At 33.5% G+C, this 71,336-nt stretch overlaps 8 protein-coding genes and 1 long non-coding RNA gene across 17 annotated transcripts in view; 5 read left to right on the top strand and 4 right to left on the bottom strand.

Moving 5' to 3' along the window:
- The window catches only part of LOC105336248 (lysosomal Pro-X carboxypeptidase), a 7,852-nt gene extending 4,111 nt beyond the window's left edge, over nt 1-3,741 (top strand). For both annotated transcript variants that reach the window (XM_066076618.1, XM_011440485.4), the window contains exons 5-9: nt 67-224; nt 507-679; nt 967-1,128; nt 1,499-1,686; nt 3,222-3,741. In XM_066076618.1, coding sequence (XP_065932690.1) covers nt 67-224; nt 507-679; nt 967-1,128; nt 1,499-1,686; nt 3,222-3,414 — 874 coding nt within the window. In that variant the 3' untranslated portion in view covers nt 3,415-3,741. The remainder of the gene's footprint in view (nt 1-66; nt 225-506; nt 680-966; nt 1,129-1,498; nt 1,687-3,221) is intronic.
- Nucleotides 3,742-5,343: 1,602 nt separating this feature from the next.
- Nucleotides 5,344-11,920, bottom strand: LOC105336247 (ubiquitin-fold modifier 1). Its single transcript, XM_011440484.4, has 5 exons — nt 11,824-11,920; nt 11,686-11,742; nt 7,020-7,077; nt 6,258-6,330; nt 5,344-6,069 (listed from the first exon to the last, which is right to left on the bottom strand). Coding segments are annotated over exons 1-5 (261 nt in total). The 5' UTR covers nt 11,826-11,920; the 3' UTR covers nt 5,344-5,998.
- A 10-nt stretch (nt 11,921-11,930) lies between these two features.
- Nucleotides 11,931-18,487, top strand: LOC105336246 (uncharacterized). Of its 2 annotated transcripts, XM_011440482.4 has the most exons (4): nt 11,931-12,189; nt 16,687-16,890; nt 17,183-17,248; nt 17,695-18,487. In XM_011440482.4, the coding sequence occupies exons 1-4, from the start codon at nt 12,006-12,008 to the stop codon at nt 17,886-17,888; spliced, it is 648 nt and encodes a 215-aa protein (XP_011438784.3). In that variant the 5' UTR covers nt 11,931-12,005; the 3' UTR covers nt 17,889-18,487. The 2 variants fall into 2 exon arrangements, with proteins under 2 accessions (XP_011438784.3, XP_011438785.2); XM_011440483.3 differs by lacking the exon at nt 16,687-16,890 and having other exon boundaries at nt 11,936-12,189.
- A 370-nt stretch (nt 18,488-18,857) lies between these two features.
- On the bottom strand, nt 18,858-24,247 carry LOC105336272 (uncharacterized). The gene is made up of 7 exons (XM_034445039.2): nt 23,666-24,247; nt 23,391-23,555; nt 21,980-22,149; nt 20,569-20,679; nt 20,304-20,427; nt 19,766-19,963; nt 18,858-19,244 (listed from the first exon to the last, which is right to left on the bottom strand). The coding sequence occupies exons 1-7, from the start codon at nt 24,174-24,176 to the stop codon at nt 18,991-18,993; spliced, it is 1,533 nt and encodes a 510-aa protein (XP_034300930.2). The 5' UTR covers nt 24,177-24,247; the 3' UTR covers nt 18,858-18,990.
- Nucleotides 24,248-25,586: 1,339 nt separating this feature from the next.
- LOC117681290 (E3 ubiquitin-protein ligase TRIM45-like) lies at nt 25,587-27,772 on the top strand. The gene has a single exon (XM_034445038.2). It carries the CDS (start codon nt 25,632-25,634, stop codon nt 27,522-27,524), a length of 1,893 nt encoding a protein of 630 aa, XP_034300929.2. The 5' UTR covers nt 25,587-25,631; the 3' UTR covers nt 27,525-27,772.
- Nucleotides 27,773-35,469: 7,697 nt separating this feature from the next.
- On the top strand, nt 35,470-37,957 carry LOC136273013 (E3 ubiquitin-protein ligase TRIM45-like). The gene has a single exon (XM_066076615.1). It carries the CDS (start codon nt 35,500-35,502, stop codon nt 37,393-37,395), a length of 1,896 nt encoding a protein of 631 aa, XP_065932687.1. The 5' UTR covers nt 35,470-35,499; the 3' UTR covers nt 37,396-37,957.
- Nucleotides 37,958-42,314: 4,357 nt separating this feature from the next.
- On the bottom strand, nt 42,315-47,428 carry LOC117681289 (uncharacterized). Its single transcript, XM_034445037.2, has 7 exons — nt 46,823-47,428; nt 46,452-46,634; nt 45,968-46,137; nt 45,719-45,829; nt 45,253-45,388; nt 42,818-43,018; nt 42,315-42,596 (listed from the first exon to the last, which is right to left on the bottom strand). Exons 1-7 carry the CDS (start codon nt 47,358-47,360, stop codon nt 42,349-42,351), a joined length of 1,587 nt encoding a protein of 528 aa, XP_034300928.2. The 5' UTR covers nt 47,361-47,428; the 3' UTR covers nt 42,315-42,348.
- Nucleotides 47,429-50,983: 3,555 nt separating this feature from the next.
- Nucleotides 50,984-70,493, bottom strand: LOC105328408 (uncharacterized). 7 transcript variants are annotated; one of them, XM_034445034.2, is made up of 25 exons: nt 70,224-70,493; nt 67,074-67,226; nt 62,834-62,955; nt 61,063-61,119; nt 60,673-60,743; nt 59,994-60,090; nt 59,816-59,884; nt 59,336-59,427; nt 59,071-59,144; nt 58,526-58,608; nt 57,865-57,948; nt 57,537-57,589; nt 57,287-57,364; nt 56,779-56,839; nt 56,440-56,554; nt 55,405-55,478; nt 54,581-54,697; nt 53,897-54,089; nt 53,610-53,707; nt 53,248-53,514; nt 52,943-52,978; nt 52,649-52,705; nt 51,943-51,996; nt 51,744-51,833; nt 50,984-51,476 (listed from the first exon to the last, which is right to left on the bottom strand). In XM_034445034.2, exons 2-25 carry the CDS (start codon nt 67,147-67,149, stop codon nt 51,357-51,359), a joined length of 2,238 nt encoding a protein of 745 aa, XP_034300925.2. In that variant the 5' UTR covers nt 67,150-67,226; nt 70,224-70,493; the 3' UTR covers nt 50,984-51,356. The 7 variants fall into 7 exon arrangements, with proteins under 7 accessions (XP_034300925.2, XP_065932686.1, XP_011427574.3 ...); XM_066076614.1 differs by lacking the exon at nt 70,224-70,493 and adding an exon at nt 70,081-70,163; XM_011429272.4 differs by lacking the exons at nt 67,074-67,226; nt 70,224-70,493 and having other exon boundaries at nt 62,834-64,488.
- On the top strand, nt 64,596-65,867 carry LOC109618785 (uncharacterized). Its single transcript, XR_002199630.3, has 2 exons — nt 64,596-64,879; nt 65,206-65,867. It is a non-coding gene; the product is annotated as an uncharacterized lncRNA (long non-coding RNA).
- Nucleotides 70,494-71,336: the final 843 nt, after the last annotated feature.

Below are 71,336 nucleotides of genomic sequence, written 5' to 3'. Positions count from 1 at the left end.
GAATTTACAGTATTTTATGCAAGAAATATTTGACTGAATTTCCTATCTACACTGTTGTCACTTTAGATCTTTGGCTGCCTCAGCACCTATTTGGACATTCCGGAAAGATGCAGATTGTGACGCTTTTGACCGCACTGTAACTGGGACCTTCCGGAAATCCTCCTCTGCCTGTGTGGATAACATCAAGGCTCTGTGGAAGACTCTTAATACCACAGCCTCTCAGGGTATGCTTACTTACACAGTAATTATTATACAGTAAAATATTCATAAAGAAAACTTAGATACAGGGAAATTCTAATTATGATAAATTTAAGTATTTTCACAATCCTTCATTTCTTAAAGAGATTTAAAGAATTGGTGTTAAAGGAAACTGAATATTGATGTGACCAAGACTTCCTGGTTAACAGGTTAAACTGTACTTGAATGTGAAACATCATTATACTATCATTATATTGTACATTGTTTCAAGATCATGGAGTTTATTTTTCAAAACATTGTACAAACAGCTAGTGGACTTTCCAAACTGTCAGAAATATTCCATCTGTGTAAGCCCTTGAAGAGTGCTGATGATGTGACTACACTAAAGAACTGGATAGTGTCTGCCCTTGTCTATCTGGCTATGGTGGATTATCCTTACCCCTCCAAGTTCCTGGCTCCACTACCAGCTTGGCCTGTAAAGGTGTGTTCTCCTCTTATACTTACTAAACATTTCAGTAACATTAAACCTTTTATCTCTATATCCAGTGCATCTATACCTAAGCATCTGTTTAAATTTTTTTAACAATTTAAAAAAAATTATACTTTTCTCTGTTGTATGTTTTCCACCAAAAAAAAAATACCGGGTAATGCATATTTTGGCCTCTTTCAAGTGTAGTTGTTTTTAACACATACAGAGTTCTATAAATCTTTAATGGCTCATTTTTAATGCCAACTACTAAAGCAACACCATGATGTTTTTGAACTTAGGAAACTTGTCGTCCAATATCAACTCCTTTAAATGGAGACAACTTGATCATTGGGACAGCCAAGGCTATGAATGTCTTCTATAACTATACCGGATCCACCTCTTGCTTTGACATTGGGAGTGGAGACATACCGAACCTTGGAATCTCTGGATGGGACTATCAGGTACCTAATTGTTAATCCACTTACTCACCATTGCTACATGTGTAAATGATAGGCTTTTAGTTACAGTAGATTGATCAGGTAGGTTCATGTTAATGTTTATGCATGTTTAGAATATGAAATGTTTTGATGCATTTGGTTTTTAAAAAAAAAAGTGTTTAAAGGGTACATTTGTAAAAGCACACAGATAAGAGTTATTGCCCTTCTTATATATAGTGCTCTTATCAGATAAGTCTGTTGGGAGATATTTTATATGAGATCAATTTTAAATTTAGTTGAATTGTTTGGACCTCCCTCCAACATTCTTATATTCAATTCATAGTATATTCCTAGAGAATTCATATAATTGTATCTCCAATAATGTTATCCACAGTCTTGCACAGAAATGGTTGCTCCAAGTTGTTCGAACGGAAAATCAGATATGTTTGAGAAATCTGCATGGGACTTCAAGGAATACACAAATGGTTGTCTTAAAAATTGGAAGGTGAAACCAGATATTAACTGGATAGAGACTCAATACTGGGGCAAAAACTTGTCTGCAGCATCCAATATAATATTCAGGTCAGTTTGATACATAGCTCAAATGACTGTTTTAACTTTGCTTGATTTTTTAAGATTTAAAAATTTAGTGGAAAGCTTTCTTAGATATAATGTGGATAATGAATTTTTTCCCCAGAATTTTTGGTAATAAGTGTATGGTACAAATAGCTTTTTTTTTGTAATCAGTAAAATAATAGCACTGAGTCAGCTGTTGTCGAATGTAAAAAAAAAATAAAATACCTGGTATTTCTTACACAGGGTATCAAGATACTTGAATAAATGATATTCATAAACATTTCCTACTCAATTTACAGAGTACATATGTCCTACAATTTAACTGTCACATAAGCATGATAAATAAATAACAATTCACACATTGAGATCATGCAGACTTTCAAATCATTTTGACATTTAATTTCTTTCTAGTCAACAGTTTACATAACCTTTGACTTACATTTATTATTTCTCACTATTCTCCTCTCATCATGGCATTGCATGAAAGAAAATAAGAGGTTTTTAATTGATGGAGAAATTTCATTTTGATGAATGGATGAATAATATATTCTTAAATGACTGGTTAAACTTTGCTTCATTTTTGAAGATTTAAAATTTAGTTGAATGCTTTCTTGAATGTTATGTGGATAATGAATTTTTTTTTCCAGAATTTTTGGTAATATTAAGTGTTTGGTACAAATAGCTTTTTTTAAAATTGTAAAATTATAGTTATGAGTTTGTTGTCGAATGTAAAAAAAAATTCAATATTTTTTACACAGGATATAAAGGTACTTGTTACATAAATGATATTCATAAATATTTTCTACTCAATTTACAGAGTTCATATGTACTACAATTTAACTGTCACATAAACATGATAAATAACAATTTACACATTGAGATCATGCAGACTTTCAAATCATTTTGACATTTAATTTCTTTCTAGTCAACAGTTTACATAACCTTTGACTTACATTTATTATTTCTCACTATTCTCCTCTCATCATGGCATTGCATGAAAGAAATAATAGGTTTTTAATTTGATGGAGAAATTTCATTTTAATGAATGGATAAATAGTATATTGTAATGTTAATTTAGTGGAATCTTTGTAAAATAACTTGGATATATTAATTTTTTGGGGGCTTGTAATAAATTACGAATACATCCAAACTTCCATATCTTATGAAGAGATGGTGGTGACCATTTGAAAATGATACTTATCCTTGAGAAGATTAAGATCCGAGCCCTGTTTAAAGATACAGGAAAATATTAAATTTTTAAAGCTAAAATGTATGGAGTTCTTATTTACTTAATACACTGTATTTAATAGTAAAAAAATCATTTTTAAACCAAGAAACCTGAGAGAGAGAGAGAGAGAGAGAGAGAGAGAGAGAGAGAGAGAGAGAGAGAGAGAGAGAGAGAGAAGAATTTGAGATGTACAGATGATTAACAAACATCAAGCACAGTGACTAGGACCTTCAGCTCACTCCGATATATCAAAGGTGTAATAAGAGATACCGGTATAAATTTTTCAAAATATTGAAAATCAACTTTTTTTCAGCAATGGTCTCTTGGATCCATGGTCCTCAGGGGGAGTGTTAAAATCTCAGTCAGACTCAGTAGTTGCCATATTGATACCTAATGGTGCCCACCATCTGGACTTAAGGGGCTCAAACAAAGCTGACCCAGTTGATGTGGTGTCTGCTAGGAACCAAGAGAAGAAATACATTGCCAGCTGGTTGAAATCTCCATAGAGTTGTCTATCTTTCCTTGAACAGACTTAAGAACATTTACAAAAACAAGTCATAAATCATAATTAATTTACATTTTTGGAAAAAGTTTACAGCTTTTGGAAGCTATTGATTTCATATACACATGCTATGTTGGCATGTAGCATTGCATAATAATAAAAGGGGGAAATTATATTTTTGAATGTAAAACCACTTTTTATATACATGTATTATGTAATTATGCAAGATTGAAAAATACCAGTACTATACATATGGTGATACTTATTAAATCTACTTAAAAACTGTTCATTTACATGTTTTTTTAAAAAATATTAAATTGATTTACATTGATGTGATATGAATTTTTCATTTCTATTCAAAGATATTTTAGCCCTGTCACTCAGGCTTCAGAATCTCCAAATTAAATCTCTTTTGAAAAAAAAAAGTGTACATGTGTTTTATTCAAATATCTGTGGGGCTGAAGATATTAATTTTCAAAAATGCATTGCAAAATGATCAGATTTATTGCACACTTTAATGTATCTCTATGCAGTACCAGGTACATTCTAACAACTTAATTTACAGGTTAAAAGGAATGGGGTCAAGGTATAACACATGAATATTACAACACATGAGAACTGATGCATATGCTGATAGGGTTTTCTTTTTTTACAACATACCTTTAGATAATAAATGCTATTAGTGGGAGGTTAAAAACAATATATATGTCAATTAATGTTTTATGTATGCCCAGATTTAAAATCGAACTATGATGGAGTTTTTTTTTTTACAGTAGCTGCTGATTGAAAATTAATCAGTTGATTTGGTAGCATGATTTTTTAACATTTACCGGTACTATTTTTCTATGGAATGCCATTTACCGTACAAGCAATTATATTTACCAGTACTAATATTCTTCTAAACTTGAGACAGCCATAATTGTATTTTTTGAAAGGTGAAATGATATTTTACCACTTGATTTTTTTTTATTCTGTTAGTATTAAAGCAGATATACAATTCAATCAAATTTTCTTTAATATTATAAATAAAGCTTTTTAAAAATCTTCAATGTTTCTTTAAAGGGGCATGGTCACAGTTTTGGTCAAAAATTATTTTCTCGATTTAGGTGTTTACAAAACTTCAGTAAGGCATTTTAAAAGGGCAACCGAAATTTGAGTGTCATTTGTTGAGTTATAAGTGAGTTACAGAGCTTACAATTCTTCGCTATTTAAACAAAGCTTTTGTTTACATTTTGAATGTTGAAGTGAAAATTCTAGTTTTAAACACAAAATAAATGTGTTAGTCGTTAGGAACTGTTAATTCATGCTTAAAATGAATAAGAGAATAGACAAATCAGTTTAAAAAAGATTTTTACTGGTATATTGAACCAATGTAAACAAAAAAGGGCACGAGCCCTATTTACATGACGAAGAATTGCGAGCCCTGTATCTTGCCTAAAACTCAAGAACTGGCACCCAAATTTCATTTGATCATTAGAAATGCATTCATAAAGCACTGTGATTAATAAAAACAGAAAAATGAAATTTGACCAAAATTGTGACCATGCCCCTTTAATTTGGATAATTAAGATTAGATAAAATAATAATGTTCCGTATAATCATTACAGTACAGTATTAATTTTGCTTGGTATTAGCTACAGGTCTGTAACTCCTAGGTGGAAAAAAATTGAATGGACAACCTGGGACGTCCATCAGAATTTTTCAGACCAGGAGCTAGAGGCCTGCAGATGGGATTTCATGATTAACAACTTGAGGAACTTTTCACATTTGTAGTATATACCGTTACATAGGTGTGGGCTGGGCTGAAAATCATGTCAATAAGTGTCTACATTTTGTGCCTTAAAAAAGAGAATAATTTTTCTCTACTTCTTCCTACCAAGGATGAAAACATATACTATTAATGTGATGAATATGAAACAAGAGTTTTTAGTAATATCAAACATTTATTTAATTTACAGCAATTCTTAAAACTAATATACAAATTACAATAAAATTTTCAACACACCAAATACTGAACAATTTATTAAAGTTTATATCTTAATGTCAATAGAAAAGTACATACATGTAATATTATTTAATTTACAAAATGTTAAATTGTGAAAGATTCTATTATACTGTATATGTTATATATCTATATAACCTACCAGTTAAATTTTTTCTGATGTTTTGATAATTTATGTAATTGATTAAAAATTGTAAACACATAATCTACATTGTATAAACCAAATCTTAACTTGTATCACTAAGAAGAAAATGCAGTTATAAATTATCCATTTAAAATTACTCATTAAAATTTTGAGAAAAAAAATATTAGTTTATAAGTTATCTACAACATAATGACACTTAGCTGTCGGACATATCACTAACCTATTAAGAATTACTTATTTCACAAAATCTTCAGAATAAATGGATGCATTTCAAGAATGAGAAAAAATATCGGGTGGTACTAGAATTCTTTAAAATGAGTCCAAATCTCTTCACAGTGGAAAAGTTCCATGTTCGCCGGATTGTTTCCATGCATGAAGAATACCCCTGATGATGAAATTAAATATATTAAGGATGTACTAATTAGACTAGAACACTGTCATTCACGTATGAGATCCTACTCTGTCCCTGGGTATTAACCGCAATTCAGATCCATGTTTTAAGAAAACGTTCCCTGCAACCAAATAAAAAACAATAAATAGTTTTGATTTGCTAAATCGCACACATATTTAAGGCAATCTTTCATTTCTATCAAAAGTCTGTTTACAGAATAAATGAATAATAAATTGATGGAATTTTTTTGTTTTAAATTCTATTTAAGATAGTTATGTTCTTTACAACAGAATATTTTTGTTGACTAACCTGCACTTTGGGCTGGGTTGATTCCTATTCCGTCATTTGTGATGATTGCACTGGTAGCTGGGGGTACTTTGAACTAGAAAAATAACACCCAGCATACATGAGTCTTCAAATTAAATTTTTTTTACTAGTAAAAGTCTTCTCAATCTTCTTTTTTGTATAGGCTTTTAATTATCATGTTTACTGCACAATTCAACCAAAAAATACTTCCAAATTTTGAAAAAGTACTGAGCAAGATGAAATTTGGAGAAAAATATTACTGAAGAAACTGCATGCAATTGATGCAAAAATATTTTTGGTGCCATATTAATTTTTGTGTAACAAAATGTTACCTATTTAAAAGGCGATTGAAATGTCTGACATCACGTTCTCCTCCTTACAAAGATATTAAAGGGTGGAACCAAGAAATGAATTTATATCTGATTGCTATGTGATTCTGTCACTCTCAGGTTAAATATCATTTTATGAGTTTTGTGACTATGCAAAAATTCCTAACAGAATGGGTGTCTGCAACATATTTGGTTTTATTGTTATATCTATGAGCTGAATCTCTTATGTGCAGGTGATGAAAGAATCAAATTATGAAATAACAAATAAAAGAAAAAAAAAATACTAAAATTGGCTAGATGATAAAAATTTTCCCATGTCTTAAATGAGGTTTTAGCTTTCTTTTGACAAAATAAATGTCAAATCATGTTTTCTCTCCAAATTCATAAAAACTTGAAACCAGGGCAAATCAACTGCCATTGGTAAAAACATAAATACCTCTTCTGCTGCAAATTTCAGCACGGCAGTAAATGGAGTTTGTTCAGGTACACTTAACCTGTGAGAAACACAGAAAACGATATTAACCACAGTACAAATTAGATTGTAGCGCAAATATTCCATTCATGATTTTAACCATCCAATTTCAAAAAGGGTGTAGCACAGGCCCATTGTTTACAGAACGCATTGTCTAAGATCAAAATACATAATACCAAAAACGAGGTGTGTCAAATGGGTTATTAAGGAGTTAATAACAGTGTTTTTCATTATTTGGTAAATGCGGTGACTTCTAGAGACCTAGAAAAAACCCACTTTAAACCGTAACTATTAGAACTGTGGTACCTGTTTAATTGCTTAGAGGTTTGAAAGGAGATATAAAAGTGTGAATTTAAAGTGTCAAAATTATCCAAATTTGAAAGGATCCCGCCATTATAAATCCGCTATTGACAAAAAGTTCAAATATCAATCGACACAATTTTGCTTAACTGGACTTTGGGATGAATAATATTTATTCATCGTTCATTCTTATTTCACCAATAAAAACATGAAAAATGGTCAGAAAGAAAATTGATTTTCATATTTAATGCATACAAGTAAAGAAATATCCGGTACGGTACATTTTCTGTTGTCAAGAAAATTTCATTTTAAATAAATAAACAACAAAACAAAACTTGGGTACCATTTGTTAAGGATGGGCTAGCTTGTGAACTATTGGCACAAACTTTGTACCAATAGTTCACAAGCTAGCCCATCCTTAACATATACTTTGTACTACAAAGTATGCTTGCATAGGCAAGCAATCACATTAAATTACTAATTAAATTTATGATTATCAAAGTTTGTTTGAAATATACATACAGAAAAGATCCAGATAAATCATAGATGGAAATAGTGTTCATTGTCAATTGTAATTGGTAAATTCACATTTATAAAATTATAAGTACCTCTATGGTACTTAAAAAAATTTAAGTTTCTATGAGCTACTGAATTTATCAGCATTTTACAAAACAAGAGACACAAGGGCCTTAATGGTTAACTTTTTACAAAAAAATTCCCAAGACATTTTACTTTACATCTTGTTACTTAATTTACTTGCCTCTGAATATCTTTTAAACATCCCATCAGCCCCGTAAAATGAAACAGTGTGGTTTAATTGTTTACAGGTAAAAATGGCAAAGCTTGATCTCGAAATAATTTTAATTACTGTAGAAGCAGAAATATTTGTTGAGGATTTAATTTCATTATTTTCGTCGGCAGTATATAATTTAATCAACAAAATTAAATCCAAGACAAATTTTTTAACCAAAGTATTAATGAATATAAAGAGATTATGATATGAGGAAATAAAATGCCAACAGAATTTTATTTGGTTCAAAGCAACGAAACTTTGACCCAACGAAATTATGTGCTTCTACAGTATTTCACTTTCCATGGTCAGTTAGGGTGTTTAGAAAAACATTTGAGGCAAGAAAGAAGTGAATCTGAATTAAAATCTTGTGCACAATAGATATACAGTTTTTGGATTTTCTTGTAGAGCTGTCTGCAGCTAGTTATGCTTCAATCTAAGTAATTAAATTAGACTTGAAACACTGCTTCTCTACAGTCTCTATAAAAAAGATATAACAACATCCCGCATTGGCTGGGTCATCTCAGAGCAATTTTTCAATTAGCCAATGAAATCTTTGCTGCCGAAATCTTGGCTGCTAGTTCTGACATGTGTTTTTTTCATTGACAAACTTAATGTCTGAGGTGTCTTGAGTTCTAAACAAAGTCAAGAAGTGTTTGTGTTGATGCTGAGATTTTTTTTTACATATTAATGTTTGCTTAATTTGGGAAAGAATAGCAGAACAGACAAATTTTATGCAAAATTTTAGCAAGAAAAACTTAACTTGGCTTAAATTAGATGACCGAACACCTGAATTTTGTGAGATAAAGCTATCAAACTACATGTTATGATGTACTTAAAGATCATTTTATTGAAAATTAAACCTTATTAACTATTATTTTCATATTTGATAAATTAATTATTGAAAGGTTGCTCTAATTAAGGTATTCTCAAATCAGATGATGTTAGATCTTGCATATCGAAAAGGAGCGATTTTACAAGTCGAATTTTATTTACACTGCTCATGTTTCTGTTAAAAGTACAATGGAGTGATATCTAACTCAATAATTTTTCAAGATAAAGCTTATTTACTAACTTTCAGGTCAATATTTGATCACCATTCAAGTTATTGATCAATAAACGAAATGGAGATGGGGAAATTTCTGACAAACAACATGTCGACAAATGTTTTAAAATATATATTCAATTAAATTCATATGAGAACTAATTCAGTTTAATCAGTTGCTTCCTTCTTGGTGGCAACATTACTATGTGACAGCCTGGGGGTGTACCATGGTCAGACATGACATGTAAATGCCAAAAACTTGTAACATACGGTATATGCCTCCAATGCATTCGCCTACTCTAAAAGATAGTTAATTAATTGGAAACCTTTGGCTTGTGATGATACAGACATATTAAGATTTAGTGATAGAAGAATTAATAATATTTTTTTGAATAAAATTTAGAATTGTCAATTATCTTTTCCAGAAGCTCGTTTTAGCATGAACAACTTCATTGAAATAACTTAAAGGTGTATATATACCGCTATATAATATAATCTTGTTTCTACCCCAGAAAATATGGAACTTTACTTTTTGATTGTGCTTTATTGGGCTATCATGCACTGGTTATTTGAACTGGTCCGACATCACATTCAGCGTATTTGTTTTCCCTCAGACTGAAAGTTCCCACAATCATTGGTTTAAACATTACATGTGACTGCCTGATAATAAATCTTTATGTCTGTTCAATGAGAATAAATATTTGGAAATATGGCCGTCTTTGCCCGACGCTTCGCCTACTCATGTTGACAATTCATATTTTTTAAATCAGAAACTGCATGCCATATAAGTTCTTAAAATATTTGGAGTAGTTGCCCTTTAAGATTCCTTAATATTAGAGTAGTTGCCTTTGAATATTGCCGTCACATTGTTGTGTCTCGAGCAAAACAAAATGGCAGCATCGAGTTTTGCTCAAATCTATGCAGGGGAAGGGAAGAAAACATTTAAAATTGAATAGCCATAAAACATTGTAAGTTAACATGATTGAAACAAAGATTTTCTGAGAGTATTTGAAAGGTGAGATTGATAAATCAAAGAGTTTAAATGAGTTACATTGGACGAGATGTTAGGCAACTTGTATGTATACAGGTTTGCGTATAACACCACTTTTTGCGAAGAAATGTGTCACTTGATAGTCCTTGGGAAAACAAAATGCTTATTAGTTTTGTTACTGACTGACTACAAGAATATATCCGGTTGATCAATCTCAAACGGCTGGGCTTCATGAATTCTGACATGAATTGATTTGTTTGAAAAATATTTGACAATTGTATACCTTCAATTCAAAACCATACTATTTGGTAATCTTATTCATCTCAAATAATTTAAAACTGTCAAAAGAAATGACATGTTTAGTTATATATAAAGTATAAGAGTAACACACAGGGCATAATGGGTTGTAAATAAATGACAAATATATATACATACATGTACGTTTAAAAGACAGGCAGATTTTGAAGATATAAGAACGAGCAACACATTCTTACAGAAACCCGAGATCCGTTAAATTGTATAAGTGTGGTAGAGTGTTATTTTTTAATTTGTTTTTATTTAAATGATTAAATATCAAATGCAACCAATAATTTCTACAATTCGCGTTTTGAATATCCGCGATGACTTTCCGTAATTAATAAAAGCATACAATAGTTTTGGTTTTTATTTTACTTATTCATATAAGTCCTGAGGCTAGTTATTGAAATCCTTGATTTTCATTGGTTGAGGGAGATTCCCGCCAAGTTCTTGGTACTGGTCAGTCAGAGCGAGAAATATTTTCAGCCAGTTGTGAGGTCAATCTTGGTTCCTGGGTTATTTGACTATATATATATACATTAATTAATTACGAAAGATTCCAGGACATTGACTGTAAGTTGACTTCTTTTTTCATACTAATTCTTTATTTTCCATTAATTAATCTGTTTCTTACTTTTAATGTAATTTAAATGCAATATACTGAGTTTCACTTAGTAGTGATCAAATTAAACTTTGTTAATGAATCAAAGTACATGTATATGAAGTTTGTATATCGGTTTTATATGTTTATTAATAGGGCTATTGGCCATTCAGTATTTTCACCCATTAATCGGGCCATACACCTAATTGGAACCCTGATCCATGTATAGAAATATGTATTATATTTATTATGAATAAGAGCTGTATAACTCTTATGATTCTTTTGCATAATTTACTCAGTATATATTGTCAACTTTTAAAGAAATTAATTCATGTATAATTCTATGAAAATGTCATTGTATTAATATAATATGTTTATTGTTATAATGAATGCTTATACGCTATTGTTGACCTTTTACAGGGTTCATAATGAAATTATAATAAATCCATCGAACCTGAGACGTGGAGTTTTCATTTATACATATATAAAGAAAACGCTACTACATAAGGAATGCTATTCCACTTGTGGTACGACAAAAAATGCTTTAAAATTAAAATGCACAGTTTTAAAACAGCTGTTTATGGTTTTGAAACATTTGTCACTTACACTTTATACGGCAACTTCGGATCCGAAGTAAGAATGATCTTGAAGGTAACCTTTGACCTGCAAAAATATACACAGAATAATGATTGACTTGAAAATTATCGTTTTAAAATACATATCAACAAATAAAGATCCCCTTACATGCTTTTCTGTTGGACAGACCGATGACACGCAATACCGGAAGTAAAAGAATTCCCAACCCCTCTATTATGATTGCGCCATCTACCGAGGAAAGCCGTTTGCTATTTAAAGGAACTGATCATGTGACTTTAAAGAGATAGAGGGGAGATTCTCTTATCACATTTTCGAACTTTAAAGGCAATATGGAGTTAAACAGATTACTACTTGTGTTTATTTTATGTTTTGTTCAAAGGACTGTTGCTTTCGAAACCAAAAAATTATCTCAACCTCTTCAAAGGGACATTCTTAATTTGGAATCAGAAGAGCCCGTTCGAGTGTCCAGTGAAAGCCGAATAAAGCATGCGGACGAGGAGGAGGATGAATATGGTACGTATATTTGACCTATACTTATCTATCTATATGTACATAAAAACCTTTGTAGTATCTTTGACATGACAATTGTAACAGTTGTTAAAAGCATAGCCTACATTTGAATTAATTTCAGATGCAAAGATATTTTTTTTAATTAAGAAAAATGATTTAAAATTTAAATTGTTTCATTTTATTTCTTAAATGTGTTTTTTAAAACACACACATGTATATGTTTTGAAACATAAACGCATACATGTTTATTGAATTTAATTCTAACCAGAGACATTTAATATTTTATATGATTATATTTAAAATGACGATCTTCAACAAGATATTGTAAATCTGATATATGAAATTTATAAACGCAATACTCATTTTTTTTTCTAAACAACTTCTTATTGTACCGTTAATTTCTCTATGATGTAGCCCTATTGATTTGATGGGGCTATGTTTCGCTTAAAATCATCTTTGCAATACACATTTGTATGTATACGTAATCGTTCAAATCAGAAATACATGTATTTGTAAATAAATGGCACGTTTTCGTAACATGTAAACTTTCTAAAAGTTTGCACGCACCGGCGAAAATTGTTTGCTCTATATCAGCGGCTATATGGCGGTGTAAGCCGGAGACATTCGCTCCGCACGTAATAATCTGTTGCTGATAGTGTGCTCCACTCACCTGGGTCAACGAATTATCACACAACCTGCACATATAAGTAATATATACACACATACTTGTCGTCCAAGTTTATTTTCATTCATTATCAATGCCAAAGAAAATTGCTTTGTCATTTTCCTATTAACAGCATTTCTCAATTTACCACTTTCAATACATGTAAATCTAGACAAAGAAAAGGAGAAAGGGAAGAAAAAAAATGTCTAAGGCCCCGATATTTAGAACGAGTTTTCGTCAATTTACAGGCGCGACGATTTGAGACATCTCTCATTTTCTTCACAAGTATTCTGTTGCCGATTCTTTTCCCATTAAATGTCAAAATAAATAAGTTTAAAGGAAGAGTTTCTTTTTTCTCTTGGGTCCTTGCTTATTACGGATGCACTGTTGGTTCCTATACCAGAGAAGTGCTGGGTCACGACGAAGTATTTTTTTTTTTTTTTGGTCCCTGCAGTTTGTGATGCCGTGCCTGGATCTCGCTGCCTCTATTTGCGACGGGACAGGTATCGAATTGCCACTCCATTGTCCTGGCTAACCCTCGCGGACTCTGCCATTCAGGAAATTAAATTGCATACAAAACGTTCCCTTTTTCACACATTCGATGGGTTCACCTTTAATAACCGTGTATACAACGTAAATATACATATAACCATGCATTTATAATCAAATTAAAAAAAAAAAATTATGTAATTCTAAGAATTGTATTGGTATGCATGCTGGCTATAGCTAGCTCTAATTTTCCTCGGAAAATTTTCTCCTTTTTTTAACACGTTTTCGCTCTGCCATTTTAAGGAACATTTCTAAATTTTATACGTTTCCTCTCTGTCTTTTTAAGGTAAGTAAGGTACTTAAGAAATTTGTTGTTTAGATGCAAACAAAATTTTCTGCGTATTTAGACTGTAATGAGCTTATCACACCGTATGCTTTATTCTCACGATATTTAGTGGTCTTAAGTACGAGGAACGGACGATTAAAATAGCTGAAAGTCTTCAAACTATCTTGACATATATAATGGACATTGTCCTATGGCTTGGCAACCCTTGTTCTGAATTCAGTCAATATTTATAAAGTTATTAACGCCAAATTAAATTTCTATAAAAAATAATAAAATTTCCCTTTTCGCATATACAAGCTTGTCAGCGGTGTCACTAACGCTAAATTTGTTCCTCTGAAAAAGAAATTCAGAAAAGTATAAAAAGTACAATTTTCACTGAAATTATTTAAGCATGATTTAACAAAGAAAAAAAAACACTCTTCAATATACAACTAAAATGTTAATAAACTTCTCAAGGTATTCCTACTTTAAAATCGGTCTGAGTGATTGATTCCCTTGACATATGGGTGGTAGTTTCTTTCATCAATTATTTAAACTTCTCACACTTCAAAAAATTCTTTTAAAGACAGGTAATTTGCTTTACGACATTGTAACGTGCAAGAATGGTAATAGACAGACTTTGACGAGATAATGTCTTGAGGAGGATGAATAATGCACTCAATCGGGACGGACCGACGGGCTATATACTTTCTCTACAAGCTCCCAATACCGAAAGGAGAACCGCGGGTAGTCCATTCAAGTTCCGAGATTCGTCTAATTGAAATGCATGAACTACTATGGTAGATTTTACCATTATGCTTTCTTGTTGACATGCTAATTGAACAAAGCTCGACCTAACACTGACAATTTAAAGAAAAAAGAAAAGAAAAGAAAACTAAGGAAGAATTGTCAAATCATTTACAACGTATTGTCGTTGAAAAAAAAACTAGAAATAAAATCTTTATTCAGCAGTCCTTCAAATCTTGTTCGAGAGTACAATCCCTGCAGAAGAAAAAAAAACCGTCTTCGGTTATAGCTCCCATAGAATCAAAGTGTTAAGAAGATCTTAATTGGAATCTGTCACAGAGATGAATGGGCGGGTGTAAATCGAGTCCCCCGTCCCTATCGCTGAGTGTTTGCACTAACCCGGTCGTGCTTCCACTGTAACAAGCGATCACTTACTCACTCATTGTTTCTGGAAGATAAATAAAACAGATTGAACCCGAAAGCTAATATTTTGTTTGTTTTGCGAGAATTACCCCCCGTCTGAAGTGGGGATCGCGACGGCAGCACCAGGTACCCAAATGTCGCGACATAAGGAGAGAGAGAAAAAACCCTCTATACCAACAGTCACCCCAAAAAGTTTGGCAACAATTCAGTTATCTCTTGGTCGTACCAGCCGAACACGTTCATTTACTGAGATTAGGGTAATCTAGTATCGAATTAACAAGTCTCTCAACTTGTAACATCCTCCAACTGTGATTATTTTAGATCTTGTCAACGATTAGTGTTATTTACGAGGCGACTCTATTTGCCATTTAAATTTTTATTTATGCATGTCGGGTTTGATTCCATTGATTCATGGCGATTTTGATAACCGTTTTGAACATGGAGAGCGGGTTTGGGGTTACAAATTAAAATTAAAAAAAGCATGTGAACTATCTTAAACAATTAATCTTTGTCTGGGTGGAAGAGAACGAACCCATGAAATATCCGAACTATACCAACGAACTTCCTATTAAATTGATACGCTTGTGGATCGGCAGTCAGTATTACATGCTAATATAATACACCAATGGTGTTGAATTTCATGCAGTAGTGGATTCAAATAAAATGTACCTGGGAAAATATTTTATAAAAATGCGGAATTCAATGTAGTAGTCTTGAAGACGAAAAAATATACATAACTTAATCGTTTAAAAGAATGTTTATTAATTTTTATTTATTAAATAATTGATTTATGGCGAGGTATTGATAAATTTTAACTCTGTTAGATGAGATAAATTAATGATAAGAGATGTCAAATTCGTTCACTGAAATTTATTCCTTTTTGTATGAAACACACATTGGAATCCACGCACGGAGAATTTATTCACTCTAGTCTTTGATATTACCCCATGTCAACATAAAAATTTCAGCCAACTTTTTTGGGTTGAAATTTATTTTGAAATTTATGTAAATTACACCCCAATTACGATCTGATATTTCACCTTTTAATTTTCTAATTTTGAAAAATATATTCTCTCCGGTACTTGTCAACAGGGCCATAAAAAAGTAACTATTTGACATTATTTTCTTTTAATCATTTTTGTAGGTATCCGACTCGCATGATTTACCTATCATCTTATCCTTATACATGTAAATCTGATTTTGATCTCATTTTAAACTTTCGACGATATTTATTACCAAAATTTCCATAAATTTAAAATACCTGGCATTTTGTTAAACCACCCAAACAACCATTTATCCATAAACTTTCAAGGGAAAATATAAAAGTTTGATGCAAGGAAAATCTTTCTTTTCTAGATAAATACTTAGATACTTACTTTAAAAGCAGATATTTAGATAAATTGTACATATATAAATGATCTTAACATGACATGTATAATCGGCGAGGGGGCTTCCTGCTTGTGATTGCTTGTTTCATTATCAGTGAACTCTGAACTGTTTAGATATATCAGTTCGTAAAAATCTATCTTGGTATAGATCTACGATATAGATGTAAAGTCTCCCCGACCTATATTTGAATCGTCTAATGATTGTCTAATGATTGTTATGACATTAACACTTATTTGTTTTAAATTTTTCGTATTTTAAAAAATATCGTTTTAAAGATATAACCAAGATTTTATCGTGACTTTTTCTGTCATTATATGTTCTATTATAGAGAGAGAGAGAGAGAGAGAGAGAGAGAGAGAGAGAGAGAGAGAGAGAGAGAGAGAGAGAGAGAGAGAGAGAGAGAGAGAGAGAGAGAGAGAGATTAATTCGAATTCACTGAAACATTCATATACACCTTATTCAGACATAAAATGTGGGGACCCACCCACAATGCACTGCGGCCACTACAATGGCTCGAGCCATGCGATGGGACAGACTTGGCATTTGCAATGTGACCCCGGATGTCATTTGGTAGGAACAGGGGAAATAACTTGCATCGGAGTTCCGGACCCCTTTCACCATGTTGCAATATGGGACTCTTTTCAAGGAATGTCCAAATGCGAAAAAAGTAAATGATATTCCCCCTTATTTCGTTGTCGCTTATAGAAACAGAAAACCGGTTATCATTATAGAGCGTACGTTGTACATGTAATTTCATCAGTAATTCATCCGAATTAATCAGTGGTTAACTCCAAGAACAAGTCGACTTGGAAAACATGTACCATTTCGCTGAACTTTATATTTTTTAGAAGCACAATTTAACAGAATGCTGGAAAATTTGCATTCTGTTTAGATGCTTCTTTCAAAATGGCAAATAGATGTAAATCTTCATCAGATAAAAAATTTCTTTTTTTTTCCAGATCCAATCAACACAATACGATCACCTCCATACCTAACGAACTCTGGAACGGAAAAAGAAATACAAGGTAGTTTTTAAAAACGGGTTTTTTTTTCAACACCTTTTTATCGCAAATGATGGCGCATAAATATCATCAATATGAGCGTTAATAATAGACAAAGATTTTCGGACAAGGAATTTCAATGTAGAATTTTAATAACCCAAATTGTGCAAATAGAATTCTGGGAACGGCATCGGACAATCCACAAATTATCAAAATGATACTCAGTGTGATGAATGAATTACATGTAGTTCGTATTAGTTCTAGTAATCTTAACAAAAATAAATTTTGTGTATTAGATCAGTTCATATCGTAAAAGTAGAAGTTATTAGTTAGAGCATTCAAAGTTCATTTCAGTACTTCGATTTTTCCTCGAATACACAAGCACAACTTTTATAGAAGTGAGAAGTATAAACTTTAATTTTCTGTCTTATTATTATAAAATGATTTTAACGCAGTGTATCATTCTGTAGTTCAAGAAACGGAAACCGAGGACAGCGTTTGCCTTCAACCAAAGAAAGTTGGTCCCTGCAAAGGCAAACTGCCTCGTTTCTACTTCAATTCAAAGACAAAAAATTGCGAACAATTCTACTATGGTGGATGCAAGCACAACGACAACTACTTTAAGACTGAGGAGGACTGTAAAGACAAATGTATCAGCAACTGAGAGCGCGGATCTAAGGAATTAAAGATTTTGCCATCTCTTGTATTACATTTTTTTTCATTATTGAAATTTTGAACTGTAGGGTATCGCAAATGTGATCAATTTCTGTTGTTTCTTATTGCCGAGAATCTAAGTCACATGCCTTTTTTGAGGCATATTTTCCTTTTTATCAAATTTATTAGTGTAGTGACGTATTAGAACTTTTCATCGCAAATAAATTTTCCCACACACACCTTCTTATTATTAGAGTAATTGTTGATATGAACTGTTGATATTAATAATTCTAAATGCATTTAAATAAGTTCCAAATAAATTTTCAAAGGAACTCGACAAGTATTCCAACGGTATATGCAAGATACATACATTGTTGTTTTTGTTAAACTCATCCTTCACTAATATATAGAAGAGTGGTCATCCGCGCATGCGCACAGTAGATATCGTAGTTCCTTGGCTTTCCTACAGTTTTCTGTTTGCACTGATTAGCAGACGACAAGATGCGATGTATGGTCAGCATGTGGCCTCCACTGTGTGGACTTTATTGTTATTTCAATGTTGTTGACAATCTTGTTTTGTAACTTATGAAATAAACTTTCTGACACAAATGTATATTTGTTGTGCAACACTTTTGATTTACATGATGCATGATATACATTTTCATGTTCCTTAATTTCGATAAATCAGCCAAGCAAACATACACAGTAATAACCATAGTTATAATATAACCAACCTGGCAGATTAATAAAATATTTGCTCAGTAAGAAAACTAAAATGTTGCAAATCATCGTCCAAAACTCCTGGTCGACCATGGCCCAAATTGCTGAATTTTCCACATTTTCATGAAAACTTTATTCTTCCAACATGTCCAATGAGTGAAAGAATGAACGTTACAGAAAACAGTCAGAAAAATTAAATCAATCTTTAAGCAAACACGAACCAAATGTGTCAATACCCAACGAATACCCCAACAATTATACAGACAACAGCCTGCTCCCCCTCCCCCAATAGCTTCATAGAATAACCACAGCACCTCTTTTATTAATCAAAGACAGGTATTTTGTAACATAGTTTGTTGTATTTTTTTCACATTTATTCACAACTAATTGAACTAAATCGTCTGCTTGACTTCACAAATAAATGGATGTTTTTCCGCGCAGTCTACGTCTCCCCATGTCCAGTCATTGTCGGGGTACTGCAGCAGGAGACAGTCTTGATTACTGCCCACATTGTTTGGTTGCCCTGGCTGCCAGTTGCTATAGGTAACGGGATATGGAGTTCCGGTGTCCGTCCATTCAAAGATTCCCTCGGCTCTGTCGTCTGAGCCACTGGTGAAGAAACCAGTGTTGGCCGCAGCAGTCAAGTCTTCAAAAGAAATCACCAATAGTGATAATATATATAAAATAATTTAGAAAAGAAAACTGAAGCAACGAATAAAACAATAACTAAATATGCTTATTTAAAACAATTCGGGCAATTTCTGAGTATACCTTATATTGCGATTTTTATTGGTATTATATGTCAAGAACATTTGAACTGTAAGATGTATTAACATGATACATGTAATTTTAATGTATCTGATACAAGTCTATGTGCATGAATGTAAATACTAAATACATGTGCGTACATACAAGTAACTCGAAGCTTTTCAAAAACTTGAGTACAAATTATTGCTAATAATTTTAATTAATTATTTCTTACATGTACATTAACCTAGCAAAATTCTCATTTTATAAAAATTTTATTTTCTTTTTCCGAATTTGCGTGTAAAAGTTTCTTGGTAGGAAGATATACAAACATGGGCGCAGTGTAAATCAAGATTCGTAACGTATAGATGATTGGACGTATTTAGTGGATGATTGACTGTAATATTAACTTTCGGTTACCCTCGGTGCTTTTGATGACGTTCACGATGTATTCCTGTTCCTCCCTAGACCTAACGGAGACGAGATGAGAGTAGGGACTCTCCTTCTTACAGGCTGTCTGGGCCTCGAACCAGGAACTGGGCGTGCTATGGAACGTGTAGTACGAGGTGGAGTTAATGCTCACCCGGGGGTGGGAGTCGGACGGATGCTTCGGGATGCCTTAAGGTTATATAGAAAATACACTTTTCTTATAATCATAGCTTTTACTGTCTTGAAATAAAAGTACTCACTATGATGCAAAAAGATTTTGTTAACACACGTGTGTTATAAAACTTGGTCTAATTTAATTTGAATTTAAGCTTCGTTTTACAGAAGGATTATATAAAGGAACATTTAGCAATCTTATTCACATTTAACGGCCCCGAAATCTGAATCCAGAACCACTAGCTTTTGCTGAGCGAATATGGATTCAGAACATCCTTTGATGAAATTGCATCTTTAGAAATATTAAATAAATGTGTGTTTACTAAAAATAAGGATAAAACATAAAGGTTCCTACTTTTACAAGAAGAGTTGAAGACATAGACGTCGTCAATGGCTATGTTGCCGTATCTATGGTAATAAGAGTACCCGGAGCTGTAGTGGTAAGTTTTGTGACTGTCAGTTTTGGCCTCAAAGACTAACTGTAATGCCAATGGTAGAACGTATTTATTGACCTTACTGTCACCTCAGTTGATGCTTTGACACAGTCAAGTATATTGTTGATATCATTAACTAAAGGCTTACATCTATTACCTCAAAATTAGTAACACGGAAAATCTTACACTGAGTGGAGAAGTAGTATATTCCGAATCGAGATAAACCTTTGCGAGATGCCAGTCCTGGTCGAGATTGCCCGTGTGGGAAAAGACTGGGTTTCCCATACCTCCGTGGATCTAGCGTATCGAAACATCTTATTAATTACAAAAAAACTTAAATAGCGAACAAACTTGAATAAATTATTTAAGATTTCGAAGTATTGAAATAAAAGTTCGTTAAAAATGTACTTCAATGTTAATTACTGTATAGTCTGTCCCAAGATATTCATGCTTCATATTTGGACGATATTTAATAAAAATACACATACTTGTGAAAGAAGTGAAATTGAAATTGATGAAAGGGAACATTTCTAAGAAAACTTCATTCACACATTATCATTTTTCTCTTGTAAAAACTCAAAGGAACGAAAACAAAACAGTTTTCCTACGGAGATTTATAATGGGGAATGTTGACATCTTTTCTCCATTCGGAAGTCACTCGGAAAACCTCGCACAATTTTTCAACGTTATCATCCGGGCTATATGATGGCTGATGCAATGCAAAATCCCCGTAGACTTTCTACTTTTAGCCGTGTATTGAAACCCGACAACCTAGAGGGGCGTTTCAAAAGGGAAATCGTGGGATTTTTTCATACTATTGATTGAACATCGTGGGAACTAAGAGGTATTTATATTATCGAATAATTAAAGAAAATATGCGGCAAAAATATCTTGAGACAAGACTATAGTGTATGCATATTCGATTTTGCCATGGAAAAGATTTTTAAATTAATCCATCTGGAGTTATCTTTCTTCTGAAGTAATCTTTAAAAACATGAACATTCTTCAGAAGGCTAAGTAAGTACAATTTATCAATCAGATCTACCTACACATGATACAGTATTTTAGCCATAAACTGTCGTTTAGTAAAGCAAAATTCATAATTTATGTAGCTATAAAATTTGCAAAGAAAAGCTGTTATTTAAACTGTTAAGCTGTTCAGGTGGTTGCTGGAAATTTTGTACAAATATTGTTTCCCTTAAATGCTACATGTTCATGTTTTACCGATCGAATATTTAGTAACCTAGTTTTCGACCATTGAGATTATTTGATTACAATACATCTACAAGGATTCCAAATAGAACCATTTTAACAAGACCTTGGACTTTCGGCTGGACGTAGCTATCTATTTCTTGCGTCAAAAGAAGTTGAAAATGACGCGGTTTCAAGCAAAATATGCACCGATTGCGTAGTCTTAGCTCAAAAGCCAGACAAATCTTGTTGATTTCAAAGAGCAATGGCTGAGTGACTGACAATGAAATAGATAGACATACGTCACATTGCTGTTGACACATCTACCCAAAGTTCAAGCTCATGTTAAAATGGTTCTAAGTGAATCATTCGATTGGTATAGAAAAACAACACAAACAAATCCAACCTTTGCATACACATTAAAAGTCTTGACGTCTGCACCATGGAGGTTGTACCAAAACATCACACAATAACCACGTGATGCCGGTAACTCAGGGGAGATCAATCTTGTTGTGGAAGTTGTTGAAGAAGAATGTCGACTGGCGTGGTTGTAAGCATCCAAAAACATGTAATGTCCTAAATAAATCAGCGGTCTCAGTTCAACAATACAAAAGTACAGTTAATGTTGCATCTACATGTAGTTTCTAATCTACCTCTACTGAAAACCTTTGACGAATTAGCTATAAGTTGCAATGGTAACGTTAGATTCGAATATAATGGAGTGTCTAGAACTTTCATGAACATTTTGAACGTGAACCGAATTATGCCAAAAACATCAAACTGCTGTAAATGATAAATTTTTAAGAAAGAAAGTGGGCGCTTAAGATGTAGATTCGGCAGGAATCTGGGCGCACAAGGAGAGTGGAAATTTTATCAATTAATTTGGCAGATTTTCCGAATCATAACCGTTATTTGGTTTCTGCTGGACGTGGAATGGGTATCAAAATGTTTGTAATGCAAAAGGTTTTATCATAATATGGGTCTAAATATAGCAACACGATGCAATTCATGCAAAATCATACTTATTTACAGCTGTTTTAAATGATTTTATTGTCTCTGGGTCTTCTCTCCACAAATTTGAAAAGTGCAAAGATTACATATTTCAACATTAAAGATGTCGCTTTTTAAAAAAAGATGGAGAAATGACCCAGAGATGACTAATTATGTACTTTTTCAAAATATTTTTGGGAGGATAAAAAACAAAGTCCATGGATATAGCAATGTTGCTTCAAACAATACTTTATACCGCATATTGTTAAGTCACGCATGGCTCAGTGGTTTCGTCCTGGATTAGTGAATACATACATGCGGTGTTTGGGGTTCAAATCCTACCGGTGACTCCTTTTTCATTTTATTTTTTTTAAACTTTTTTTGTTTTTAAATTATGTTGATATAACATGATGTTGAATTATAGAATACCGGTATATTTTAATTTGCTGTTATTGATTTCTACCGTATAAACACTATTTTCTGTTCTTATTACTAGTTTATTAAGATATACGAAATAAATGAATTAAAATATGTATGCATTAACATTTCCAATATAACTAGTTATCGGTTAACCCTCTCATTGCCATTTTTAGAAAGCTTGTGAGGTTTTTTAATAGCCGAAATAGACATGTACTTCAACCCTCAACATGATATAGCTTGAGTAATTAATTTTTGTTCAAATCTGTACATAGCCTTTCCAGGTTATAGACATTTAAATCACTATTGATTCGTGTCGATGATTCCTGCAAACTTATAATCTTGTGCGCCCAATTTCTTTATCATATGTTAATGGTTGATATTGATATTAAACTGTCGTCTGCTCTGACCGTGGGGATTGCCATAGGTGTGGTCCTCTTTTGGTCCCGTTGAAGAAGACTGAGCTCCGTGGCCATACGACCAGTCAAGGTCATCCGAGTGGTCCTGCTGGAAACCACATTGACCAGGGGTCTCAAAATCACAGAATAAAACGATCGATGCGTCAGAAGCTGACCCTTTAACAAAATAAAAGTAAAATAGAATAAAATTTAGCCTTTGGGATTTACTTTATATGCTGGACTAATTGAGATATATATAAATGAAGTACGGACTTAAAGACTATTACCTTGATGCGAAGACGAGGAGGTTGTCGTAACTTGTTGACAGACCTGAGATTCGGTTATAATTCTGTGTAGCTCATTTTGCAGACGATTTCTCTCTTTGAACCAAATCTGTCTTTCGTTCGAGATGGCGATTTCTGTCGTAAGGGTTTCTTTGTTGTATTTTTGCAGAGTTGCGTTGTCCTGTTTATTCCTGAGATTAATGGCAACTAGTTCTGTCGACTTTTCTTTCAACTCTTCTTTTAGTCCTACCAACTCCGCGCGGACATGTTGGAATGTGGTATTGATGGTTCCGACCCACGACGACAAGTTCTGATGCTGATTTTGAAGTGGTGTTACGTCACTACAGGGACAAAGCCGTTGATCACTTCCGGTGAGCGATCTTTTAATATGTTTGTCACAATGGTGAACGTTGATGTTGTAGAGACATGCACCCGTGAAAGCACAGCTCGATCCGGCGGACTTTTGAATCGGAAGCAGAAATATTAGACACGCGAACTGAAAACTTGTCTTCATATTGATAACAGTTGCTTTAATTCATACTGTAGAAACAAAGATAAGAAATGTTGACCTCGTACGTAGATTAAACATTTGTTTCTCACACAGAATGATGGTAACTGAAATTCGGTGCTATATTTACGATATCATACTTGGTTGAAGTGAAAAACACATACAGTTATCAAAAGAACAATTCAGATTTTTGTAAACAGGTCAAGATGGACAGACAAGACTTCAAAGCTCTTCGCATCTAAGGGTGCATTGTGCCAAGTTTAGTTATACATATGTAAAGACAGACGGACAAATGGACTATTACTACGATAAGTAACATGATACATGAATTTGAGGTTCTGCTTTGGTCAACTTATTTAAAATGAAGAAACAAACTGAATAATCAAATTTATATTAAAACAAAAATTTAATTTGATAGAGCAACGTCACTGAATAATTGCAATCATTTGAAAAGAAATCAGGGGTTAGTCCATTCCAAGTTTTTTCTATGTTTAGCGACCGCGGACAGATTGGTTTTGAGATGTAAAAATAAAAAAAAAAACCACAATTGTTGTTCATAAAATTAGATCGCTTTTTCATATGTCGGGCTCATGATCGCATTTTTAAATCCGGATCAGAAATCAAATATAAAAACATTCAAAATGGAAATCATATAGTAGGTATTTGTTATTATTATTATTATTTTTTTTTTACAAAATGAAGATTCTGAAAATACTTCAAAATATATAATTTTATTTTGTTAAACCTCTAAAGTTGTGGTTTTTTCCCTTAAGTTTGTGTTGTTTTTTTTCCTGATAGAAAGACAGGCTTTTGAGTTTTGGGTGGACGCTAAACAAATAAAAAAACTTGCAATGGCCTTAATAAAACGCTACATTGTTAAAAAAAATTGACATTATTCCTATATATTTACACTTCGAACCTTGTAACTTATAGTCCAATAAATTTCATCAATGACGCAAATGACGCATTGTTAGGCGCAGGCTGGGTTTACATATTATTACGAATTGAAAATTACATAAAAATGTCCATAATTTTACATTTAATTGAACAATTTGTGAAAAATTACATAAATATAAGGAATCAATCTTTGGATATTAAGAGGTGATCAAATACGGATCAATTCCATAATAAAGCACTTCAGACTTTTTTGATGCCCCGGCCTTACTAGTATTTGATCATCTCATAATACTAAAAGAATGATTTCCTATTCCTTATAAATGTCATTTAGTGCCGAGTCGGTTGTTTCGTGCTATTAAAATCATAATCTTTATATCTGCAGTGAGGGTATGTCATAACATGTTAATACGTGGTCTATTTTTTTTTATGGAAAGAAATATTGTACTATAGTGCGACTTCTTTTAAAAACACTGCATAACGAAAAACCATTTAATTATGTCGGAATCGGGATTTTCCTCGTCGAGCATGTGCCGTCTACTTTCATTTTATTTTCTGTGAAAGGCCATGGCGAAAGCAAATGTCGACAACCAAATACAATTTAACATTTTAACCGTGTGTCCTATTTGTTTCAAAAAATTCAACATCCCAAGGATTTTGCCATGTTCTCATACATTCTGCCATGCTTGTCTTGACAGCCATATCAAATCTTCTTGCGAAAAATCAACGCCTCTCGGATTCACATGTCCTCTCTGCAGGGACTTTATTCCAGCGCCAGGAGTAGTAGGTCAGTATGCATTTGACAAATGGAGTGAACTGATCCCAACAAATAAGTTTATTGCGTCTTTGTTGGTAAAATGTAACGATTTATTGCCTTCTACTATTTTGTGTGATTTGTGTAAAATCGACGGGAACGCAGAAATTGCCGTAAATTGGTGTCAAGATTGCGAAAGTACATATTGCGAAACTTGTTTAAATACGCACAGGAAATTAAATCCTGTTCTAAAACATAAAATTGTTTCTCTCAATGATGCCACAAATGCAGTAGGCTTAATAGAATGTACGCCAAAGTTCTGCACAAGCCACCCGAAGTGCAAGATTGACCTTTTTTGTAGAGATCACCAAATGTCATCTTGTGCATTATGTGTTCTGCTATTGCATAGAACATGTAAACATATTGGTCCAATAGAAGAAGAGGCTGCTGACTCAGATAAAACTAAGTTAAGGGCAATTGGACTTCTGAAAAAAATGACACGGGCTTGTGATGAATTTGAAAAAATTATTGAAATTGAAAAACTTAACCTTTTGGAAATTGATGAAAATGTCGATTTGTGCACAGGAATGATAAGAAATTCATACGAAAAATGTATTAAGCATTTGAATGACGTCAAAGAAAGACAGCTGAATCAGTTGGCAAAAATGTCAAAGAACGGAAAGCAAAAACTTGAATCCTCAATACAAAATTATGAAAATCGGAAAGTGTATTTGAAAAAGTGTCAGAAAACGTTAGAGGGGGCACTGGAATGTGAGGACTATACGCAAACTCTGCTTTGGTATTCTTTAATAAAAGAGAATGTCGGAGAAATACAGAAAATGAAGTTTCAAAAGTTAAAATTAGACTTGAAATATATTGGCTGCGACACAAAAATATCTGAAATTGAAAATTTTAAAGAATTCGGTGATTTGAAATTGCAAGAAAAGGTCAGCAGTTTTCCAGAAGTAACTGATTTCTTTCCAAACCGATTGCGTGGAATAAGGACATGGCAAATTCCGCCGTCTGATATAAAGGCAGGTGCGTTTTTGCCAAATGGCGTTTTGATTCTTACAGATTATAACTGTGCTCTGTTCAGTGAGGATGGGCATTTTCAAAAAGAATTAAAATTTTCCGCTTCGTTGTGGGGCATGCATTATGATCAGGAGATGGAAGTCCTATATCTTACAATCCCAGTGAAAAAAGAAATCAAGATGATTAACTTGAACACATTTTCTGAAATCAAAACATTTCATACAAAGCTACCAGCCAGAAAAATGACAAAAGTGAATGGGAGATTTTTTACGATTGGTACCAAATGGCTTTGTACGCTTAACAATGATTTCGAGTTAGTCAATGAGACTTTTCTTGAAGACGATTCTGACGATATTGCATCCGATTTGTCTGGCAATATCATTTATTCATGTTACAAAAAAAACACTGTGACCAAGAAAAACGATAAAAACGAAATCATGTTTGTTTATCAACATGAAAGCCTTAAGGCTCCATACGGCCTTGCAGCTGATCCAGTCGGTAACATATACGTGTGTGGCCGCCGCAGCAATAATATTCATATAATATCAGAGACTGGTCAAACACTGGGAATTTTAAATGGATTCGTTCGTCCCCAGTTCATTGCATTCCAAGAAAACAGTTTTAAATTCTTTGTCATAGAAAGAGAGAACGTTAGAATATGCGAACTAATCTAAGTTCTTCTATGCCAAAGACTGTTGTATGACGTGTTGTTGGTCTGTCACATGTTCAATTCTGTAAAACACAAACCTAATGCACAAGTGTAAGATGCAAATACACTGGTGTAATGAAAGTACAGTTCTCTGTAATACATTATTTTTGATTAGATGTACATAGGAGTCTAGAGTTATAATTGTGAAACATTTTATTAATGCTTTTTTTTTATTTATCTTTCATAAATAAATTAAAATATATTCGAAAAGGATATGTTTGTGTTTTTGATTTGTTAAAAGTTAAAAAAAAAGAAGACATCAGTGGAGGGGTAAATATTATTTATTATAAGAACTAGGTTAGAGTTTTCATTCAAAAAATAAAATTGCATATTAAATCAGTTTAGAATGTGTTATATTCTTACCCCGTGGCGATTGTGTAGATTTCTATCTTGTCATGCAATTATGAATTGCAATCGATTTTCGTGAGAAAAAGAAGGAAAAAAGTACTCGGTGGATGTAAAAATAATATTTTGCAAATTTATTCATAAAATGTGTACCTCTTGTACTATTTACATATTAATGTATATGGTTTGATACGGAAAATCTTATGTTGAGAGTATATGAGTACATAATATTGCTTAAAAAAGACCTGTCCATTCCTCTGTAACAGAGTGTTAATTGCTGGGATATATATGCACAGGTGTTGAAAATAATGCAGTCATTTACAGCATTGATACACACATAGTAAATACACATTGTGAAAACCCATATAATTATTTTTCGCCTCAGAATTGTTAAGTTATCATATGTAACAGAGAGGAGATGTAATATATTCCGAATCAAGATAAATTGTTACAAGATGCAAGTCTGCCCGTGTGTTAAAAACCTTGTCAAAAGACGTGGATTTAACGTATCTATAAAATCAATTACATTTCAAAAATCAAAATAAAAGATTGTTAACAAATATACATAAACATGCTATTTATTAGGGATAAAGTCATAAAACCAAATTAAAACTAGTATCGATTGTTGCTATGCTTCAGAATGTTGAAAGAATTCATTTTGAGTTTTCTTTTTTCTAAAGTACCCTAAAGAAAACAAAGTGCCGAAGTGAAAGGGGTCGCCCCCTTGTAAAATGCAAACTTGTCAAAGTCACGCGGTAAAAATTACTGAAAATAGGCTTTGGACACACCCATCCCCCGCCCCGGCTCTCTTGGACATCCCTCCTGGAAAAAAATCCTGAATCCGCGCCTAATATATTTACATCTAGTCAAATTAGAATTATACAGGGACACATCGCAAATATTTTTGACGTTATCATTCGGTTAATGTTGTTTGCAATGCAAACTCCTCGTAGACTTTCTATTTTTGATTGTGTATTAAAACATAACGCGATAGACGCCGGGGCCTTTCAAAATAGACGATCTGGACTTTTTTCTTTCTAGTGAATGGATGTAGTTTGGCGACAGTTATTTATAATTATCGAGATATTACGCAAAAACGGTGGAAGCAGAAACTTGGGACAGAGTAAAGTCTTCATAATGATAACAGTATCTTTCATACAGTAGAAAAAAATTAAAAATTGTTGACCTCCCACATAGATAAGGCATTTGTTTTTTGTTTTGTTTTTGTTTGGGGTTTTTTTTACACAGAATTATGGTAAACTAAAGTTCTGTAAAATATACTCTATCAGACATTGGTGATGTGCAAAAAGTAAAAAAAAAAAAAAAAATTATAAACACAATTATTAAAAAGAATGTTTACGTTTAACTTTTAATTTAGAGTTTTTTAATCAGTCCCATATACAGAGCCTGAAAGCTTGGTTGATATTGTAATAAAGGTAAAACAGACTAACAGACTAATGGACAGACAACGGACCATCACTACGACAGGTAATTAGTATAAATCTTGCATGAGTTTGTGATTTTGCTAGGGTGATCGAGCTTATACCTGTATATTAAGTAATTTGTACCTGTACTCTTAATTTTACGGGTCAATTTGAAACGAAGTTAAATTAATAGTGAAACGTCACCGGATATATTACAATACTTTAAAAAGATAACCAGTGTTAATAAAACGCTACATCGCCGAAAGAAATTTGACATAATACGCATCATACAATGTATATTAAATATAAGACTTATAAGTTAAAGCCATACAAAACAACAGAAAAAAAATGAATCAAGAAGAATTATAGATAAGTTGCTTTGCATAATAAAAATCATTATCTTTATTTAAAGTCAGACGACACGACACGTTCCTCAGTTTTATTTTTTTTTCCCCAAGAATTTGTTATTGATTTACAACTACTTTGACAAGCTTTCTTGCAAATAATTAGGGTACCTTACCAGACATTGCTCGATTGTGCAAGACACTAGAGTAAATAATTTCCTTTTTTGAAATTACAAATTTATCTCCAATAGTATATGAGCACAGAAAGGGGCATAATATTAATCAAATATAATTTTTGAAACCAATATCGGTTAAATTTAGGATTATTTTTATTGTAACTCTTTACTACGAGGAGATACAAAAAATATGCTCTTGGGGTGGAGGTGCATGTTATGGAGTGGGGTACATATGGAAATGTTTAAACCAAAGGGATTTGCATTAAAGAGGCGGAGGATTGTAAACATTGTACATATTGTCGTCTGACCTTAAGCGACTCTATACACCACTTTTTGATGAAGAAGTACGCCAGAAAAGTAAATCTGGAAGCAATGCCGGTGTTGTATAGCAGTTTTTCCCCCATAGTAGCTTTTCCCACTGGAAAACCTACTATATAGTAGCCTTTCCCCCCATAGTAGGGTTTCTCCCTCACGTTTTTGGTTCAGATTTTATAAAAAATATTTATGAAAATCCAGTAAGGATTAAAATCAATGTTCCTACACTCCCGGGTTGTAACATGTATATCTGCATTTATCTGTACAGGTTAAGTTTCGATTTGCCGATTTATTATTTTTATAGACAATGCTGAAAGTTGAACATGTGTGTAATGGAATTACACATGGAACTTAATTTATTGAAAAAAGTTTTACAAGTTATACACTTATATGCATAATTCTGTGCTCTGAAATTGTATTAAGCGAGAATGTTTTAAATTTTTTTTGATAAATCTATCAGACTGTTTGTCTGTTTGTGAAAATTTCATCCAGGCTAAACCTCTGTTTTAGAGAAATTTTGTTTCCGATGTTTCAGAGCCCGATTTTTAAAATTCTATTATAATAATTATAGTGCCTATTCTTTAGGGTCCAATGTCTCATAAACCAGAGATGAACATATCACCATATTTTTATAGTGGCAGTGGTTTACCACTTGCAGATGACTCTGAAAATTTCTGCCCTCAGGGTAGGGGCCCTTGATGTTTCAGGGCCCGATGTTTAAAACCCCATTATTATGATTGAATAGTGTTCTATAAGTGGGGACCCGAATATCAAATTCTAGAGATGACCAATGAACCATATTTTCACAGTGATAGTGGTATACCACTAGTAGATGACACCGAAAATTTAAGCCCCCATGCAGGGTAGGAGCCTTTGTTGTTTTCGAGCCCGATGTTTAAAATCCAATTATAAAGAATATGTATTTTTTAGGGTCCCATATCTCAAAAAATATAGATGACCATATGAACATATTTTTACGGTCATTTAAAAGTAAAAACGTCATTTAAAAATACATGATCACTTATTTATTCCTTTATCAAAATGATTGAAAATTAATTAATTGAAAATGAATTGATTAATTCTGCTGCTTTTTTTTAAATTACGAAATTTTAAAAAAAGTACGCGGGTAAAATTCATTATTCTTCAAGACATTTAATCAATTCATAAGATGACTAATGATATGATAAATAATTAGATAAATAAATCAATGAACTTTTATTCATAAAAGGAGAAACCGAAAAAAAAAAAATAACCAACCTAAGCGCATATACGACTTTTTTACTTGTTAGTTGATTAAAAGAACAAGCTTATATTTAAAAAAAGTCAGCTCATCACAATATATGTGTTGGTTGTTTGTTTTTTGGTTTTTTTTTTTGGGGGGGGGGGGGTGTTTTGTTTTTTTTAATTACCCTTGTTTAATTGTTCGAAGAAATAATATGGTACACAAGTAAATCTTTATTGCAAAAATATGAAACAAATATAAATTTTTTAGGTAATTGAATCGTATATCTTGATTTATATGGCATCGTGTTCAAAATTGTATATTTATAAATTACGTTGCAAACTTAAAAGTTGAAAAATTAGCAAAAAGTGAGTGACAAAATAAACATAAAGTTCAGACTCCATTTCACATTTTCCAAAGTAACCAGCAAAGAATCGACATTGTTCTGGTTGTTAAAATAATTAAAATACCCTTTACCCACGATTTAGAACCCCATCAATCAAAGTAAAACTAAAACATTTCAGTTTCTCATCATATCATTGCATCCTGTCTCCCGTTTGATATTTAGAAGAAGAAATATATAATTGTTTTTAAGATCGTCAATTCTAACGGTATTAATTTAAAACTGATAGCCATTTGGACGAAGGGAGTAATACATTTCCACTTTTTATTCCCTTCCTCTACAAAATTAAGTCAAGATTGGTCAGTTAGGTCCCTGGGAGAACCATGTTCATTACTCATTTTTTGATTACATAATATCCTTTCACACACGAGTGATCCGAGACAATGACACAGGTAAACAGGTAAACTAACGAAGCCACTGCTCCAGACACACGTGTATCTGGGGTATGTATACACAAGGTACACGAGTCTGGTGGACGAAGAGAGGGTTTCACACCTCTAGGCGGGTAAATTGATTTGTGTATAATTAGCTTCTCAATTGTTAAAAGATAAAACAGAGAAATAAATTAGACTGGGTAAACTCAAGCTTTCGTCAGCTAAAACATGTGTATAGTCCGTCAATCAGTGATCAAAGAATCATGCATGATACTATTAAATAGTAAATCTAATGTTCGAAGTAAATGCCTTAATTGTTATTTATCTAATCACTTAATAATGACTAAATTTATAATTCAGCAATTGAAACCTTTTTTTTATGTGATCAAGTAATTATTTCGGAAGTAATTACGTTGTTCTTTATAATTTCTTATTTAATAAAGTGCAACGTTCTTTCGAGCGCTATGGTCAGCAATTAAACGCTTTATAACTCCGTATAGCTTAAATTGTAATGCTGACAACGAATCATTATGAAATCTGAATAAACTGGAACATTTTGACAAAGGATGTAAATAAATGTAAAATTAAATTCCATTATCGTATTTTTAAAAGAATACGAGACAGACTTAATCATGCAGCTATCTTGGACTTTCGCCTTGATCCGTTTATAATCCCGTGTTTGTTTGTTAAAAAATGCATACTATTTTGATTGTTATTGGTCCGATATCAATATTATTGAATAATCGGGCGACATCATTTGTAATTTTATGCCTTATACGAGGAATAGACTTCGAGTTACCTTTTACGAAATATCATTATGTATTATCAATATTATTAATCAGTTAATAATGTCACTGAGAAATCATTCGAAAGAATGACAATATTAACAAAATATGTTTCTTATAACAATAATGCTTTGATTAATTGTCATTTTGCTACATATGGTGTGCATTTATATGTAAAATGTGTTACACATTTGACGAAATTCATGAAGCAAACAATTGTCCGAATTCGGCATTTTTGTTCGATAAAATACGGGTTAAACTCAAACAACAGTATAATTAGTCTTCCAGGGTTGATAAGGAAATAAAACAACAGAAAAAAATGTTCATATATCGATAAAACAATGCAAGAAAACGAACAGTTTTCATACGATACTCCTGTTTCTCATACAGCGGCGTTGACTCCGTGACGTCACAGTTCATCTCACGCCAAATCGGCTTGATTCAAAACTCGTTAAGGTGTGAAATCGGGTTTTCCCCAAATATCTCGAAAACTACTTATGCGATCGCTGTAAAATTTTCAGGATGATGTTTTTACACATAGATCTCCATTATATCAAAAACTGACCGGCACTGCACTGCAGGTACCCTTTAAACATTGATGGTAATACATTGGAAAATTAAAGTTCCAAACCGGCGTATTAATTTTCACTCAAATGTGTTCTCACGTGTTCATAACGTCGAAGTCAAAACTGTAGATAAGCATCGATTAGATGAAAAAGATTCGAGGTATTCCGAAATCCGAATGACACATGAATGTTATGAAGGCGCATGCCTTAGTTCATATTTGGGGTTGAAAAACCATGTATTTTATTCTATGTATTGATAAATGCCACAATTATCCTTTTTTGTGACAAATTAATATCATATCAGTTATTGCAAATTATTGTCACGAATGGTCCGCAATAAACATAGCCGGAAAGTAAAAATGGGGGAAAATCCACTATATAGTAGGTTTTCCGTGGGGGTAATCTGGCTATAAAAAGGGGGAAAGCCCACTATATAGTCAGCTTTCCGTGGGGGAAAAACTGCTATATAGCCATTTTCCGGGGGAAGAACTGCTATATAGCCATTTTTCCGGGGGGAAAGATGGCTAGGGGGAAAAGGCACTATATAACACCGGTACTGGCTGATTTCAACTGAGGCGAATTGCATTGGGACTGCTTTTTTGACAAAAATATTTAATTTGATACATGTAATTGGAAAATTCATTATTTACACGTAAGGTGGTACGGGTCACCTTTATCTTTTTTCGTATTATTTATCGAAATAAACAATAATATCAAGTATGATTTTTTAAATATAGTTTCTTTCCCATTATTGTTACCTTTCAGCGTAGCGCAGTGGATCAGAGGGTCCATTGCGGTCCTGTAAGTCATGAGTTCGAATCCCGCTGGGGATTTTAGGATTTTTACCTTTCCAAAATTTTCTAAAACGTATATTTTTGGGTTAAATATTGGGAAAGAAAATTCTAATCCAGTGAAAGTATTTCAATTATAATGTACTTTAATCCACATTAATATCGACAGATGTTCCATACAACCTTAAGGGGATGGGAGGGTGGCTTTGGATTTCTCTAGCTAGATCTGAGGTTGGGATAGATGAAATCCTACAAGTTAATTAATTTTCTCCTTTATTTATTTGACTTAGTTTTGCATTAAGCGAATATATTTACTTATATAGGCCTATAATGAAAAAATTATGTATTTATCATTCCAACACAATATTTAGGGAATTTTCTTCAACTCGGAAATTAAAAAGTCCCCGAGGTGTTTGGGCCTTGGGACTGACATGTAGGAACAATAACTCTTACTTGAGAAACTCTCATAGCAAATAAAATTTTAAATATTTTTTGTGTTTATTTTCAATGATTTTCATTCAATTTTTTTACGTCACATTTCTTAAAATACATTTTCTTAAACCATCAAGCAGCTTTTTCAGATTATTTGTCAACAGAGTACGAAGTTATGAAAAATTGTATATGATTTGGGGAAATACTAAAAAAATTGCAATAATGAAACTTTTGAATGATATGAAGTGTTATATCTTTTATGTATGTGTCTGAAGGACATATCTGTCATATGACAAAAAATTTCTTTCAATTTGTTAATAGTTAACTTTTTAATATTTATTGTACAAAAACACGAAAAAAAAATCTAAAATCCTTTTAAAATACCTATAGTATCACTATCATTATTTTTATATTTGATAAGTATATGTTTTGTGGTCTTCTATTGAAAATTGGAACAAACTGTGGGTATATATGCAAATGTAGTATAGAGCCACCTTAAAATATATCGTAATGGAAAGAATTTGAAATCTAATAATACAGCACGACGTATAGCGCAAAATGTAGCAAAAAGTTTTTGCATGTACACACTAACATGACTAAACCGTACTTCTATGATCAGTTCCACAGTTTCCGTTTTCTGCACAAAAAATTGTTTACCGCTGTAACCTGCAGACTTGACGTTGTGTGTTGAAAAAAAGTCGGAATCGGCATTTTCCTCCGGGGGCACGTGACGTCTACTTTCGTTTTATTTTCTGTAATCAGCATGGCGAAAGCAAATGTCGACAACCAAATACAACTTGGCAATTTAACAGTGTGTCCCGTTTGTTTTCAGAAATTTAATATTCCAAGGATGTTACCATGTTCTCATACATTTTGCCATGCTTGTCTTGACAGCCATATTAAATCTTGCGACAAATCAGCGCCTCTCGGATTCACATGTCCACTCTGCAGGGACTTTATTCCAGCGCCAGGAGTAGTAGGACAGCATGCCCCAGACAAATGGTGTGGACTGATCCCAACAAACAAGTTTATTGCGTCTTTGTTAGAGAAATGTAATGATTTCGCGACCTCTACTGTTTTGTGTGATGTGTGTAAAAGCGATGGGAACGAAGAAACAGCCACTAGTTGGTGCAAAAATTGCGAAAATACATTTTGCGAAACTTGTTCGACTATGCACAAAAAATTTAATCCTTCACAAAATCATGGAATGGTTTCTCTCAGTGCTACAAATGTAGTTGGGCTAATAGAATGTACGCCAAAGTTCTGCACAAGTCATCCGGAATGCAAGGTTGACCTTTTTTGTAGAGATCATCAACTGTCCTCTTGTGCATTATGTGTACCGCTATTGCATCGATCATGTGAACATATTGGTCCAATAAAAGAAGAGGCTACTAAATCTGATATTACAAAGATAAAAGCAAATGGGCTTATTAAAGAAGTACAAAGATTTTGCAATGATCTGGAAAAAGAAATTGAAATTGAAAAACTAAACGTTGAAGAAATTGATAAAAATGTCGATTTGTTTTCATGCATGATACAAGATTCCTATGAAAGATGTGTTAAGCATATGACAGACGTTAAAGAAAGACAACTGAATCAGTTGGCAAAAATGTCAAAGAACGGCAAGCGCAAACTTGAATCCTCAATACAAAATTATGAAAATCGGAAAGTGTACTTAAGAAAATGTCAAAAAACGTTAGAAGGGGCACTGGAATGTGAGGACCATTCGGAAGTTCTGCTCTGGTATTCTTTGATAAGGGAGAATGTTGGAGAAATAAAGAAAATGAAATTTGAAAACTTAAATATAGGCTTGACATCTACTCCTTGCGAAACAAAAGTCTGTGAAATTGAAAACTTTGAGGAATTCCTTGACTTGAATGTGCAAGAAAAAGTCAGAAGAATTCCAGAAGTAAATGATTTTCATCAAAATGCATTGCATGTTTTAAAGAAATGGGAAATCCCAGGTTCTGATATAAGAGGAGGTGCATTTTTGTCCAATGGTCTTTTGATTCTTACAGATTTTATCTTAGATCGATGTGCTTTGCTCAGTGAGGATGGGAATATTATCAGAGAATTAAAATTTTCGGATTCGTTGTGGGGCATGCATTATGATCAGAAAAATGAAGTCTTTTATGCCATCTTACCACAGAAACAAGAAATCAGGATGATAAATTTACAGGATTTTGCTAATATCAAAACATTTCCGGTAGAGTTTGCAGCAAAAGGAATTACTAACGTTAATGAGAAGTTCTTAATAATTGGGGCCAATTTGCTTTGCACGCTTAACTCTGATTTTGAAGTTATCAATGAAACTGATGTTGATGACGATTCGGAAGATATTACCTCAGATGTGTCTGGCAATATCATATATTCGTGCTACATGAAAGACACTGTGACAAAGAAAAATAAAGAGAATGAAATCATGTTTGTTTACAGCCATCCAGATCTGGAGGCGCCATATGGTCTTGCTGTGGATCCAGTTGGTAACATATATGTGTGTGGACACTTCAGCAATAACATTCATGTGATATCAGAAGCAGGCAAAACATTAAGAATTCTGCCTGGGTTTACACGTCCTCAGTTTATTGCATTCCAAGAGAGCTGCTTCAGGTTCTTTGTTGTAGAAGAGAAAGGTGTAAAAATATGCGAACTGTGCTGAGTTTTCTGTTGCATAATGAGTAAAGACTTTCTTTCGACACCATAGCTTATTGTAACCCAAGTATGTTTGTCACTTTTTCATCCATAGACTGCACCAAGTACTATGATCACTTGCTTTTTTTGTTTACTTGTTTACTCAAATCTGATTTATTTTTTTTTGTGTTTTTCATATTATTTTATATTTAAAATCATTGTTAAGGTCATTTATTAAGTGTCGAAACCCTGCATGACTACTGTTTGGCTTAGTGTCTTCCATGCCTTGAGTCAAATACCTTTTAAAATGTACTATTTGTAGCCTGTAGTTTAAAGCAGTGGGGATTTTTCCACCTGCATAACATAATAAACAAGACACACCAGATGACAAACAAAAATTCATTTTTTTTGCATTTACAATCTTTAAACAACTCGATAAGCATCTTATTAGGGCCTAAGTGCTGAATTGACACATTTTAAATAAATTATATGCCATAAACTTTCTCGTTCAGAGTTTAAACGTCAGCATGAGTACCATTTGAACCTTACTTCTCATCGAAACCTTCCTTTGGTGCTTCTACAAAAGCTGATTTTGTTTTGGTTGTTAGTGTTTCCAAGTCCAATCCACACTTTGCGAAAGTTGTTCCCCTTTGCGGGGTCAACCCAAAGGTCAAAAGGGAAAAAACAACTTTTCCCTTCTTTATGCAACCAAATATTTGGGCGACCTGTGAAGAAATCTCTTGGAATTTAACTTATTCCTTTGATGTGTGGGTTGCCCCAACTTGGGGCAATAAAATTCACAGCGAAAACGGATTTCTAAAGTCAAATGACGAAGTTACAACCCTCTAAACTACAAAGGCTACAGTGAGAAATATATGGGTTTTTCCCCAAAGATGGCGGCCAAGGGACATAACTTTTGTAAAGTGTGGATTGGTCTATAGACAATATGGAGGGTAATCGTGTTCAAAAATCCAGACGTGTAAACTTGTAAATCCGAATATGCAATAGTGTTGATGTGTGAGCCTGAGCATGAATATGTGTAATTCTGATCGTGTAACCTATAAAACTCGGGCATAATCACGTGTGAGATTTGACTCAGTTCCTTCGCATGATGCACATTTTGCAACTTTATTGTTTACATTAGTTAATTAAACCTTCAACTTTGCACACTTTCAATCCGTAGTTTCTGCATTTGTAACTTCAGGCTCGGCAATAGCACATCTGACATGATACAAATTGACAAATGTAAAGTCTACAAGTTAGTCGAATTTTGACATGACCTTATATGGAAACAGTGACGCCACTGATAGAAAAAGGCTAGCTGCAGGTAAAGGCATGCCGTAATCGCCGGACTAGGGACGGAATAAATAACAAAAAATATTAGGTAAGCCTATAATCATATTATCTCTGGATAACAACATTTCATAGAGTATTATCAAGAGAATGTATAAAAGATGCTAGTAAAGAATTCGATCGGCTTCAGATATCCTCTTAGAACTGAAAAACATTACATTTAATGACTTTGTTTGAATACACGTGTATAAAGATATATACGCATTTTTATTCATAGGCGTCTGAACCGGGAGGGGGGACTTAGCCCCCCCCCCCCACTTTTTTGCCAAGTTAGACCTAACCATTAGGAACATAGCAACAGGGAGGATTCACCCCCCCCCTACTTTTCCTCGCAACAAACAAAATTGTTCCTTAAAAGACCTTAAAGAGAATGAAATATTAATAGTGATATTGAAAATTAGAGTCATAGTAGGTATACTAGCACCCCCCCCCCCCCCACCACCGCCACCACCACGGATTAGGAATTTCATGATTTGGGGGGAAAATTGGGCAGGTAAGATTGGAGTTATTGGTATACCCTCCCCCACGGATTGGAATTTTCATGATTATGGGAATTCTTGTCAATATTTTTCATGATTAGTTTAGCCCCCCCCCCCTTTCAATTTGCTTCCGACGCCACTGTTATTAAAGTACATGCAACAAATTGTTAAAGTATAGGCCTCGGCTGAATTAAGAAAATATCTCCAAATGCATCCTTATCGCTACCACAAAGTTGTGACAAGACACCCCCCCCCCCACCGCGAAAAATTACACGGGGTCCGTCAGCTGAGTTGCAAAGTTATCGATAAGAAAAACAAACTATTTAAAGACATTGGTTTTGAGATTGTGATTACCCGGTAATATGAGACATAAGAAGCGACACCCTCTTTAGAAAAAATAAATAAAAAATCCAAAGATAAGGTTAACTGTCGTGAAATTAAAATGTGTATAAATTATTTTAAGAAATGTTTCTTTGCATTGTCGGCAATATATAGGGAAAAAAGCCTATCATGCAGGTAAAAATTGACATTTTTTAAAAATCATTTTATTTTTATTACGGGATTGAGTATGACGTCCTGAATGTCGGTTCAATACAGACTCACTTTGTGAAGTTGGCTGATAAAAATTTTCTGGAGAGCTAGTATAATACAACTTTACAGCCACTTGTGAACTAGCTGCAGGTCTGTAGCTCCCTGTCTAAAAATACAGATGGACGATCTTTGAGCTACAGTCCCTCTCATAGTTAAACTTCAATTTACGGCGCACAAAAAATATGCGCTAGTTTTTTTTATTATTGTTGAAGATTGTGTTATTATTTATCTTTCACTTACACAACAACAAAAAGTATAAATACATGTAAAGTAACATATATTTTTCCGCGAAAAATTACCAAATCCTTGCAGGTCGTTTATTCTAACTAATTCAGAAAAATAACAAGAGTAAAAATGGGGTACTCTATATGCAATGTTTTTGCCCAAAAATGACTAAGTTCAACAGCTGATATTTTTATAAATTATCAGAAATCAAAATCCTAGCAATTTGCAAACTTCTATATATATGTATAAATGATCTGCAAAAGAACAACTTCCTATCTTGAAAACTGTTCGAGGAGTTATCGGTACAATAAGGGTACCTTTTTGACAGCCACTCGCCCGTCTGCAATTTTTACTATTTCAAAAATCGGAAACCCGGTTAAAAATTCACTCTCAAAATTCTTAGAAGCAATTCAGAAGCAATGGAGTTACATGGGACCTCACGGCGGTCTTCGAATGCCATGCCGCTCAAAATATATTTACCCCCTTAGGAAATATCTTGATCCGTCTCATTTCTAGAAAAGAGTACGCATTCACTTATATTCCAGTTTAAATAACATGTCAAATTTTTTTTAGAGATATAAGATATTAGGCATTTCCTTTTATAATACCATGAGAATTATATTACGGAAATTAGCGCATTCGTCACATCGGCAACGATTTTTTTCTACATGAACCTCTTCCTCTTCCTGTTTGGTCCAGTTTCAATCATACCTCAATTTTTTTTCTAAAAATAATACCGGTGTTTTCGATAGAAAAGGTGTCGTTCATTAAAAGCTTATTGCAACATTATGTTTATTTTTCGTTCATTCCGGTCCGGCGGTTACAGCATGCCTTTTCCCGCAGCAAGGCAGTTGCCATATAAGGTCATGTCAAAATTCGACAAACTTGTAGACTTCACATTTGTCAATTTGTATCATGTCAGATGTGCTATTGCCGAGCCTGAAGTTACAAACGCAGAAACTACGAATTGAAAGTGTGCAAAGTTGAAGGTTTAATCAACTAATGTAAACAATAAAGTTGCAAAATGTGCATCATGCGAAGGAACTGAGTCAAATCTTACACGTGATTATGCCGGAGTTTTATAGGTTACACGATCAGAATTACACATATTCATGCTCAGGCTCACACATCAACACGATTGCATATTCGGATTTACAAGTTTACATGTCTGGATTTTTGAACACGATTACCCTCCATATTACAAGGGTTTGATTTTGTATCATTATTGTCGGAGTGTTTAAACTCTTCGTCGGAGAATTTAGATATTAAAGAAGATGACTAAGGCTCGCCGATAATCAAAATGGGGGAAGCATTTAAAAAAAAAAGTATTTAAGGCACGCATTTTTACTAAATTATATGTATAAAAATGTAATGGGTGATACACAATTGATCAATTAAAATTAATAATCGTCATTGGTGAATCAAATAACACATTCGAAATATTTAAAAATGTAATTGCTTAATATTCAAATATGTTTATGATAATCATTCACAATACTCAAATACTTTTTTCACATTATATTTTATTGTTTATAAGAAAATTTTGTCAATCTAAGATATTTTAATCATAGGCGTCGGAACCGGGTGGCTAAACCCCCCCCCCCCCTACCTTTTTTTTTGCAAATTTAGAGCTAACCATTTGGTACATGGCATCAGGAAGGGTCCAGGCCCCCCCCCCCCCAAAAAAAACCCAACTTTTTTTTGCATTAAACATAATTGTTTTTAATTTACCTGAAACACCATCGGATAGCACCCCCCCCCCCCCCCCCCCCCCGACGGATTAGGAATATCATAATTTTGCGAAAAAAATTGTTTTTGGTAGGTCAGATTTTTTGTTTTTGATATATAGGTGTATACCCCCCCCCCCCCCCCCCGCTTCCGACGCCACTGTTAATTTAACATACATCTAAGATAGCTTCGGTTTATTCTTAGAGTGGTCATAAAATATGTCTTTAGACATATCCTAGGACATGTCTTAAGATGGATATTAAAGTTACTTTCAAGAACATGGTCACAAGGTTGCATTAAATCATCATCAGTGTTAAATTAAAAAAAGGCAATAATGTACGTATTCTTGTGAAAATTTTGCTGAGAATCTTTCAATGTTTATTTTGGATAACAGCTACAGGAACTTTTCATTTCTAATTTGTTGATTAAGTCATGTAAAAATAGACTCTCATTATCGTCATATGAATAATTATTAAATATTAACCTATTGATTGTTGTCCCAAATAAAACAATTCAGTGAATATTTAAAGCAGGTTTTCTTTTTGATCTGAGTTTAAAGAAAAAAGACAACTTGAATATCATTCACAACTTTATTGCACATGCATTTAGTATCTGCTTTCACAAATGAACGGATGTTTCTCTGTGCAGGCCACATCTCCCCATTGGTAGCCTGCATCAGGGTACTGCATCAGGACACAATCTTGGTTGCTACCAACATTGTTTGGTTGCCCGGGATACCAGTTGGAATAGGATATGGAAGTGGGAGAGCCTCCGTTTGTCCATACAAAATGATTTTCCGAATTTTCGTCATTTCCAGAAATGTAAAATCCGTTCTGGCCAGTCGTCATTAATCCTGCAATGAAATGTAACGGATATATGTTTTCAAGCTCCTTTAATTAAGTCTCTATCAATCAGGCGCAAGGACGTTTCCGTAATTAAATTTCCGACAAGCAATCAGCTTGGTGGAAATTTACGAAAACGGTCGAGTGGATGGTGTAACGAGACTATGCTCTAACAGAAATTGTGCGTGGTAATTATCATAGCAATGTTGAAAATAAAAATAAGGAAAATTACCTATGTCGGACATGATGAGATTAACCAAATAATCGTGTTCCTGCTGATCTGATATCGAGGCGAGATGACCGTTATAAGACTGCTTCTTACATTCGTTAATGGCGTCATACCAAGACATCGGTGAGGTGTGAAACGTGTAGCACGATGTCGTGTTGTCCGTGTTTACATTCTTGTACGAATTCAATGGGCAAACTGGTATGTCTTTGAACATAGAGAAACTTTATTGATTATTGCTTGGTAAGTAATTATTTGACATTATTATATACGCATAGACATTCTATCTTTACATATAGACATCCTACCTTTCCAGGTTGTATTACATACATGCATAGACATCCTATCTTTACACATAGATATCTAACCTTAAGTTTACAAGTTGTGTTATATACATAGTTCACCAACCTTTACAGGATGCATTATAGCGAGCTCAGCGAGCTCTAAGAACCAGTGTGCGCGGGAAAAAGAACGAGCTAAACCTACAGTTCATCAAACAATTTTTTTTGTCTACGTCCCATAATGCTCTCTAATGTTTTCACCCGTGGTGCTATGCCAAAAGTGGCCGACTTTTAACTCGTAATTTACGGTAACTTAAAGTTTGAAGACACGTTTTGAGTACCGCATATGCTTTGGCGAGACTCAAACGATTTGTTATATGCTTCCATAACTCCGTATTGAGTCGAGAAACGTAAACAAAGACGAACAAAGTCATCGATGACGTCACAGTGCACTCGCGCCATATTTCCCGCGATAAATTTAGAGGTGGATCAAACATCTGTAATGAGTGTACTGGCTATTTAAGAAATGAACTCAATGTCTACCCAAGTTATACTCGTATAACCTGGGTTGGGGCAATTTACGCTTTATAATCCGCGAAGCGAATGAGTTCATTCCTTATAATTTAATTTTCTGGAATTTGCTGTACAAATTGAGTCCGTTTTACTTTTAAAAATGATATAAATCTGTTCAAAATTCAAACGTAACGTCAAGTGAATTAGTACGTTGGTGCATTGTGACGTGTCTTGTGACGTGCAAACCAGGTTATACAAATATAATTTAATTATGGTTGTAACGCGGCATTTGATTGGATAGAAAAATTTAGTTAAATTTGTATAACCTGGTTTGCACGTCACAAGACACGTCACAATGCACCAACGTACTAATTCACTTGACGTTACGTTTGAATTTTGAACAGATTTATATCATTTTTAAAAGTAAAACGGACTCAATTTGTACAGCAAATTCCAGAAAATTAAATTATAAGGAATGAACTCAATATCTACCCAAGTTATACTCGTATAACCTGGGCTGGGGCAATTTACGCTTTTTTATAATCCGCTTCGCGGATTATAAAGCGTAAATTGCCCCAACCCAGGTTATACGAGTATAACTTGGGTAGACATTGAGTTCATTTCTTAATTAACTTAATTTTTCTATCCAATCAAATGCCGCGTTACGACCAGAATTAAATTATTTCAGTATAGATTGCGATACCTGCCTCATTGACATATGATTTGTTTTTAATTTTTTTTAATATAGAGATTTTATGTATATATACTAGCAAGAGCCATACTTTACTCCATTTTTAAGCTAGCTAATTGTGCATGCATGTACAGTAGGCAGGTAAGTATATGAGTAGGGAGGAAATAAATAATAGGACATTTTGAACTAAATAAAAAGGAATAAAATGAAAAAATAAAATAAACAGTTAAAAAAATTATGTAGAATATCTACATATATAGTCATATATATGCATATAGTCAGACCATTTAAAAGTGGGAAATTACACACCAACAAACAGGAACCGCTCTCTCTCTCTCTCTCTCTCTCTCTCTCTCTCTCTCTCTCTCTCTCTCTCTCTCTCTCTCTCTCTCTCTCTCTCTGGGAAGGGGGTTGCGCTGTATGTATCATAACCATTAAAATTAGTACCTTTGGCATACTTATTGTAGAGCAATACTCTCTCAAAAATTCTTTGACGTTCGTTGATACCTCAATAAAACTATAAGTTGACAATGATGCAAGGTGTGTGTAATTCTTGCTGCGCTCGCCAGAACGGTAGCACCGTAAAACATATTACACATTACAGACATCCTACCTTTACAAGTTATGTTATAATAGACATAGATATCCTACCTTTACAAGTTGTGTTAAAATAGACAGAGACATCCTACCTTTACAAGTTGTGTTATAATAGACATAGACATCCTACCTTTACAAGTTGTGTTATAATAGACATACTACCTTTACAAGTTGTGTTATATATGTAATAGATATAGACATCCTACCTTTACAACTTGTGTTATAATAGACTTATACATCCTACCTTTACAACTTGTGTTATAATAGACATAGACATCCTACCTTTACAACTTGTGTTATATCAAATAGACATAGACATCCTACCTTTACAAGTTGTGTTATACACATAGACATCCTACCTTTACAGGTTGTATTATACACATAGACATCATCGATGGCGACGTTGCCGTATCTATGCTTGTACGTCTTGGTGCTGCTACTACCAGAGTGGTACGTATACGAGTAGTGAGCGTCAGTGCTACCCTCAAACACTACCTACAACACAACACGTGACACAGAAAAACCATTCGAAAACCCTACATTTAGGGTACACTGGCAGTGACTCTCTCTTAGATAAGAGGAACAATTCATAAATTTACAAATAGGTGAAAAAGAGTTACGTCAAATTCTGTCCCTCGGAGTATACCAGTTTATTCTTTGATAAATCTCTTTTAGAAAAGCAAACTATTAATTCTTTTTGTTTGTGCAGAGTGATGAATCCTAATTACTTATAATTAACAGCTTTATCTGTTTAATTAAAGCTTATTAAAAATCCGTCGTCCTACGTTCTTGGAAGAAACTAATCAATGGGTACTTGGACGATACCTGGAATTTATGAGCCGTGTATTCGGAATTTATTTCAACCTCTCCAAACTTCCATTCCACGCTGTTCACCGGCTGAATCAGTTTGATTGGGTTTCCTAGACCATTGTTAATCTACATGTGCAGGTAAATCATAATTTTGAATATTCTGTCGACCAACAAAAATGAAATATTTATCTATTTTGATGTAAAGATTGAGATGAGAGTTAACACGACGAAAAGAGAAAAAATTGAGTATAGTGGTAAAGTGACCTTTGCGTAAACTTTCAGTGGTTGTACGTCAACACCGTGCGTATTATACCAGAAACGTATGCAGTAGTTTGGTGCAGGTTCAAAGGTCGGGGACACGAGACGCATCGTGTGTGAACTGCTGCTAGAAGTATGCTGGGCGATGTAGTCAGCATTGATGGTCATGTAGTGGCCTTCAAACAAGTTACAAATCAAACCCACTATTATTCAAAGGCTAAACGGTTGTTTTAAATCAAAGTTATTAGAGCCACTTTAACAAAACTGTAGACTTTTAGTATGATATAGCTATCTAACACCAAAACATGTTGACAAATAGACACAGATCTAAAATAGGACAAATCTTGAGCAATGTCTGTCCGACACTGAAATATATCAAAGTCGCTTAAAACGTCTCGCTTGACTGTTAAACATAGCTATAGTACTTAATTCCACGATCCTGTTAAACTGAACATCACTGCTTATAAGAAAACCTTTGTTTAAAGTATACCTGATGATGTTTCGTACGTATGGTCCATGTTGGGTCCAGTTTGACTAGATGGTCGTCCACTCTGACGTAACCAAATATAACCGGAACTCGAAGTGTAGCCAGAGCCAGTTTCCGCTTGAAAATTGCACATGGACCCTTCGTAGTTCTCGAATCCGCAATAAAAAGTCGAAAACGCAGAGTATACTTTAAAAGAGTAAAAAATAATGTAGAAAAAAACCAGTCATAAAATTTACTGATGTGTATCACGCGTATCAAAACTTTATTATTATTATTATTTTTGCGTTTTTCAATCAATCCGAGTATAATGCGATACATTTTTTTACAATGCGTTTTATTACATTAACGAATTATATGTGGATTTATGAGTTTACCTGCAGGGGCTGTTGTGGGGAGACCAGCATTGCCCTGACACGCCGAGAGTTGTCTGGAGGCATTGATCAACTGTTGTCGAAGATTATCCAGCTCACCCTTTGCCGTCATCAAAACGTTTGCCAATTCGTCTTTGGTCTGGTTCAATATTTTCTCCTTGCTATTTAGAGTTACCAGCAATTGTGCAGCATGCTGCTGTTCAGCATGAAGTAAATCCTGTGTGTTGGTTAATTCGGACTTGGATATGTTCATTTCTCCGTACAGTTTATCTACAGCATTCTGGAGATCAGCCACTGTCGTCTGCAGTGACGTCACGTCACTTCCAACCTTGTGAATGTCGTCACATGAACACCCACCAGAGCTAGAATGTGTCGAGGCTGTTGAATGGTCAGAACTACCTATTGCGTCACATAACTGCGACTGTCCAAGCTTGACGTTGTAAATACATTGTCCGTTTGAAAAACTGCATCCTGGTTGAAATTGGGAATTTACAAAACCAATGCAAAACAAAATATTCCCAACAATTTGTAGTAGCCACATTCCGATTGCTTATCGCCAGCAGTCTCTCTATATACTATCTATATACGACAAGAACTTCTCTTATCTATGCGGTATATGTGTTATGTGCTATATTTCTTCGGGAAAATGTCCCAATTCTTTATAGAATGAATAAGTCACACCATGATTGTTTTGATAGAACGCCTTTATTCATAATTCATCTCCATAATATACTCTATTAATTTTGTGCTCTTAACCTCAAGATCAACTTTTTAAAAGTCTACCTTGTGTTTATATTTACAACTCCAAGAAATGTTAAAACAATATTTATGATATATTTTACAGAAACTCTATAATATACATCGTCAAAAGTATATACGTCATATCTTCTTGTGTATTTCGTAGACATTTTAAATTACATGTATTCCTCAAATTACATGTACAAATGCAAATTAAATATACAAAATAGTCATCAATAACAAATTATATCAATGGAAATACAATTCCAAATTTCCACTTCAAAATATACGCACGAATTCACCAGCCGTATACGGACATGAATCATAATCCCTGCACTTCGATTTTTTTTTACAAAAAAATATGAACCATCCATAAACAAGAAAACAGTCATCTGTTGATGAAAATCCACTTCATTCACCTTTAATTAACCACGTTTTATGGTTTTCAACAAACATAAAGCAATTTATTTTTTCCTGAGTATAGCCTGAACAAAACATATACAAATCAATGTTTTATATAATCATGGTCGTTCGCTCTCCAGTGCACCAATCTCAATTATTTAGTTATTCGTTCTCCTACCACGTCAATTAACCAACAACCGGAGGTTAATTCACTACCTTGCGGCTTCTTGTGTTTCCACAGCTTCATCATTCAACCCTGTTTTCGCAAGTTCTTCTGAAATCTTCACTTAAATTCACTTAAATTGATACACTGTATATTTCTCTAAACAGAAAGCTGAAATAATGCATCTAAACGGAATCGTCTTTGCGGCTGTAGTTGTTGCGTAACTGCTCAAACCGTTTCGATTGATAGTTCTGCACTCCCCATATAACAGTGTTTGTGATGTTTCTGGGAAGTACTCGCCGAGTTCGTATGTTCCCTGATTTGTAGTCCAACGCACACCGATACACGCACACAGCAACAAGTATGACACCCAGAATAGAGCAGCCGACTACTAGGAATACCAAAATGTCCGGGTACTTCTCGAATATGTCCCTGGTGTCAGGGACAGTGATAGTTGTGGTGTTCATTTAAATGATGCTTTTATTTCTTTCGACATACTTTCTGAAAGTAAAAAGGAAATAAGTAAACACTTTTTTGACTGCATGCAGTAAAAACTTTGTTTGCCGATGCATTTACTCAAGGCGATTTAAGGGGGGGGGGGGGGGGACCAAGTATACTTTTAACTTCAATTCAATTGTTTATTTCATTATTTTCAATTCAATTTTTTTTACATGGGGGAGGCAACTCCTTGTTAATTTAATTTTTTGTATGTAAAATTTAGAAAAATCTTTGCTGCGCAAAAATGCGGATCTAACATCTAATTTTAATTAGATTGATTTCTACGCTAGATTATCTATAGAGTATGAGCACCGGCCGTATCACTGTTTATTTCATCTAAATAGTTCCTGAAACTTGAATTCGTACAAAAATACAGTAGCAGCCCCTAGAGTACCGCCCTGGAGTGTCTGGGTTGTGTTAACTTTGTCTGTTGTTTTAAGGGCTCTATAAAAATGTCTACTTTTTGAAACAGATTCCTGATACGTCATATTTTTTATACATTACACTACACACTGACTTTTAAACACATATACGTACTTTAAAACTTGCATTATATAGGATTGCATCAGATGTTCGACCAAAAAGATTTTCAACTAACATAATAAACTGTATGACGTGAAGACAAGTACGCACGTGTATATAGAAAAACTCTATAGAAAATAAAAACTTTAATAGTATCCAGTGATAAGATAGTTTAATTATTTGCTTGTTATTATACATAACTGATTAACTATTTATATCGACTTTTGAACAGCGTTATGCCTTCAAGTTTTGAGGATGGAAAAGAAAATTTCGATAAATCTAATATACTATGTACATTATTATTTCGATTTTTTTTTTATTTGACAAAGATACATTAATTCATAATTGTGTAGATGATTGAAAATCGAGTAATATCATTGATCTTATTGTAGAAGTGATGGTGTATTGCAATGCCAGTTACAGACTAATATATGTATCATTAAATGAATAAATCATGCATACGTTTCTAACAAACGTAAAATGAAAAGTAGAAAAACCTACAAGTAAAATCACGCACCTCTGCTAGTACATAGTCGTACAGTTAATAGGTGAAAATCTTACAATCCTATAACTAACGCCAAATGAAAAGCTACAGCAAAATACATTTGCTAATACATTCCATCTTGTCATAAGTGAAAATCCTACATTCCAAACTAAAGCAAAATGAAAAGCTACAGTAATTAACATACCTCTGTTAGTACATTCCACCTAATCATAACTTCAGGTAGTTGGTGAAACTTCCACAAACCCAGGTAAACAGGATGTAGCTAATTGGATCAGCGGTCCGGGACCATGGCTATGGATCGCTGCGGAGAGGCTTAATTATGGATGAATTGTTCTTTGTCACCCAGACATTTTATTGATTTAAAAACCCAGGTCGATTGAACTGTCCCTTGTTTTATTAGGGCAATGCAATATTACATTATTTTGTAAAAACTTACCATGGGGATTATCAATATTATTGTAATGCAACGGAAAAAGGGGGGGGGGAGAGGGAAAAGAAAACAATACGCAATATTAGATATAGTTAAGTGAAAAACTTTTGTGAATTTAAAAGACCGCCAAAATATACGGATTGGATGGAAGTGACGAGATCAATATGATAGAAACTATTGATTAACTACTGCGAGAAAATGATCAATTTTTTGTCGAGTGGAAGTGAATAATTGATAGGCAAAACGAGGCTCCGTTATCGGAAAACCTCTGATAAGGAAAATAATTCACTTCGCCATCGAGGAACAATAATGGAAACCCTGAATGGAACATTTTATGGCGATATAAAAATCTCTATTGTCTATGAGTGAACTACATGTAGATTCAGTATAAAGTATACATGCTACGACCCGGACGTGTATCAAATGAATTACCCCAAAATAATGACTACATGTAATCCCAAAAACTCTATATTTCTACAGAACATAAAATGGATAGTTTAATGGTTATTTATGATATTGATTTTTTGTTATTGATGGTTTTCGGGTAAAGGTATTGGTGTAATGTACTGTAAAATATTACATCTGAATTTTGAAACCAATAATTTTAAAGCTTATATTTACATTTACTCATTAAAAGCAAATGTTTACTCATTACAAGCAAATGAACACAATTTAATGATACACACAACAATATTCAATAATTTAATGAAGATTTATATTAAATTAAAAATAACTTTTAATATTCATAATAATAATACTGATTATAAAGAAAACATCGATTGGATCATAAAGTAACCAAAAGAAAAAATACATGAAGTCTTTATCACATATTTCGTTGTGAAACTCAATAAATGCACAATAAAATCCGTGTTTTCTTTGTTCATACAACCCATTCTTTTCTACATCCCTTCTTTTTCGTTGTGAAGTACAATTAGCTGCATCATACATACATACATAGTGGTACTTTAGCGGATGAGTAGTTTGACTAGCACTATGAAATCAGACAGTATCTGCTGCTCAAAGCACCAACATGTGAAGGAATAAATAATAAGTTACAGCAATTGTCAGTACTGTATTGCACGCACAGTCTTGTAAGTAGTCTTTCATGAAAATGTACTCATTCAAACAGTTTTTTCTCTCTCTTCGCCCTTCAAAACAGACTCTTGAGACCAACGTAGATGTCATGATTATATGTTATCACAAGAACCGGAAGCTATTACAATGTAATCTGCTCAAAATCCATTTTTAAGGACAAGACGAAGTTTTGGTTAATCGGAACTTAATCCCTCCTCAACAGTGCATCAACCTTTCTCTTCATTAGAATGTCTTTGTATTGGTTCCAGGTTTCGTTGGTGTAAATGATTTTGCTGGCTTCCTCAACGGACATATATTCTCGTTGCTGAAACAAATACATGTAATAGTGTTAAAAAAAATTGAAGAAATTAGAAATATTTCATAAACATCAAAATTATATAAAAAAGTTTGCTCTATTTGACAAATTTAATTTGTTTCAATTTACATTTCTTCGTCGTATAGAAATATTTCGCGGCTGACATGGTATTTCTTTCTTTCGAAGCGTATTTCTATATTTCTATAATTATATATTAAATTGTCTACATGATACCATGCCTACAGACAGATTGAGGTACATTTGTCCGGTACTAACCATGGTCTCTACTCGTAACATTGTGTTGTTCTGTGCATGTTGTAGAAAGAATCGTTTGCTGATTCGAATTATCTCTGCTCCGTCACTTATCTACAAGAATTTCAAAAAGCTGGCATGAGAGAAAATTCAAACTTATTTTTTCTCGATTTAATTACATGAATTTGAATGTTAGAAATCGTGAAAGGTTCTGAACATTTACCAAACTAACTCCTTTCGGTTCCGAAGCTATAGGCGGATCCAAATGTTCCAGACCCTGAAAAAAAAAGGTTAATTGTTTTCAACTATTTATTTCTTTCTTCTGTGATGTAAACTACTTTTATGAAAGCAAACATTGAATTTTGTTTTAATTTAAGCTCTTACAAATTCTAAGCTAGTTTGTGATGTGCATATTTTACACATAAATTATCATTGTTACATAGCAACTGAAATACTCCATGCACTTAGTACAAAGTTTTCTAAAGATACCATAGTCACAAGATAACGTGTTTACTAGTGAAGAGCTAACCAGAAGAACACCAACATGTGCTAAAATTTACAGACCCAGATAAACAAGCAAAGAAATTGATCAACAACTTGTATTGTTCAATGCATTGTATCATGTTGTTAGTCTTTTAGTATTGGCTTTTTAAATCTAAACTCTTAAAACTCATGAAATATGATAAATTAAATCAATTTAATTAGTACATGTTGTTTGTTGATGAAATTAACATTAATAAATTTAATCCGTATTCACTCGTTATCTTAATCTAAAAATTAAATTTTTTTCAAAATATTGCAAAACATTAATATCTTTATTCTTAAGTAAAATCGAAAGTGTTAGAACCAAACAAGAAAACATCTTAACACCCATCGGCAATCCGGTAAGATATTAGATTGTCTACGAAAATTCGTACGAATTATCTCACCTCACCAAACGGGTCACGGTACATACTGCTAAATTTTCGGGACACTGCATCCAGCCCCTAGAGTTCATGTGAATATATACACAGTATCATTAGTAATCACAAACACACTCAACAGTCCTGTGAAAGTGTCACAATATTAGTCAGGCAAAAATGTGTGTAACAGAAACATTGTGTGTCACGTGAGCAACGCACGAATAGGAAATGACGTTGCTGGCACGGAAATATAAAAGCTGCAAGAGACAACTGAGGAAGCAACAAGCAACCGACTGATCGCCAACAATATTCAATATTGACCTTTGATCCGTTATTGGTGCTGTCTAATTGCTGCAACTGGTAAAAAAGTGAACAAGGGGTTATTTGGAATTAGTTTTCGCTCAAAAAAGTGCAGTCACTATAATGCATGGAAGAAAAGAGATATTAAAACTCAAAATGGTTGAGGACTGCATCAAAGATTGTTACGTGGTTTCTTTTTTTATCCATTATTTGTGTGGGTCTTCATAATCCTGAATGGTGGGGAAGGGGGTACAAACAATTAGGGATGAACGATCTTAAATACCAGTTATATATCTGCTAATCAACTGTTAGAATGCTTTACGTACAAAGATATCGCCAGCAGAGAGGATATCTAGCTGAAGTTTTGCCGGACGCAGCTTGGGAAGACAAGGCAGATGTTCTTTTCTTTTCTGTCGTCTGATCTTGGCCGAGACCGCTGTTTCTGCTTCCGTTTTCTCTCGTGTGAGGAACGTTCCATGTTGTCGGAATTCGCTCGCTGTTGATTTCTCTCCGCACGATCTGGCAGACGGTAGAGCATTAATTGGCGGGAAAGATACAGTTCCGTTGGAAGAAGAACGATCGGAAGCGCTGGCCTAGAATGAAAAAAAGAAAAATCGATCAGTAATTTTAAAGGGTTTGTTGTTTAACATCAAGATCAATAACTCTCGACAGTTTGTGGTTAATTTACCATGTCTCTTGGAGTTTCCTCCTCTATCACGTAATGTTCTGGCGCTATGTCCGCCCGCGAACCTCTTCCACTTTTTGGGTCGTCTGTTTTAGGTTCAGCTATAAGAAAAATCAATCATAAGTAAGATAACGATAATTCCATAGACACGAAGAACTTTGTCTATATTTCTACGAATCATTTTTCTACTTTTTCATATTTTGGTTATATTTTTCAAGAATTAAGGTGGAGGGTGGATATTTATTTTAAGTAGAATACCTGCAATGTTCAAAATAAGTTTTAAAATTTACCTATTATGGGAGTTTTTATAAGTTTTGCTTTCCTTTTGATGTTCTTGGCTTTGGTAGGCCCTTCCATTAAGGGCTGAATTGTCTCCACTTTTATCTCTGGTTTGCTCTCTTTTGTTTCTTTGTCCTTAGAGTTATCGCTCTTGTCGTCTGCTTTATTGTCGGCTGATGCTCCCGTTTTATGTCTTTTTGTCAACTTCAAAATTCAGAGTATCGAAAATTGAAGGTTTTATCTCATAATATATTATAACCAGTCCTTCTTAAAACAAAACATGGTTTTGCAAAGTTTCCCAATTTAATTAATTGCTAATTGTTCTGTATCGAACTTTGTAAAAAAAAATTATAGATAATACATACTGCTTTACAAATATACGTGTATACATAATTATAAGATAATATTATTCTAATATTTCTACATAATATAGTTTCATGTCAACTCTCATTTGTGAGGATAAATAAGAAACATGTTAGAATGAATTAATTTCATAATGAAAAATTCATTCAAAAAAATCAACACCACATAAATTATGGGTTAGTCAACTCCATGCATATTGTTTACTCCATTGAATGTTTGATAATAGGTGTACATGTCACACTTTTGAAAGCACAGCAAACATCCACTTAAATTTTTTTATGGTCAAACAAATGCAAATAAATGGAGTTAGTGTCATCCCAATATGACCTTACGTTTGAGAGGAGACCTATTCCCTCGGAAAATTGAGTGGACCGGGCACTAAACTTGGACAGGGAATTAAGGTCAATCCCAAGGGTGTGTCCTAAAGGACTTCGTAAGAAATCCGGCATCTGGTTGCGTAATGGTTAAAATTAGAATAGAATAAATAAAATTCTGCCGTGTTCCGGTTTACATCACTTGTTCTTCAATTCAACATGTTTCTTAACTTTGAGACATTAATTTCAGATTAAAAAAAAAAAAACTTGTCGTAGAGATTTGTATAACAGTTTTTTATACGATTTTATACATGGGTTGAAAAACCTAAAAAAAAAAACCAACCCACTAAAACCATTAATATTCAGAGCAAATTACATGAAATTGAACCCCCCCCCCCCCAGTGTAATTTAGAAATTTTCTATAATTTCGACGATGAAAAGATCAAACAATTAGAATCTAATTCAACATAACAAATAAGTTTGTTTGCCCGCTCCCATCTTTAATATTCACCCCAAAAAAAGGATCGACGAACTTAATAATTATATGGTTAATAAGATGATGTATAAAAAAGATGATGCTCTTTATTAAACAAAACATATGAATCGGCTAAACTTCTTGTCTGTCGGTTCAATGAGTGGAAATAAACAATTTTCTAAATTAAGGTGGCACAATACGTAATTTTCTTATGAAGCTTACGTCACTGAAAACAAGTTTCGTTAAATGTTAAACCTTTAAAAAAATTATATAATGATCACAAGTGGTTTCCAAAAACTAAATATCAATTAATTTATGATTTTTCTGACGAAAACTAGACTATATAAGACGTCATTTAAATTATCACCTCTGGAAAGGACACTTGATCAGCTCCCCGCTCCGCCTTAGCCTTCCGCTGAGAAAACAGAGATCCTAACATGGCTACAAAAAAGAAGAAAATTATCCAATACAAATAACATTTGATTTGTTGGAATCCAGAGATTAATTAAGGCCCCTATTATCACTCTTATGACCTATATTTGACTTTCTTGTAAATACGTCAGTGGCGTAGCTACCATGTATGCTTATATGCCTGAGCATGCACATCATTTGGGGGGAAAAGGAAGAAACTCAGTAAAAAAATAAAGTAAAAAAAATCAAGTATTAAGGTCCATACTTAGTTATCTCTTCAACGGTTTCCGTCACCCGGTCCTACTTTATCCGGAATCAATGCTAAACAAAGACGTCTTAAGTGCCAAATATAGACACGCAATGTGGTCTTACAATATCATAATTGTTAAATAACAGTACACAATGCATGTACCTAATAAAGCACATCATTTTAAATCCCCCCCCCCAATATAATATCACAGCTTTATTGAGATATTCATTAGCATAAACTAGGTGAAAATGAACTTAAGAATAAAAGCTTTGAGTGGGTCAAAAACAAGCGTCAAAAGTTTTTTCTTCTTTTAATAAGCTTTCAATAAATTTTGTGATTTTATGCCTAAACTATAACCAAAACAATTTTAAGTGCCTAAAAATGCTTAAATAGTGAGCCTTCCTTTCAATTTCTGCGATGATTGTTAGTGTTAAAAATCGTCAGAATTCATGAGCTTCCGGGGCCTTCGCCCCCTGGGCCCCCACCAGGCTTCGTCCTGGACCCACTGGCATTTTAAGCATGCACTTCGATTCTGGTCTAGCTACGCCACTGTACGTATGCTATGTTTACAAGTAGAAAGATTTAGACAATACAGACGTACTCATCTATTATATACCAGTAAAATTTTCATTAACTCCAGTGCATAGTTAATTTACTGAATTTAAAAATTGAAGAAATACAACGTGCACAAATATTTTTTAGATAGTTATAAACGTATCTACACAATTTACAAATAATTACCATCGGCATGGCTAAAAGACCGTCCAAATCCAAGTTCCTCGGTTTTCTGATAGGCAAATTTACTTTCATTTTGGACATCAACTACAGTTTGCATACGCACAACTCGAACGCGCCCCTGGAAAGTATTTAATGTATTCTGAATTCATGAAAAAAATTCGTACACCATACTGAATAAGTTTATTATACAAAATTTTATACAAAAATCTCAATAGTTTTGAATTTATCTTTGTACACAACTCAAAATAACAAATAACTCTCTCTCTCTCTCTCTCTCTCTCTCTCTCTCTCTCTCTCTCTCTCTCTCTCTCTCTCTCTCTCTCTCATCCCGTCGTTCATTACCGATTTGACCACATGGATCCACGGGGTTCTGTTTGTATCGTCCGATATAACAGCATCTTGTCTGCAACAAATTAATCCCAAGAATAGAACAAATTAAATTAAATAGGCCTATGCATGTTAGAGGAGCATCAAATAGGTGTGCAAGAAAGTATTTCATGATTGTTTGACTATGTATATTACTTGTGTGAAAGAGCAATACCAATCAAGACATGAAATAACCCTTAATTGGAAAGTTTAGTATTCAAAAGGAGCCCCCCGGTTACCAAGAACAACACCCCCCCCCCCCCCAAAAAAAAAAAATCTTTTCACGCCCATGTGCAAGGTACATGTACGCTGTATAATTCTGCATTTCAGTAACAAATTGCAATTTCTTCGGAAAGAAATATTTAAAACAATGAAAGCAAAGTTAACCTTATATATAACATGAATGTACATATTCGCTTGTCTTATTTTTCAAAAATTTTAATATGCATGAAAAGTATTGATGAAAAAAAAATTCATTTGGTACCCGTAGTATTTCAGTTCAATTGCGTCCGTATTGGTCAAGAACACTTCCACTGGGAATTCAAAGAATAACTGTAATGTCCTGGAAAAAAGATACACCCAAGGTCAAACATGCGTCGAAAAACTTGGCGGGAAGGGCGTCATCAGTATTTTCATAACAAAAAATAATTAGATATTACATATTAACAGATGTTTTATGAGATTTGAAATAGCAATGAAATGTCTACTTGTTAATGAGCAGAAATGTTGTTTACCTAAGGTAATCAATGGGAGGACCTTCCAGTTTGTTTTGTAATCTCATTAAATCCTGCAAAAATTACACAACCATATCCTTTCAATAGGATTTAAGAACCGGGTTCCCAATGCCAAATTAAAATGTAAAATTTCATTAAAAAATCGAAGATAAAATGGATTCTTCATTTTTTATATTTTGGTGATACTTAAACTTATTCATTTTTTCATATTTTTTTTGTAATTCATGCAAAGTAAAAGGTGTATAGTAAATCGTATTATTTATCTTTTGTTGAAATTTAATGATTTTATGATGCATATCTGATATTTAATATTTAATATATATCTTACGGATCTATGGAGAATGAGAACTTCGACGTTCCCATGGGTTACAAGATGGTGCTCTCTCGACCACTGCTCTTCTAACTCCTCTAACTAAAACACAAACAAATTGAAATCACAATAAGAACAACCGAATTTTTTAAAGCAATTCAATTGGTCTAACTATAAATGTTTAACTATTGTAACAATGTTACAAATTGGCCGGGTCCCAAAAAATTAGGAAGCAATGGCACTGATTATGGACAGGTGGCGCTGAACCGGAAATTGACTACATGTACGTAAAACATATATACATGTACATATATCATAAAAGAAAGCGCAACTATATAAAGTACATGCCATTATATGTGACGTACTTGTAAATGATGAAATGTTTTAACTCATGATAGTTTCCCTGAATAAAGCTCATTTGTCAATACGTTTTAACTCTTACTAAAAACGATCTTTATAATAAATGTTTGTCTTTTCTTTATCACTTCCCCACCAGCTGTGGGGAATTATTATGAACGTATATTTTGTCATATTGTCTGCTAAGTGAGTTTGGCTGAACTCGGCATTCGAATTATCATAAAGTTATGCACGGACCCCCCCCCGGAAAACATCGTAGAGAGTAAGACATGTGGGCGTTTTGAAAAGTACGTTCACAGCCTGGATCAAACACCAGACTTACGTCAGTCGTGGTGCCTTTGTTAATTAGTCCCTCGGTCCGCGTTACTTTTCCTGTAGATAATCCGTACTCCCGAACTTTTCGGACTGAAAAACATTAAAAAACAACAAATATCTTACTTCACAGGGTTACGTAATTTTAAAGCTTAAATGCAAGCATTTGAAATGTATATTAAATTTTCTTTTTCTAAATTGTTCACAATTAATAAGCTCAAAATTAGCTACTCAGAGATTCGAACGCAAACATAAATTATTTGCTCAGACCGAACAATAACAGGCTTATAACTTCGAGTTTAAGCTATGCAATACATTTATTCTCATTTTTAAAATCCGACTTAAAAGACCGTATTTCAACAATTCTGTAAGAGCAATAAATTCATTGTATACATATTATGGTTTGGAAACTTGTCAAACCAAAAGCTAAATATTAATTTTCTTTATCACTACATACAGATATAAAATCAGTACGGCTATATAAAGTTTTAACGCCGACCTCTGAAATATGACATTCATAATTTACGAATATATGATTAATTTCAAAATGTTTACCTTTTCCGGTCATGATGTAATAAAACCGCTCAGGCTTTCGCCCTTGGTATGCTATTATTCTATTAGGATCATATCTAAAATAAAGAATATTCCATTAAAATATGAAATTTACAAAATAAAATTCATGTATTGGTTAATATCAATTCCTTTTTCGGTGTAACTTTTCGAATTGCGTCTCATTCAAATCGACAACTGCGCCTAGTGTACCAGTAATTTATATTAAAATCCATCAACAGATACTATATATATGATATGCTATTATTACTTTTCATAACCAACAACTTCGGCCAGGTCTCTTTCTTTTTCCACTGGAAATAAATGATTGAACGCCTTTGTTGCTCGCAGTACCCATATCACCTTAAAAGGAAGAAAATATATCTAAAGATCCAAACCTGCTTTAATTCTTCTATTAATTGTTAAGCAGTTACCATTATTACAAATCGTGGACAAGGAACTATACATTGTATGCCGAGGGGGGGGGGGGGGTGTTAAAGATATGTCAGGTTCATTTAAGTAAATCAATATTATCAATATCGATCTTTCTTTCATGTCCTTATTATTCAATCTCATCTATTTAATAATTTTTTATTCCGATTTTTAGGAATGAATGAAAGGGCTTCAAATCTTTAATCTTTCATATCCTTACATGTATTTCTCAATTCGGTCTACTTAAACATAAATTTTAATCTCAATTATGAGTATCAATTAATTAAATGAAACCTAAGTTTTGTCGAAGCGATCATACCTTTGCCAGGTCCTCCTCTGTTCGATAAGCAGGGTGGGTTGTAAGAGCTAGTTCCATATCAAAGGCAAGCTAGTAAAATTAGAAAATTATCAAATTTTAAAAAATATAATTGAAAAAAATAAGAATCAAATATCAATTCGACTTTAAGACATTATTAAATTATTAATTATGTACATACAGAGGATCGAAGTGGGACGTCCGTCTGCTCAGCTTGGTCCTGTGCCTTCAGACGTCTCAAAGCCATTCCTGCAACTGGCTTTTCTTCCTTGAAATATCTATGATTTAGAGCAGTTGATTCTTTTACAACATATGCATGTGTGAAATATATTTTTGATACCATATGTATATTTTTTTGTTATTCTAAAAAACAAAATTTGAGATCATTCATGAAATACACAGTAGAGTTCCAGTATTTGGGGGGGGGGGGGTTGTTAAAATTTTAAATATTAATGGTTGACTTTCAATGAATACATTAATACATGCCCTATTTTCGCACAATTATTGATGGTTCATATTTTGTAAATGCATACGCCTTGTAATTTATCACCTTCAATTTGATAACCATATTTAAAATCCCTTGATCCGATGTTTTGATTCATGCAGAGATCGTATGTTTGGATATAAAATGGATTTAAAGATCGCCTAATGACCCGAAAGAAGCAAGTTAATACAATCGAGCTTTAGTACTATAAAATATCGAACACGGCTGCATTAATACAATGAGGTATTTTGCGAAATGGTTTACTGTTGTCGACAACAATGGAATGAAAGAAGTATGGCAACTCGTGGAGTTGGGATAAGCTGGAGTTGAAGGGGGTGGGGTAGGGGGCATTCAAGGTAACCAAGGAGACACTTACTTTCTTCTTGGCAGGTGAGCTCTGTTCATTATCTTGACCATCAACAATGCATGGCGAAGTTTGTCCTCGTTCTAAACATAAACCATAGTTTTGATAAGATGTAACCTTATTTGGCAATTGAGTATGTGAAATATATGAATTTTAAAATCTCTGTCATGTGAAAAAAAATGTTATTGCATAATTGCATGGAATATTAAAGCAGATTAAAATCTTAATCGGTGACATTTATTGAATGAGGGATTAACATAAACGTTTATCTCAAACAAAGATAATAAATTCAAGGTTTCCATAATCGGTACTTTTAAAGTACTCCTGATATGTGTACAAAATAAGTAAGGACAAGTACTCAGATAAAATCAACAGTTATGTAAACAACTGAATCGGATTTACCTTCCAACTCTTTCTAAATCGTTTCTTTATGTCGTCAATATCAGTTTCTGCTATTTTCTGTGAATGTAGAAAATAAAATCTATGTAGAGTAAGGCTTCCGAGTCAGAAGATGAAAACTTTCTGGAACAGCCTTCGGAAGCTTGGTTAATTGGATTCAAAGCTTGATCAAAGAAACCACAGTAAAGAGGTGTAGACAAAATGAAAAGCTATTAAATTAACCATAATGATTATTCTTGTTTTCCCCCTATCTTTTAGTTTCTTTTCACATTTAACAGTTTCGCCAGAGCGGTTCGAGTATACACTATCAATTATATCTTGCTCTGGTTCAAATGAAGCCACAGTTTATCAAATATTCATTGACATTTTTTTCTCCATGGCATTATGGTATTTTGAACGGTTAAGTGATCAAACATTTGATATCGTTACAATGATTTAGTATCTTCGTCGTCGATTACTTTATGACCCATATAAGATTTAGGTTTTCTTAAACAAACACACTTATGAATCTTGAGTCAACTTCATGTACATGCTATAAAGATTCCATCCATCTTCCTTGTTCAAAAAGGTTTTTAAAAAAACCATTACAAAATTACGCATTCTATTAAAATAACAAGAAATAACAATTTTTAATGCAAGTATTTAAATTCTCAAAAGAACATATATTATTCTTTACGATATATGTTTGTTTGACTCCCCCTTAAAGAACAAAATTACGTCATTGTGAGAAGATTAAAATTTAACATACGCCTCCCACTTAATTGTCCCGTGGTAAACATTTAAATTCGATCGATCCAAACGCAAAATGCAAATACAGAACATAATTAAAAGCCCTGAACTGTCAATAGTTATGTGCATTTTTCTTATTAGATTTTTTATTTATAATGGGTGTTGAACGTGCCTTTGAAAAGGATTGTTCAAACCAGAATTTTTATAGGGTTCCGATGAATGTACAAACAGCACTGTCTGCTATAGCATGTCTGCGAGAACCGAGGCTTTATATACCGAACAATTACCCGGAATAATGAGCCCGAGTAATTGTCGGAATTTTCTAAAACGGTTTTTTTCTCTTGCTCTCTCTATCAGAGCCTATTAGGAATATTTAAATTTCCGGCGGCGTTTTTTTTTAAAAGCAGTTGACTCAAAATACTGTCATTGGAGACGAATGCATATATTCAAATTAGAAAGTAGAGAGTTTCTTTGACAAGGCTCTCTCTTCTCTCGATGCAATTTTCCCCCTATTCTCGAAATCGGCCCTCTGTTTACTTTCATCTCATTTTCCCCAATGACCGAACACAATACAGTAATTGATTTCGCCTTGAGTAGGGGATTGCAACTGAAAAATTAATCAAAAATCAAATATAGGCGAATCAAAACGGAACCTTTGCCAACACAATCTGCCCGAAACATTTACTTTTATAGTGTTGCTAGTGCCTGAAGTCTCTGAAATGGTACCAGATATTGATCAAGGTGTGATTAATGGTATAGACTCAGCAAATATTTCGCTCTTTTCGAACATTATCGCAAAAACCACAGAACTCCATCTTCTCTGCACAATAGGATTGGTAGTGTAAAAAATAACTCTTTTATTTTTCCTTAAACAAGACACCATGCAAAAGATAAAACCCCAAAATATTATGCAAAAGCAATTCTTAATCAAATACGATAAACTCTAGAATCTACATACGGTGCACAATTCTGTATAAGGTCTAATTTCCAGTCAAGTATATATTATGCATTTTCCCTTCTTTATTGGTTTTAAAAACCCACGTACCTTAATTTTTTCTTTTTGCTCTGGGTTCATGTTTTGAATCAGGATCCCAATGTCCGCCTTGGGTTTCACCATGGAGTTAATTTCATCAATCCTACTATTGACTGTCGTCACTGGATTCTCATCTGGAATTGGAATATTAATTTTTCTGCTTTTATTTACAAAACCTTCCTTTTCACGTTCAAAACCCTCGTGCAGCAACCAATTATGCTCCATTTCGAATTTTCCGATTTGGTCCAATTTCTTGTGAGCTGTTTCCGTATCGTCGTCATAATTATTTAAATAATCACTTTCATCACTGTCGCTCTCATGTTCCGTTCGAACATCCGGTTCAGCGGTGCCCCTCGGGTTCGAATCCAATTGAGAGGCCAACCTTGTAGTGGCGCTAACATCGCGCGCGTCAGCATCCAGATCTAGATCGACCTCGGGCTCAAGCCTCGGTAAACACAATGGCAGTGCTTCTCTGCTCTCAGCTTTCGGTATCTTTAGAAGTTTACTTTTCCTTCTCCCGGAGTCTAGAGTTGTGTGGTTCCTGTTCAACCCCTCCATCGAAACACTCTTTCCAAACCCTGACTGTACGAGGTCATACTGAGTAAATGCTTTGGGGAGATTCAAATTACTATGGTACGCACGGCGTGCTTTACCCACATTCATTGTGAATAATTATTTTTTTTTTTAAATTCAGACCTATTCAATTAAATATCCACAAGAGGTATTCCATAAATATATATTTCCAAATATTCTTTTGTAGATGAGAAAAAAAATCCCCTTTGTCGTAATATATTTTAACTATCCGTTCTAGAATGCGTTAATTCTCCTCCTCTTTGAAATGAAAACAAGAAACTCGTTTTTCCTCCTACATCTATACACCACCTTGACACCTGCTTGACGATAAACTCAATGGCTCAAGCGCGGATTATATAAGTATATTATTTAAACATTTCAAATCCATAGTGATCCGGATTAGTCCTCAAATCCTTTCAATTTTCTATCCCTATCGATTATCAAAACTCCGGTACTTATAAACAAGCAGCCGAGCGCCGTCGTGCGCTAGTGAATGGGTTTGCTTGATTCAGACTTCTATTTGAACAGCTCGGCATTATTTGGGGGTGACCAGTTTTAATTCATTTAGCCTGCATGTTTTTAATCAGTCGCTATTTACTCAGTCCGTCGAAGTGCGATAGCAATAAGCAGAAAAGAACGAGGAGAGAAATATGGTAATTTAAATCTTGGATACAAATTCCTGCACATGAAGTGTTTATAAACCATTAAGAGGGACCTGATTAGGTTTCTAACTATGTAAATGCTTATTAATACTTATCTGCCAAACTATCGATCCATTTAATAAGTTTCTCAGTCCGTTCCACGATATTTTATCACAAGAGTTCCAATTTGGAGCGCACACACGATCTCATTACCCGGGGTGAAAAATCTGCCGAGGATAGACTTAGAGAATGTGGATGCACCCGAGAGAGTATATTAAATATTCATAAACATTGATCTCCGGCGAACGTCATATTCCCCTCGTTAACCTCTCTCCAGAAAGAACATGCCGGGACAATTAATTCCTATCATAACTACGGATTAAATCCAAGATATTTAAAAATTAATTCGTTCCGCTATCCATGACATCTCATACTACCCGCATTCAAAGTCTATAAACATCGATTTTTAAAGCTTCTTCGGTAATTTGTTTAATATAATAATAAAAAAAGGAAACCTTGTAAAACGATTTAGTTTAAAGATTTTGGTGGCTCGTAAAATGCATGGGCGCTGGCAAAACTTATCAACATAGCTGTTATTGTTAAGAGGTAAGTAAACATGAATAAAGTGTGGGTAGCCGCAGACGGAAAGAGATTTATGAAAAGGATCACACGAACCACTTTCCGTAAAAGGAAAACTAAATTGAGTGTCCGGAATCATATTTCCATTAACCAATCATTATGGATAAAACGTTTATCGGGCCAGGAATGTACAAGAACTTTGGAACGTTGAAAAATTGTTCGTAATAACCGACCAATGGATTTTGATTTTCATCACCCTACTGCAGTATGAGTTTTTGCTTCATTGTATAACTGCCATTCTGTTTTGATGTAGGAGCGCATATATATGTTTCAAAATGCTTTAAAAGCCAGACGTTCCTTTTAACCATTTCATCAATATCATTGAAGAAATAGCTTGACCCATCTTCAGTAATCTCAAAAATTGTAATGATACTACAAAATAATTTTATTTAAGGTAATTTGCAGCAAAAACTAAAAACATTAAAAACAAATTCAAAATAAAACCAAAGAAACTGGTGCATTTATGTTGTCTGTCAACCCATTTTCATAGATTATTTATAAATCTCTTTTTAATCTATTCTCTGTTTGCAGACGACTTCCTGCCAATCGATACATGGGATGAATCTGACGTCATCGTTTCTAGACCTTCAGAACAATAACACGGGACTTCAAACGCATCTGTCGGCATTTTCTCCATGTCGTCTCTGCTCGTATACTTATTAAACCTTTTTGACTGCGGAAAATTGTCTCCACATTTCGCTTGGTCTCTTCCACATTACATCTTTGGTCTAAGTAGAGAAGGAATAGACTTCATTTCAACTGATAGATTTCAACCTCTTTGCTTCCTGTATTTTTGTGTGATTGTACAATATAATGAACATGATTTTCTCTTTTAATTGTCAATCACGGGATACTGATCTATGGGGATTTTGTGATATCTGCTACATGTATACAGATTTAATTTTTGATTAGATATGAAAATGGCTATTTGTCAATTGAAGAAAAAAAAATGAAAATAACAAACCGTCATGATCAACCATTTCAAAAATCCATAAAACGAAATACAAATTCAAAGCAGAGCAACACGGACAAAAAGATAGAGGCTTATATTTATATTACATTCCTACGTAGCACAAATTCGTAGTTCTGTATAAATGAGGAAAATATTTACGTTTTGCGAGAAACTAGATCCATATGAGTTATACAGACTTATCACGTATTCGTTCAATAATTGAATAAAGTGGAATTTTTTATATTTCGGTTTTTTTATTCATTTGTTATCTCTCAGTATTTTATGAAGAGTGATTATTAAGTGTCATTGAGGTTATTGCCGCTATCGAAGAAAAACCAAGCAGTTATTGAACTGTGATAAGGCAGATTGTTGTCTAAAATTGATCAATTGAAAATCAGGATTCACATTTGATTAAAGTTTTAATTAAAGTTAATGCGGCGCTGTAAGCGGTCCGTATTTCATGACATGTCGGTAATCTACATGACAGTGATGCATCGTAAAGGATGTTTACTGGAAGAAACGGATTTCTTGAGTTTCCTTTAAAAACAAAAATAAAAATACCGAGAGAAAAAAAAAGATAATATATGTACACTAAATTTACTTGTTTCATGGCAAGTATTTTTTCAAAATATTGTTTTGCAAACTTTTGCAAAAAAAAAAATCCGTCAATTTATCGATATTATACTTTAAAAATGTCAGATCTGATACACGAGTATTTAGGTACAGTGACTGCATTGATGCCAGTGGTGTGATTTGATGTACTAAAATCGTCAATACTAGTATTATTATACATTATGACAGATTTTTAAATCATCTTAATCCCGAGATACTGTGATTCGGTCACTAATCATCATCACCAATTAGCTGGTTTCCAATTCGAACACCGTGTTATGTCCTTCCGAGAAAACAGTCGGAACATCGCTCGGTCTTTTCCGTCACTTCGCGAAATAACGTTGTTTTTCTCTCGACTTGACTGAAAAGTCCGAGCGATATTCCGATTGTTGAGAAGAAAACCAATCCGCCATCTATATAATGCACTGCGCTATACATGTAGTTCGAATCGTAAAACCATTTGGATGCATAGTGGCATGTTTTCCGGAAAAGGAATTAATGTCGGGTTTTATATGTACATTACACAAAATATCCACTAATAGTTCGAGGTCCTCCAATCCTCCTCAGCCTGTTTTGTAGGTTTGTTGGGGTTTTTATGCTGCAGGTTTCTTTAAAGGGTCGAAAGTTTAGGAGCAAATTCTTTTCAAGACGTTTTCTGGTCTGATACCAGAATATATGGACCTTTTCTTCTGGTTGTGATTTATGATGTGTAACTGATTTCTAACTGTCACCGGTTATTTGCAATTAATATCCTAATATTCGTACATTGGCATATTGGGTGCTGCACACGATTATAAATATCATTCATATACATAATGAAGAAAACAATACTTACAAGAATGTCCGAACAGAAATTCGTGTCTGTACTGCATGTTCCGAAGCATTCGGAAAGCGGGGGTGGTCGAGGTCATTTTGACGCTTTGTGTCTATTTCCAGAACTTCTAGTCTTTAAATGGGAAATACAGAGCTACTCAAAAACATCTTGTGTCTGGAAAAAATAGAGGAAAAAATGAATATTTTTTTATTAGCTTTTGTTTCTTCAAACCTATAAATGGAATCTTTGTACGACGTGACATAATCTTGAGTCAACAGGGACATTAGATACAATGGACTTTTGTGTTGAAGTGAGAACTCATTTTACCAGGCGTAATTTGAGAATCGAGAGAATGTTTCCAGTGAAACATGACTATTAGGGATATAGTTACTAAATGAGCATATATACCCACACAGACAAGTTTATGTTTGCATGACCTTTAATTGCTTTTACAATCCTTTGTTTATTGAATACGAATACACAACAAACCTTGAAAAAACCCCAGTGCACTTGTTCTGATTCGGAATGGAGGCTGCAATCCATTTTTTAAGATATATATTTTTTTTAATGTGGGGGTTAATGAATCAAATACAATCAACGTACTGTTGATTCAATTTTTTAAACAACCAGACCTCATAAAAGAAAATCTAGTCATAAATGTACTTTCAAAATGTTCAAAGGTAAGGTTCAGTTCAGTTCAGATGCACTTCATGACACACGGGGTGTCATGAGTTGAGACAAATCCAAGTCTATACTATAATTATAGTAAAAATATTAATTGAGACAAATCCAGGTCTATGCTATATTTAAAGTAAAAGTATTATTTAAAACAAATCCAGGCCTATACTATAATTTTAGTAAAAGTATTAGTTAAGACAAATCCAGGTCCATGCTATATTTAAAGTAAAAGTATTAGCTAAGACAATTCCAGGCCTACACTTTAATTATAGTAAAAGTATTAGCTGAGACAAATCCAAGTCTATACTATAATTATAGTAAAAGTATTAGTTAACTTGAAGACAAATCCATGTCTATACTATAATTATAGTAAAAGGATTGGTTGAGACAAATCCAGGTCTATATTATAATTATAGTAAAGTATTAGTTAAGTCAAATCCATGTCTATACTATAATTATAGTAAAAGGATTGGTTGAAACAAATCCAGGTCTATGTTAGTGCATATAAAAGTATATGTAACATACAACCATGTATTTATTTATTAAAAATAAGTACAATTATCTACCTTTGATCGGCTTTTAAATTTCATCACTTGAATTTAAGATTTTTTATTGTCTATATACATACTTTTTGGATAAGGTGGATCTTTGTTGATTAGCTTTTTGTTTATGCCAAAGTAAGTTTTTTTTGTGTTTTAAACTTTATAAAGGATACTTTTATATTGATATTATCTATTGCAATTCTACAGTTTACACTTGGACAGATTATTTAATTTTAAAAATTTGAACAGTTTGACGTGCCTAATAAGCTTTTTACATGCAAACTTACAATTCTCTTCATTGAATTTTAGCTTAGCAGGAAATATATATTGTCAATAAAACTGGAATCTCTCATTATCTATCTGAAATATTTTTTGGTTGACCATAGGCGCTTCCCATCTAATTTTGTAAATGACGAATAATAAGTCTAATATAATGTCTATAAATATACGTTTACCCTCTATACTATAATATTGATTTTATGGTCAAGAGGGTACAAGTCTATATATACAGATATGGACTTATCATTCGTCATTTACAAAATTAGATGGAGGGGGCGCCTATGGGGTTGATCAATGGTTATCGTAGCTAAAAACGTGTTTTTCCGAAGAATAAAAAATACTGTTCTATCATGGGGTGAAATTTCGATAAACCTTTAGTAATGAAATGCATTAAAGACACTCGGACAATTTTTACTTAAATTATATAGGAATTATTTTTAACTCCTTGAAACTTACTTTATCTTGTTGCCCCGTCCAAGCAATATTTTATCAACAGATGTGCTGAGGTAAACACATTATACATAGGTCTATCCCGATTTTTGTCAATATTCATTTGGAGTTCAAACAAAGATTTAAAAAGCAAATTGAGATAGCTCAAGACCTCATAAGCTAATAAAAATAAAATCTAGGCTTAAAATTGAAAAATGCCATCGAGACACATATAACGCCAGACGTCGAAAAAAACGGCAAAAATCCTTTGCAGTCAAGATAACTCGCCATATTATTCGGGCTTAATTGGAATAAAACGCACTGTTTCGTTTGCCTTCTGATAAAACGACTTTTTCATTAAGATTTTCATAGTATTTGATATAATCCTCTATGCAAACACGAGGTTTTAAAGTCTCTCCACTTCCATTGAAAAATTCAGGAATTCGATACATGTACCTTGCGTTTTAAGACACACCTTATGTGGGTTTTTTTTCTTATTCTAAAAATTCTTACACCTTTGTAAGAGGATCAATATCACTTTTTACTCTTCTTATATTTTGAATAATTAAGCGCACTTGACTTCATTAAATAAATACACCATATTGATTCTGCACACCTAATTAAAATAGAGTAAAGGTTTCAGCGTAAAAGTGAAAGTACGCGTAGTTGCTTTCAATCAGTAAGGACTGTTGTAATTTATGGTTGCATTGTTAACACAAGGAGAAGGGCATTTATGTGTCAATAAATACTTGATGACCATAAAACAGACCGGGAACAGATTGCTTTTTTCTATGGCTTTGAGTATTTCACAAACCCAGAATTCGAACGGACATAATACTAGTAAATATGTGTGTAGATCTATAGGGGTGGCATATAATGGAGAGAGAGAGAGACCGAGAGAGAGAGAGAGAGAGAGAGAGAGAGAGAGAGAGAGAGAGAGAGAGAGAGAGAGAGAGAGAGAGAGAGAGAGATTGTTTAAAAGTTATTTTGATTGTAAGCAGCATTTGACACATTCAATTTACCTCTTACATTCTACAAATTTCTCCAGTAATAAGTTTAGTTGTATTTCATACATAATAGCCAATAAATAGTATACGTACAAATATATCTCTCCTAAAAATAAATAAGTATCTCCACAAAGTCCTTGTGTCTTTGAAAACACGTTTTAAAGCTTCTATAATAGCAGGCATTTCGTTATAAGAAAGTTTGAGCACAATAAGTACAAATGTACCAGCATACTTACTCGGACAAGGCTAAATCCTTTGAAAAAATACTTTTAAAAGAAACCCACACAATTGCTAAGTCCTGTCCAACCTCGAGCAGTGTCCGAAAATTAACATGTAGTTACAGAAGAATTCTTAGTTTTCACCTTTTCGCCGAAGTCTGTCGAAATCGGGGTGAATTTTTTATTTGTACCACGTAAGACAATGCGGTTTGGTCTGAGGTTGCCAGGGCACTGCAATTCAGTCAAACCTACAGCTAGCCGATCTTTTCGGGTCTTTCTAAATAAAATAATTGGTTGATATTTTTCAACAATTTAAAGGACTTTAATTTATTGAAGTTAGGTATTAGTACGACCTTCTGCCATCCATGAAAGTGTTGTGATTTTAAAAGCCAATGAATGGCATTCCTTCCGAGTCAGTTTCACGTAACTTTTTTTAAAGATTACCCCTAAACACAAGTCTAGTCTATTGAATTCTTGATAGTTCATTCATTCTCATTTATATCTTTCATCTTTGTGTAGATAAAGAAGAAGAAGGTATCTACCCTTTGAGGTATTTACTGCAATTATAGTGTCTGGTTTAACAAATTGGTTGTCGCTTGAAATAACCAAAAACGAATCGAAAATTTACTCGCTCGAATTACTTTTATATAAATTAAAACGAATAGATTTTTTTTCAATTGTTGTGTTGAGAAATTACTGTTTTAAAAAAGGTTATCTCAACCAAACAATATTTTTTTTAACGAACAATATCAATCATGTTATGTTTGAGACAATAATTTACAAATGATAAATATGTATATATACTTACAATTACACCTGTTGGTCGAACAGTAAATCAAAGACTGCAGAATCTCAGGCGAAGTTTTATGCAAGATCATGTATAACTCTTATCTCCTAAATTGCACAAAATTCATTTATCTCCTGACAATAAATATCTTTTTGACACCGTGTCTGTATCGATATCGTCTTCTGCTCATTGGTATCGGGGGTTTTCTGCTATTTTTATGTCCACTTCTTATTGCGCTCCACAACAACCGTACGCTAACAAGGATTTCGGCGAGATGCAGGGGGAATATCGCTATGCAACAAAAACAGATAAATGTTTCCCGAAACAATCAATTGTTATGACCT

The sequence above is a fragment of the Magallana gigas genome, chromosome 2, assembly GCF_963853765.1.
Source record: "Magallana gigas chromosome 2, xbMagGiga1.1, whole genome shotgun sequence".
Lineage (NCBI taxonomy): Eukaryota > Metazoa > Mollusca > Bivalvia > Ostreida > Ostreidae > Magallana > Magallana gigas.
This window is presented reverse-complemented; position numbering and strand designations above follow the sequence as displayed.

Coding starts and splice junctions, on each gene's coding strand:
- LOC105336247 (XM_011440484.4), bottom strand. Junction 7,078..11,685: donor CCGAAGTTGCCGTATAAAGT/GTAAGTGACAAA, acceptor TGTTTCTCACAG/GTTAAGTGTACCTGAACAAA. Junction 6,331..7,019: donor TGAAATTTGCAGCAGAAGAG/GTATTTATGTTT, acceptor TTATTTTTCTAG/TTCAAAGTACCCCCAGCTAC.
- LOC105336246 (XM_011440482.4), top strand. CDS start 12,006: ATGGAGTTAAACAGATTACTACTTGTGTTTATTTTATGTTTTGTTCAA. Junction 12,190..16,686: donor CGAGGAGGAGGATGAATATG/GTACGTATATTT, acceptor CACCTTATTCAG/ACATAAAATGTGGGGACCCA. Junction 17,249..17,694: donor AACGGAAAAAGAAATACAAG/GTAGTTTTTAAA, acceptor ATCATTCTGTAG/TTCAAGAAACGGAAACCGAG.
- LOC105336272 (XM_034445039.2), bottom strand. CDS start 24,176: ATGAAGACAAGTTTTCAGTTCGCGTGTCTAATATTTCTGCTTCCGATT. Junction 22,150..23,390: donor CACCTATGGCAATCCCCACG/GTCAGAGCAGAC, acceptor TGATTTATTTAG/GACATTACATGTTTTTGGAT. Junction 20,680..21,979: donor CTTTTAATGTGTATGCAAAG/GTTGGATTTGTT, acceptor TCGATACGCTAG/ATCCACGGAGGTATGGGAAA.
- LOC117681290 (XM_034445038.2), top strand. CDS start 25,632: ATGGCGAAAGCAAATGTCGACAACCAAATACAATTTAACATTTTAACC.
- LOC136273013 (XM_066076615.1), top strand. CDS start 35,500: ATGGCGAAAGCAAATGTCGACAACCAAATACAACTTGGCAATTTAACA.
- LOC117681289 (XM_034445037.2), bottom strand. CDS start 47,360: ATGTGGCTACTACAAATTGTTGGGAATATTTTGTTTTGCATTGGTTTT. Junction 46,635..46,822: donor CCCCACAACAGCCCCTGCAG/GTAAACTCATAA, acceptor ACTCTTTTAAAG/TATACTCTGCGTTTTCGACT. Junction 45,389..45,718: donor ACACGGCTCATAAATTCCAG/GTATCGTCCAAG, acceptor GTTGTGTTGTAG/GTAGTGTTTGAGGGTAGCAC.
- LOC105328408 (XM_011429272.4), bottom strand. CDS start 63,484: ATGAATGTGGGTAAAGCACGCCGTGCGTACCATAGTAATTTGAATCTC. Junction 61,120..62,833: donor AGCAAAAAGAAAAAATTAAG/GTACGTGGGTTT, acceptor CTACATTCACAG/AAAATAGCAGAAACTGATAT. Junction 51,834..51,942: donor AACCGAAAGGAGTTAGTTTG/GTAAATGTTCAG, acceptor AAATTCTTGTAG/ATAAGTGACGGAGCAGAGAT.